This window comes from Muntiacus reevesi, chromosome 16 (assembly GCF_963930625.1).
Source record: "Muntiacus reevesi chromosome 16, mMunRee1.1, whole genome shotgun sequence".
NCBI lineage: Eukaryota > Metazoa > Chordata > Mammalia > Artiodactyla > Cervidae > Muntiacus > Muntiacus reevesi.
Window position 1 is genome coordinate 3,136,669 of NC_089264.1, and position 72,089 is coordinate 3,208,757.

The following is a 72,089-nucleotide window of genomic DNA, read 5'->3' on the forward strand; positions in this document are numbered from 1 at the left end:
TACACACCACACACATCCCAGTGTTGGATATGCATGTCACTGTCTCCCTCACCACACATAGCAATTCCCTTACCCTTAACCTGGCTGTCACAGGGCAACTATACCTCCCCTTCCCAACAGAAAGCTACACAACTCACTGGGCCAGTCTCTGACCATGTCCTACTCTCAGACTCTTCAAACCTAACCTGTATTAACTACTCTAGTCCCAACTACACTAGTCTTACAAACTTCACTCTCTCCTTCTGTTCCACTTGGGTTCTCTGGAACAGCACAAATAATTGCACCAATCCAGGAATCTTCATTCTCTGTGGGACCTATGCATATTCATGCCTCCCCTTAGACCCCCCTGGACCCTGCATCTTAGTCTTCCTGACCCCAGGCCTAACATCCTCAAAGAGGAAGAGACAGAACAAATAGTTTACCCCAAGGGGAATTTTCCCACAGAAAAAGACGAGTTGTCATAGCCCCCTCCTGATTGGGACTGGCATAGCAGCAGCCCTAGGCACCGGGATTGGAGGCATCTCGACCTCTGCCCATTTCTACTACAAGCTGTCCCAAGAACTTGACATGGAGAGGTAGTAGAGTCCTTTGTTTCAATCCAAAAACAAATTAACTCATTAGCTTCTGTGGCTCTAAAAAATAGGCGAGCCCTGGACCTTCTCACCGCAGAAAAGGGAGGGACCTGACTTTTCCTAGGAGAAGACTGCTGCTATTTTGTTAATGAAATGGGCATAGTCCAGGACCGAGTCAAAGAACTTAGAGACAGAATTGAATGCCGCAGGAAAGAGTTACAAAGCCTTTACACTCCCCAAAACCTGTTTCAACAGATACTCCCTTGGTTGCTCCCTTTCCTGGGACCATTGGTACTTATTCTATTCCTCTTATTTGGACCCTGTCTCTTTAATCTCTTTCAAAGGTTTCTCCAAGAACAGAATCGGGCCATCTCTCGAGATCAGGTCAAGACCATTCTTCTTCTCAAGAGCCTCACCTCAAGCTCAGAAAAAAGAGACCGTGAGCCCTAGGACGATCCTCCATTCCAGACTCAAAACCATCGCCCCTATCCAGCAGGAAGTAGCCAGAGAGATACTGCGCCCTTTTTCCCATTTTTTTTTAATGATTTCAGGGTCTGGAATGAAGGAGTCTTTTGGGCCTAGAAAACAGAACAACAGTCTCAAAGGCCCCTTGCTGAATCATCTAACTGCGGAGAAAACAAAGCATAACTTTAGTTCCATCCTGATGCCCTGGGCCAGTTACATCTATCTGGGACTTATCACCCCCTGTCCGGAAACCTACCACCCCCTACACCTGCCCAGAAGACTTATCACCCCCTGCTCAACTACAAGAGTCATCTCAACAAAAGAATACTCAAAATATCCCGCCTGATTGACGTTTCCCTTATTGCGTCCACAAACCTCCCTATAAGTATGAAGCCTCCCTGATCTCTTTCAGCGCTCAGCCTGGTCATTAGGCCGACTGTCGCCCCTCCTTGCCCGAATAAAGGTAACCTACTTCTGTTGAGGTCGTCTTTCCTTTTCTGCCTTGCCCGAACTATACCTTACAGTCATTGTGTTTGTTGCCTATCCACGGCTGTAACTCCATTTAACTTTAATAAAGTTTCCTGTAAGTGTTGGTTCAAGGCTTCATGACTCAAGTTTCCAGTGTGCAGGGCCTCGCCCCATCAGGCGTCTCCCAGTTCTGCCATATCTCCTTCCCATCTCAGCCTCCGTGTAACTGCCCCAGACCTAGCAGCAGGAAAGTCTGTCCATCAGGCCTCTCACAGTGAGCGGCGTTTCCCAGGACGCAGGGAAACCAGCGGCTTTAGAACCGCGCGGTTCCGCGTGCAAAGGCCTTCGGACCGCCCCGCTTCCAGGGATCGCCGGTGCGTCCCGTTACGTCACACGCTGCCCGGAAGTGCCGCTGCGTCTGCTGCGGGGGCGCGTCTCTGGACGACTCCGCGCGTGGTTACCCGAGCAGCGTGTGAAGCGGGCCTGTTTCCGGAGCCGCTGTCAGCCAGGTGGTGCGTCTCCCGCCGCGAGCGTCCTAAGTTTGTGCCATGGAGGTGGTGGAGGCCGCCGCCGCTCAGCTGCAGACACTGAAATTCGGTGGCGCCGGCGTCGGAATTGGCCAAGATCTGGCCGCGCCAGCTCCGGACCCCGCGCCGGCTCCGGACCCCGCTCCGGTCGCAGCGCCGCAGGCGGGCGAGGGGGCCCCGGAGTCTGCGGGCGAACCGTCGCCTCAGCTCCTGCCGCTGTCGCTCCCGGGGCCGCTTCCGGAAGGGAACGGCCTGGAGACGTCTGACTCGGACTCCGACTCAGATTCGGACTCGGACAGGTCGTGCCCCAGGCGGCCGGGCGCGCGGGGTGGCTCTGGTAGCGGGAGGCCTGGGCCGAGGAGGCAGGAGGGCACGGGAGCCGGGGCCCGTCACTCGCTGCTCCTGCAGTGCCCCCGGGAGGGAGCGTGGCCGTCGGGGCCCCTCCTCTGAGGCTGGGGGTCAGAGAGTCCTCTGTGAACAGTTTGTCGTTTTCAGTTAGAATGTAGAAAACCTGAGACTGGGGGCTTATTCCCGTGACCACTCGACGTGGTGTGTCCTTGGGGTTATAATTTAAAGTTTGTGGCAAATCTTTTTCTCAAGTTTAGTGTGTACTCTTGCTGGTTGAACCAGATAAATGGAGCATCAGATGAAGGATTTTCTCTCCTTTCAGATTGACTCCTGACAGTTTCGTTAGTTTGTAGAATTTCTCTGGTGATGAATTTTTCATGAAATTAGGGGAAAGTGATTCAACTATTACTACCTGCTTTGCGTAGCTTTTTTGAGGCTTTTCCCGCCCTACCTCCTGTCTTTTATATAGGAAAGTTCTGTGGTGGGAGGCGAGTTCACTGAACCAGGCTGAACCTTGTCTACAAGTGTTTGAGTGTATTTCATGCCATGCTGTGTCGGTGAACAATATAGACACGATCCTTGCCTTACATTCTGGTGAGAGGGATGAAAAATGAAGTTAAAAAAAAAAAAAAAGTGAGTTGAAAATTACAAGGAAGGAACAAGCGAAGCACTTGTAGTAGGAGAACCCAAGCAGGTAGGACCCTCTGGCCATGTTAGTTTTAATTCTAACTGCTAGAGAAATTTGAAGAATTTTAAGCAGATTATTTACATGCTCAAGTTAGCATTTTAATGTTTTACTCTGTGGAGACGGAGCTGAACTGTGTTCAAGAGTGAAAGCGGAGTGGTTGGCTTGGTGTGAAAGCAATGGGAAAGATGGTGTGTTAGTCCACCGTGTGACGGTGTTTGGATTGAATATTTTGAAACTTCCCGGATTTGGATCGCTAATAGATGTGGTAGTGGCCTACGAAGAGGGGCATCAACTGGGTGGATGGCGGTGCTGTTTACTGAGATGGGGAGAAACCTTTCTGGGATAGGGGCTGTAAACCAATAGGAATGTTAAATTTAGAGAGTTAATTTGTGATTTCACTGTCAACAAATTGGAGATGTCAGGGAAGCAGTAGGAGGACAGTTCTGGTGTGGAAATGTAAATTTGAACATCAGATTACAGGTAAAACTTACTTTAACCTTTTTGTTTTTAATTGTATTTTTAAATTTGTTTACTTTTAATCGAAGGACAATTGCTTTACAATGTTGTGTTGGCTAGTTTCTGCTGTGCATTGACATGAATCAGTCCTAGGTATACATTTGTCCCCTCCTTCTTGAACCTCCCTCCCACCTCCCACCCTATCCCACCCTCTGTACATCAAACTTTTTATTGTGGACATTTTCAAACTCAGTAATATAATGAATGTACACATAGCCATCACCAAGTTTCACAGTTTCCATTATTTCCTAGCTTTATTTCGTTATTTTTGGCTGTTGTGGAGGCATGGCTTTCCTCTAGTTAGGCGAGGTTGGGGGGCGCTGCTCTTGATTGTGGTAGGTGGGCTTCTCATTGTGGTGGCCTCCTGTGGAGTGCGGACTGTAGGTGTGCAAGCTAAGCAGTGGTGGTTCACTGGGCTTACTTGCTCCACAGCATGTGGAATCCTCCTGGGCAGGGGACTGAACTCATGTCCCTTCATTGGCAGGTGGATTCCCAATCACCGGGGCACCAGGGAAGTCCCCTTAACTTTGTTTTACCTGACATTTCTAACTTTTTGTTTTAACTTGACAGTTTTAAAACAAGTCTCAGACAGCATGCCACCTTCCTTGTAAATTCTTTACTGTGCATTTCTGGTAAAATACTTTTTACATAATAACCATGCTGTAGTAGAGTGAACCCTAATCCCTTAATGTCAACTAATAGCTCTCTGAATTTAGATTTTTCTAGTGGAATAGGAGTCATATTTACCAGTTTCATCACTGACTGAGCATGCAATACTTTGATACAGTTCCAAGGTTTCTACCTCTAGTGAGGATTCAGGACTAAACAATTAAATGCAATAGAAACTGAAAGAGAGAAACAGAATTAGTAGGGAGAATGCACTGTTTTTAACTTGTGAGTGTGTAGGTCATTAATTCGGCAGTTGTTATTAAGAGTTTAGGGGTGGAGCTTAGGGATATCGAGACTGAAGATTTAGCAGTTATCTGCACATTGGCAATGATTGAACTCATTGGAGGTCATACTTGAAAAGAGTAAAGGAGAGAAGAGAACATGAGTGTGGAACTTGTAGAAACAGCACATAACAAGAGCTGAAGAGGGTACCAGCAAATAATCCAAGCTAAGGGATAGTTTTTTGCTCTGAGAATTGTTGTGGAAATCAAGGGGTTTTCAGAGAGTGGAGTGTTTAGCATGGATGGTAACTTGGGAAAGTTTCCAAATTGAAGACTGAGAAGAAAGTCTGTTTGCTTTTATCTGATCCTTGGTAACTAATAAGACAGGTGCCTGGCCCAGGATTCTTTTCTGTCAGTGATTTGTCACATGCCTCAGACTGATGCATGACATAAGAGCAGTTGTAAAAAGAGAGTTTGGGTTAGAGCAGGGGTTTTGTGATCAGTGGATTAGAGTGCTTTCCAAACACCATAGTCAATTTCAAAATGCTAGCTTTTGAATTATACCAGCAACCATAAACATCTAGTGAAGCAGATATTTTTTAGTTGAATAATCATGTTTTAATACCATTATAATAATGCTTTTGTATTGTTTTCAACTTTTTCTTCTCTATAGTGAAACAGATACCGATAGTTCAAGCTCCTCCTCTTCCTCATCATCGTCCTCGTCGTCTTCCTCTCATATGTCCCTTCCTCCAGTTCTGTCAGATGGAGAAGATGACTTACTAGTTGAGAAGGAAAATAAGAATTTTCCTCTTAAAACAAAAGATGAGTTACTTCTTAATGTAAGTACTTAGATTTGTTACTAAACTTAATTTGTATGTTCTAACGTATTTTATGATACTGATATGATCTCATTTGGCCTATATCTGCTCCATGAATTTGAAGACCACTCTCAACTTTTACTGGTCTTACTTTTGCCATGCCTTTCTTAAGTGAAAGAATTGATTGTGAATAATTTCTCAGATTACTTCTAATGCTAACATTTGATAATGTGCTAGACATCTAGTTTAACTTGATGCCTTTCGTTCTGACCTTCCCTAATGATTGTAAAGATTCCTTTTTTGGGAAGGGGTCCAAAACTCAGAGAAACTTTAGTTCAGTAGCAGTTGAAACTATTTTTTTAATTGATTGCATTTGGAGAAATAGAAAATAAAATTAGGTCAGTTGCACTTTTGAGGATTTCTGTTTACTGGAAGATTTTGGAGTGTTTTTATTATTACAGTTGGAGAAAACTTGTTTATTGTGGATTATTATTTATTGGCATTTGAATGCATGGTTATTTCCTCTTAGACTGTATGCTGTTCCTAGGAGGTTAATGATAGTCTGGTTGAAGCCTTATGGTATAAGAGGAAAGTCTTCTCAGAATTTCACAGTATGGGCTGTATTGCCATATGTTTAATCTTTCCACTCCCACGTGTAATTTTAGTTATTATTAATGTTATAAGAAATTTAATGGTCCCTAATTATAGTTATAAAACACTTAAACCAGTGAAGTAGTAAAGCAAGATTTGAGAGAAATTTTTAAAGCCTAGGAGACATTTAGGAAGCTTTTCATGACCATACTGCATTGATACTATTTCCTTTTTCTTTACTCGTAATAAGAAATTTTCTATCTCAATATGCCTATGTATTGAGAACCCTGGAATTTGTGTGCGAATTCATCAGTGGTTTATGTTTTCATACTGCAGACCTTAATCCCAGTGGTTTTTTTACACAGAGGCTCTCTCAACTTGTGATTATTTTCTGAAGTTATTGGCAGATTTGTTTGGTCTTATTCCTGTATCTTAATCACTTTTCTACTTAAATCTCTCTTAGAATATAAGAATCAACAAATAAAGGATCATAGTATTTTGGTGTGTACGTTTGTTTTGTTTTCTTATTTATCCTACTAGATCTGAAATTCTTCCTTGGGAATTCATTGAAATTTAATGCAAAATCTTAGTCAATTTATTTAGGTATTTTTGTGGATAGAGTGCCCATATTTTCATCAGAAAGTCAAAAAGAGTCTGTGTCCACATTTTTGAGGACTGGTTGATAGCTGATCTTTGTGGCTCATGTAGTGCCCAGCAGAGTGCTTTTCAGATACCAAGCTGTTAGTCAAGAGTAATATGTGACTTGTGGAATGGTGAGTTGAGTGGGCATCTGACATTCACTCACGTTTAAACTATTACAACGCACCTGCCATGTGCCAGGTGCTGGAAGCAAGACCCCTCTGGTTTCTACTCTAAATACACCTACTGGAGAGGCAGACAGTAAATGACGGAGAGAAGTGCTGGAAGTGCTGTTGAATTGTGTGAATGTATGCTTAGCTCATATCAAAAGTCCTCTTTTGCTGGGAAAATATGTTTTTAAAACTTGAAATAGTGAGAGGGTCTCTTCCTTTTTGTGCTAGTTCTGAAGGATCTTTGGGAAGGCTGGAAGGGGCAATTGTAGTCTTTTTTTTTTTTTTTTTTTAAATTTTGGATTCTTAACTAGCTCCTCACATTATTTTATATTCTTATGATTAGAAAGCAAATGTACTAGAAGTTCCTACTCCTACATATGGTACTGGAGATATGTAGAGTTCCCTGGTCTGCCGTAAATCTTTAGGGCTTTAGAAGTGTGTTTGAGGACTCCTTCGGGACTTGTGCTCTCAAGTTCAAGGGAAGAGAATGACTTGGCTCTGAATCTCAAGAATGGTGTGGCTACAAGTTCTCATTGTCTTTAGGATCTGCTGTGCTGTTCAGGAGATGTTTCTTCAGTTGGCTGGTGGCTTGGCCTCTAATACTCCTGAATGAATGTCGTGGACAGAACTTGGGTTGGTTTACTGGGGGCCTGGTTCATGGGTCTGAACAAATAATTGAAGCTAGTGAGATGGGTATTCTGATTGCCTGGATATGAGTTGCACGGTCACTCCGATGCTCTCGAGTGGAAAGTGTGTAGGAAAGAGCGCTTGAGAGAAAGCGTATGGGCGAGTGTGAGGGTGGGAGTGTGTGAGATAAGTGACAGAAAGAGAGTGTGAAAGTGTGTGAATTTTGAAGAGTATAGGTAGTATCAACCCCATACAAACCACAAGGGATGAGTTCTCTATCACGGGAAGGGGGGAGGCTTAGATCATGGCAGCTGTTGTTCAGTAAGTAATAGTATTTATCTTCTGTAGAGGGAAAGAGGGAAATACGTGGAAGCAGTGAATCACATATGACATAGATTGGACTCTTGGAGCTGCAACAGAGACCAGATTATATCAGGAAAAGGGATTTGCTGTAAACTTACTTGGCTGGGAAAGCCATTGGGAACCAAGGTAGCTATTGAAGATGGCTGTGCTGTTTCTTTTATGTGCTGCTTGGCATTCTCATAGCTCTGTCATTTTATTTTCTGACTCACTTCTGTTTGCCTGTAGATTCAATCATTTTACCTCTGGCTTACACCTGTATTTCTTGTTCCTGGCTTTGTAGAGCATTTGATATGTTCTACTTTCATCTTCTCCATGAACTGGCTATTCATGCCATATTCTTTTCTAGGACGTTTGAGACAGTCCTATTACTTAGCTTTGAATTTGTCTTCTTTCAGATGACAGTTCTTGCTTCCCGGGAAGTGCCCCCTCCTTTGTTACATAAAGTAGTTCTAGCTGGTATTGAGTGTGCCTTTGTTCAAGTCTGCTGGTGTGTATCTTCTCAGGCAGCAGGGCTGTGCAGTGGAAGTGTTTGCTGCATGTAGTCTACTAATTTCGTAATGAAATTCTGAGGAAGACCAGTGAAATATTCTGTGTTGTCTTTGCAAAAAAATGTACATAAATTCAAATGGGTCAAACATTTAGTACCAGTTTCAGAGTTTGTGATGCCTCTATGAGATCTTTAGAACAAAGACCAGTTTTACTGGTTTTATGGCTTAACTCTTCATAAAGTTTCTCATATTCTGGACTGTTTTCTATTGTTGAGGCATTTGTTGTTCAAATGCCAAGTCACATCCCACACTTTGTGACCCCATGGACTGTAGCATGCTAGCAGTCCTTGTCCTTCTCTATCTCCCAAAGTTCGCTCAAATTCATGTTTGTTGAGTTGGTGATGCTATCTAACCATCTTATCCTCTTTTGCCCGCTTCTCCTCCTGCCTTCAGTCTTTCCCAGCATCAGGGTCTTTTCCAGTGAGTCAGCTCTTTGCATCAGGTGGCCAAAGTATTCGAGCTTCAGCTTCAGCATCAGTCTTTCCAATGAATATTCAGGGTTGATTTTCTTTAGGATTCACTGGTTTCATCTCCTTGGAATCTTAAGAGACTTTGAAGTGTCTTCTCCAGCACCACAGTTCGAAAGCATCAAATAATTCTTCGCCACTCAGCTTCCTTATGGTCCAACTCTCACATCCATACATGACTACTGGAAAAACCATAGCTTTAACTATATGGACCTTTGTCAGTGAAGTGATGTCTCTACTTTTGAATATGCTGTGGAGGTTCCTCATAGCTTTTCTTCCAAGGAACAAGTGTCTTTTAATTTCATGACTGCACTCACCATTTGCAGTGATTTTGGAGCCCCCTAAAATAAAAGTTGTCATTGTTTCCAGTTTTTCCCTTTTTATTTGCCATGAAGTGCCATGATCTTTGTGTTTTGAATACTGAGATTTAAACCAGCTTTTTCACTCTCCTTTTTCATTCTTCAAGAGGCTCTTTAGCTCCTCTTTGCTTTCTGCTGTTAAAGTGGTATCATCTGCATATCTGAGGTTGTTGATATTTCTCCAGACAGTCTTGATTCCAGTTTGTGATTCATCCAGTCCAATATTTCACATCATGTACTCTGCATATAATTTAAATAAGTAGGGTGACAGCATACAGCCTTGACATACTGCCTTCCCAATTTTGAACCAGTCTGTTGTTCCATGTTTGGTTCTAACTATTGCTTCTTGATCTGCATACAGGTTTCTCAGGAGACAAGTATGGTGCTCTGGTATTCCTATCTCTTTTAAGAATTTTCCAGTTTGTTGTGACCCACACAGTCCAAGGCTTTAGCATAGTCAGTGAAGCAGAAATAGATGTTTTTCTGATACTCCCTTGCTTTTTCCATGATCCAAGGAATGTTGGCAATCTGGTCTTTGATTCCTCTGCCTTTTCTAAATCCAAGTTGTACACCTGAAAGTTCTCAAGTACTGTTGAAGCCTAGCTTGAAGGATTTTGAGCATTAGCTTGCTGGCATGTGACATGAGCACTATTGTATGGTACTTTGAATGTTCTTTGGCATTGACTTTCTTTGAAACTGGAATGGAAACTGACCATTTCCAGTCCTGGGGTCACTGCTAAGTTTTCCAAATTTGCTGACATACTGAGTGCAGCACTTTAATGGCATCATCTTTTAGGATTTTAAATAGCTCAGTTGGGATTCCATAACCTCCACTAGCTTTGTAGTAATGCTTCCTCAGGCCTACTTGACTTTACATTCCAAATGTCTGGCTCTAGGTGATTGACCACACCATTGTGGTTTTCCAGATCATTAAGACCTTTTTGTATAGTTCTTCTATGTATTCTTGCCACCTCTTCTTAATATCTTCTGGTCCGTACTGTTTCTGTCCTTTATTGTGCCCATGTTTGCATGAAATGTTCTCTTGGTATCTCCAAATTTCTTGAAGAGATCGATAGTCTTTCCCATTCTGTTGTTTTCCTCTGTCTTTTCATTGTTCATACTGGCTTATCTCTCCTTACTATGCTCTGGAACTCTGCATTCAGTGGGGTATATTTTTTCTCATCTCACATCTCTTCTTTTCTAAGCTGTTTGTAAGTCCTCCTCAGACAACCATTTTGCCTTTTTGCATTTCTTTTATCTTGAGGATGATCTTGGTCACCACCTCCTGTACAATATTATGAACCTGGTATGTCCATAATTCTCCAGGCACTCTGTCTACCAGATCTGATCCCTTCAATCTGTTTGTCCCCTGCACGGTATAATGATAAGGGATTTGATGATTTAGATCATACCTGAATGGTCTAGTGGTTTTTCCTACTTTCTTCAATTTAAGCCTGAATTTTGTGATAAAGAGGTCACGATTTGAGCCTCACTGAGCCCCAGGTCTTGTTTTGCTGACTGTACAGAGCTTATCCATCTTCAGCTGTGAAGAGTGTAATCAGTCTCATTTCAGTATTGACCATGTAATGATGTCCATGTGTAGAGATGTCTTTTGTGTTGTTGGAAGCGAGTATTTGCTATGACCAGTGTGTTCTCTTGGCAAAACTCTGTTAGCTTTCGTTTAGGTGTGCTGAGCTTAATTTTTACCTCTTTAGTCTGTCTGTCAAGCCAGAATGTTGCCTTCCCGGATCTAGCTTTTTAAATTTTTTCCATTGTTGGACAGTTAGATCCTGATGATCTACCTACTAACTATTGTAGATTTATATTTGTAAGCATGTAGGAACTAAAGTGAAGTGACCTCAAGATTGTCCTTTTAGAGTTAAATAGAGTTGCAATGGTCTTTTGGGATGACAAGATGTTGTTATAACCTGATTTTATATAAGTTGAGAGAAAGAGGAGAAAAGAGGGACTGGTCAGCCATAGACACATTAGAAAGGAGGGTAGTTATAATTCTCTCTTTTCTTAGTGTAGGAATGCAGTATAGGACTTGAAGTTAACCAAGGGGAATCATTCTCTTAAAACAAACACTTCAAAGCAGAGAAGGTTTATATATAATCTATACAAAAATGTAAAGCAGCACACATATTACAGTTTTAGATCTACATTTAAACCACATAGAGTTTATGAAGTGTTCAGTGAATTGGAAAATTAGATTCTTTTTGAAGAATTTTCTCTCAGTTCTCTGTTGAGAATGCCAATCTGGGGAGAACTTTAAAAACTGAGGAAAGTGGTACAAAGCTATCCAACCACTTTCTTTCAAATAAATTAGATGTCATTAAGGTTTAGAATCATAAGAACATTTATAGGATTGTGACATTTCTAAGTCTTAATCAGAAGTTAATTGTATAAATTAGTGCCTGTTGTTTTCTATTCTGAAAACCTGAAGTTACATAATATTTAAAAATTATGATTGCAGTGTTTATGGGGATAAAACATGAATAATAACTGCAGTAGAGATAATGTGTATTTATGTGTGTAATATAGCATGAACAAGAAAAACATTAAGTACTTGTAGGTAACTCTTGGTAAATTTACTTTCATAATTTAGAGACTGCCTATATTATACATATACAGAGTATACAGTAAGCAATATAATTATGCAGTATAATTAGGTTGGCACTTTGTGTAGTCGTAGTTAGGGTGAGTACAGTTTTTCTGATTGTGACAGTGAAGATCCATATCATGAAACTTCCTAATGTGAGGATCTGGAAATACCTAGGCCACCTGAAGTGATCAGAAGTTGCAGTGGTTTATTTCAGTTTTTTTTTCTTTTTTTTTACTTCTCACAATCTTGAAGTTGTATTGCACCTTGTTCTGCTCTTAATATCGCTGATTGACTGTGGTGTTTTCAGGGCCTAACTTGATTGATAAGTATTGTCTTAAATGTATAGATCTTATTTAGCTTCAGCTTTTGTTAAGTCTAGTATATGTGGAATTATCATATCATACCTTAGACTATTGATGACACTTATTAATATTATTCTCAAAATGCCTGATATTTAAATGGCTTATATACTTGAAAGGAGGTAGATTTTCAGTAATATTTTGGTGATTTTTAAAGGCAGTGCTCACATTTTTTAAAAATTAAAATTTCATACTTCATTGCACAGTTATTTCAGTAAGCTTCTATGAAGCACAGATGATCCTGGATAAATACTGATTTATTTAGTAGAATATCCATATATGTCTTGTGTATATACATGTATATGATCATTATTACAGAAAAACATTCTATTAGGTTCCCTGACCCCTGTAGATTTAATGAGTGAGTTGTGGCTGTTTTTAGAGGATAAAGACCAATGTCTGTAAAGAAGACTCCAGCTGGAGAGTGAGTGTACACGATTAGCTGAAAGCAGAATAACACCAGAGAGCTGACCGCTGAGTGACTTGTAAATGGTTCAGATACTGGAAGCTGAAGGATGGAGGGAAAGGGGAGTTAACTTGCGTTGTAGTGGTCGGGAAGGCATCGTGGCTTGACCTGAGATTGAAAGGTGGGTAGGATCTCCATGGGAAGGGACAGGTGAACAGAACAGGAACTTTGCCAGGGAGGACCAAGTCTGCTGCCGGAGTTCCGTTTCCAGTGCCAGTTACGTTTAGGGGCTCAGGGCATGTTTCTTTTTCATTTATCTTCCCTGCAGTTAAAATGTCAGTTCTGAAGTGGACACTTTTTAACCCTTGACCACTTCTGAAAAGTTGGTACTAATCATTGTTGTCAGTGATTAGCTTTGCAGTTACTTGGTACTGCTTTTTATCTTGGTGGTACATGAAGTCAATGTCTTAGATTCTGTGAGGTATGGATTCCTCAGTGACATAAAAGATATGTTTAGGGCTATGTTCGTCATTGAAAGTTTTTTCTTATGGATATGGATTATGGTTTTATTTTATATTCATGTCCACTTTTGAAGGTATTCTTTTGAACTTTGTTTTTTGTGATAGTAATTTTACAGAAAAATGGGATGAGAACATTGTATTTTATTAAAAAAGAAAAATAGGAAAACACTTCAAAGAAATGGTACTTTCATTTATTAGGTGAAAATATTCGATGAGCTAGTATGAATCTTAGTGTCATATATGATAGAATTGATGAGGACAAATTAATGACTGTTGGTGATAGTTTAAAAAATAGCTGAACTCTATGGAATGTTGTAAAAATAATTTCCCTGCAGAAGTTGGTGAATTCGACTAAATATTTTATGTAGTCATAGTTGACACACAGTGTACAGACCTAATCCATTCTTTTTTCCAACGTGTTTTACCAACTATAGGGAAAAAAAAGTTTCCAATCATGTCTCTCAGTACTCTAGGGATTGGATCCTGCTTTCCAACCATATTTGAAAAGTGAAGGCTCCCCTGATAGTATCAGGTGATTGGCTGCCACATGCATGTCCTCTATTCTTGGGTAACATGCGAAAGTGGTTGGATGCTTTGTTCCACTTTCCTCAGTTTTTAAAGTTCTCCCCAGACTGGCATCAAATGGGGTAGTTGCCAAACTACATTTGGAATGTTTGACTTCTTTCTCACTATTTGCTGCCCTTTTTCTGTGTTTGTGAATGAAAACCCAAATCACGGTTCTTTAGGTCATTTTACCTGAAAAGATCATGAATTACTGATTGTTTTTTTTTTCCCCCTTCCCCAGTGATAAGGCTCCCTAGAGCTAGGGAAGTCAGGGCCACTGTAAGATATTGTTTTTTTTCAGAGGGCCATTTCTGACCAATTAGCTCCTTCTGTTTTTGTGATGGAAATCTTAGACACCATTTTTTGACTGGCATGTCTACAGTTTAATTTTTAATAGGATGAATTTTTAATTTAAATGCTACACATTTGAATATTTTGTTTAACTGAGCAACCGTGTAGGCCATACAGATTTCCAAGAATCAGAATATAATCATATTCTCATGACAGACAATTGTTGATCTTTCACGGTTACTTGAGATATGGTTAGGACCTTGCATTTCTTTAATGCCATAGCTGAAGATCATAGCATCTGTTCTTCAAAATCAGAGTAACTTTATTCAAGTCTGTTATGTAATTTCTATATTAATGTTCTGTCTTTTTGATTGCATGCTGTTAAATATTTTTCAAAATCGTACTATTAATCACATGTATGAGTTGTTGAGAACTTTTTTTTTTGCTTAGTTTCTCACTACTTATAGATAAGAAAACTGACCCCAAAAATGACTTTCCTGATGTAATGAGTGAGGAAAAGCAGATTCAGAACTGGCATCAGATGAAGTCTAGTCAGCTCTGTTTTTCAGTTCCTGCGGAGGCCTTTTTCACAGCACTGGAATTTGATCATCTGAACTTCCCAATTATTTGGTTTTTGAATAATGAGCATAATTTATAATGATGAAAGATGATTCTGTCATCTAATTTAAGCTTTCCTACATTATTGTAAGAAACCCTCTGTTGCCCTTTAATAAAGCCTTTGACTTGGATATGTAGATGTGCCAGAAGTAGAGGATTGGATTTCATTAGTATGTCGACTTTCAGCATTTTGCTGAATGCTATGACTTTTTTTGGTGACTCAGTGGTAGAGAATCTGCCTGCCAATGCAGGAGATGTGGATTCAGTCCCTGGGTCAGAAAAATCCCCCGGAGTGGAAAATGGCAACCCATTCCAGCATTCTTGCCTGGGAAATCCATGGACAGTGGAATCTGGTGGATTAGAGTCTATGGGGTCACAAAAAGTCGGACACAATGTAGCAACTAAGCACACATGAAAGCATAAATATTTATATTTGGCCGCAGATAGTATATATCCAAAATAAGTTGTTAGTTTCTTTTTAATTTTGGAAAATAACAAATAATAGTAATGACAAAGATTTATCACACATCTTCATTTCCCAGGTATTCAGGTTAGCATGAAGACCTAATATGATGCATACTGTTACAATGTGGTCTTAAAATTATACTTGTATTAATGGCTAAAAATAGATTGGTCCTCTTATACTTGGGTATATATTTAGTAATGGAGGGCTCTTTGGATGTATGAGAGTGTAAAGCAGTGCTGTCCAGCCAGTCGTCTTGCAGTGATGGACATGTCCTATTATATTAACCCTGTCTTCATACCACAGCAACAGAGCACTTGAATGTGACTAATGCTGCTGAAGACTGCATTGTAAATTTTATTTAATTAATTAAATTTAAATAATCAAATTAATTAATGTCTTGTATTAGATGAGCAGAGTAGGAGTCTTTCCTACTCACTCATTAATCTTTCTATGAGAGTCATAGGTAAACCAGGCTCATGCTTTAATCTTCCTAACTAGCTGTAAAGAGCCTTCTTGCCTTTTGTTTTCATGACACTTGGTTTTGTTTATATGATGAAGGGCCCAGATTTCCCTCATCATCTCTACCTTCAGTTTTTTAGTTTATTGTTGCTATATGTCTTATTTCTGATTCTTTTTATACTCTGTGCACTGTCAAGGCACTAGTGTCGTTTACTGTGTGTTTTGGTCCCTTTCTTTTGTTTTTTGTCACTGGAGTGTGTTTCTGCTCGTCTCTATCACACGTACACATCCTTTCTCCACTTGTGGAAAACAAAGGTATTGGTTTTTGTTTGAAGGAGGTTATGAGACTGAGCAGATGTATTCATTATCTTACCAGGGCAACTGCTATGTTACTAGGGGGCCAGGTGTTACTCTCCTGGCTACAGTAATACTTGCTGCTGCGAACCTGAGGTACCTGTGTGTCAGTTCTGTGCAGTGAGGCTTAATTGGAAGCCACCGTGTTTTACTTTCTTTTTGAGAAGGCTGGGTTGAGATCCTTTTCATTCCTTAAGGATTCTGTTTTGAATTTTAAGAATTGTAGTTTCATTATCTGATTTCTGCTTTGACTGAAAAACTCCAATTTAAAATTTTTGTTTGTTTGTTTTTAGCTTGGATTGATGAGCTAAATTCATTTATTTGTCTATTTTTAATTAATTTATTTATTTTACTCTACAACATTGTATTGATTTTGCCATACACTGACTTGAATCTGCCATGGGTGTACGTAAATATATACTAAACACCTACTTTGTGATAGTCATTGTTCCTACCGTAGCAAGAAGCAAGGCAGACCTGGTCCTAGTTTTTTTGGATTTGTTGTCTAGTTTGGGACATAGACTTTAAGCCGGTGAAAGAATAGTATGTTAGACAGTAATATATTCACAAGAAAGTAAAACCACAGGATAATTTGATAGAGAGTGACTAAGCTTGGTGGTGGTGCAGTTCTCTAGTGGTTAGGGAAGTTAAGATAACTTAAGACATCTACATATCGAGACAGGATCTTATACTGATACTCTGACATTGCAGTCCAAGAAACTTTCCCTTTGAACTTTCTAAAATTATGCCTTCAGTCTTCATGGAAAATCTTCATGGAAAGCACATCCCTTGGATGAATTATTGAGGGAGTTGGGGAGATTTTTGCCTCCTTTATCCTTTATCCCTTGTTTCCTAGCATGCTTGTTTAAAGAGGACAAATATCTCTTTTCTCTCTTGATTCAGTTTCCAGAATGTCTGCCATTTCCAAAGCAAATATACTGGTTGGCTTAATTAGACTTTCAAAATCAAATTCCAAAACAGGCTGTTAACCTGGAACTGTAATAGGCAGATTTCATTTATCTCTTAAGTTATATGTACTATACATACCTTTTGTGTTTTGCAGAGGGTCTTTTACCATCAAGAAACAATTGAGTGCCTTCATTGGCCTTCTGTAGGAATCACAGAAAACTCTATAATCCCCACATTTTAGAGTACTGGGGTCAGTGAGCTGGAATTAGAAGTATGATGTCTGAATTCTAAGTTTGGTTCTATATGAGATCAGAAATCCTCCCCATTAGTAGGCTTTATTAACACATAGGTTGGAAATGGGGTAGTAACAGGAGTTCAGGGAGCCTGCCAGCCTGTATTTTGACCACAGGTGCGAGTCCCCACCTCACTGCAAACAGTCTGGCTTTTTTTTTTTTTTTTAACCTTCCCTTGTCTCTCATACTGGCTGTCTCAGACATCCTTGGAGCAGGATGTCAGGACTCCATCAGACCCTGTATAGTTTGACATGCTCAACTTAGAGTGATTTATGTGATAATAATCTCAAAAGATGATGAAAAGACATTTGGTAAAGTTTAACAGTCATCATTTCTTACTTAAAAAAAAGACAGAAACAGGAATATATGGATACTTTTCTTAACCTTATTAAAAAAAATCCCAATCAAAATGCATTCTTATGCTTGCCATTTGAAACATTCCTGATAGAGATATAAGCCCACGATCATGACACTTCCTTGACATTTGTATTGTAGTCATACCAACCACGGTTATTTGAACAGTGCAAAATACAATGTGCTAATATTGAAAAGTAGGAGAACTTATTTTTTTGAAAATGTGGTAATAGAGTGACTACACAAGAAAAGCACTAGACATGAATTTCAGCATGATACTGCGTTCATGTAGTTTTATTTTATTTTTTGATAAGAATTCTTTTATGATTAATTTTTTAATTGAAGGATAATTCCTTTATAGAATTTTGTTGTTTTCTGTCAAGCATCAGCATGAATCACCCATAGTTATACGTATGTCCCCTCCCTTTTGAACTTCCCTCCTGTCTCCCTCCCCATCCCACCCCTCTAGGTTGAAAAGAGCCCCTACTTGACTTCCCTGAGACAGAATGCAAAGTCCCATTGGCTGTTTTACATATGGAAATGTGTTTCCAAAGTGAAACTAAAGTAAGGAAAGGAACAATTTTTCAAAACTGATCTTGTTATAGAGGTCTTTATAAATGTGATACAAGGTTAAAATCCAAAAAAGAAAAAGATATATTTGGGAGATAAAGGAGTAGATATTTGCTGTATAGTTGATAATGGGCAAATGTTCTTAAAAACCCCAAATTTTCTTACAAACTGATCAAAAGATAAACCTTTCAGAAGAACTATATGTAAAGTATACAAACAATTCATAAATACATTCAGATAGCCAGGAAGCATGTTGTCCTGGTTAATAAAGAAATTTAGATTTAAGGCAGGATACTATTTTGGACCTATTGGATGGACAAAAGTTTGCTTCTGAGTGATGGCATTGATAATAGGAAAATACCTTCATATATCATTCATGGAAATGTGCATTGATACAGCCTTTTTGAAAGGAGATTTAGCAGTATTTGTCAAATTAAAGATGTTTATACCTTTGGATCTAGCAGTTCCACTTAGAATTTATCATGAGAATTACACAAAAGTCTGTATTAAAGAATGTTCATTGTATCATTTTGTGTAATAATAAAAATTAAAGCTGTGCAGATTATTATTATATAGGATGATTGGTATACTAAGTTATATATAGCCCATCTATATAGTCTAACACCATAAGAATTTAAATAAAATAGATACTTATTTTTTGTAGAAAGATGTGCAAGATATAACTTGAAAAGGATAGCTTATATTACAATATGGATATTTTATTTGAATGAGACATATTAAAGTTAAATGTAAAGTTTGTGTCTGCCTAGGAAACATATTTGAAAGACTGTTAACAGCTATCTATGGAGAGGAATTGGAAGAAGGTTGAAAGGAATAGGGTAGGGGAGATTTTTGCTTTTTTTTTTAATTTGCTTTTTATTTTTTAAATGTATTTGCTGTTCATGTTTTAAATATTTTTGTATTCTTCTGTACTACTGAAGTTTTTATTAAAAAAAAAAAACAGGAACATGTGTAGCTTTTATATAAAGTTTTTATATTTAAAGTTAAAAACGATCAGAATAGTACCAGAGTTTCGGTTTGGATCAAAACATAATTATGTTGCACCAGCCTTTATTCCTTCTTATAGAAAATAAAAAATAAGGAGCCTTCCATTTTGTAGTCAAAAATAGCATTTATTTATTGAGAATAGCATTGATTTGTGTCCTAAGTGTTACTGGCATGCGATCTGCCCTCCTACCTGTTTTGAATGTTCCCATAAAAGATCTAACTGCATTTCTGCTTTTCTTCATTTCCTCTACCTACAAACTCCTGGCTTTATTTAACCAGCAGGCTTTATTACATTCTAAAAGTGATGAAACATTTTGCTCTATACCTTACTGTAATTTGGTGAAACAGCTAGCAGTTTTCATCGTTGTGTGGCTTGCATTGCTGTTGTTAGGTCGCTGAATCGTATCTGACTCTTTCTGACCCCATGGACTGCTGCACGCCAGACTTCCCTGTCCTTCATCATCTCCCAGAGTTTGCTAAGACTCATGTCAGTTGAGTCAGTGATGCCATCCAACCATCTTATCCTTTGTCGTCCCCTTCTCTTGCCTTCAATCTTTCCCAGCATCAGGGTCTTTTCTAATGAGTCGGCTCTTCCAATCAGGTGACCAGAGTATTGGATCTTGAGCATCAGACCTTCCAATGAATATTCAGGATTGACTTCCATTAGGATCGACTGGTTTGATCTCTTTGCAGTCCAAGAGACTCCCAAGAGTCTTCTTCAACACAATTCTAAAGCATCAGTTCTTCAGTGCTCAGCCTTCTTCATGGTCCAACTCTGACATCCATACATGAGTACTGGAAAAACCATAGCTTTGACTAGACGGACTTTTGTTGGCAGAGTAGTGTCTCTGCTTTTTAATATGCTGTCTAGGTTTGTGATAGTTTTTCTCCCAAGGAGCAAGTGTCTTTTAATTTCATGGCAGCAGTCACCATCTGCAGGGATTTGGGAGCCCAAGAAAATAAAGTCTCTTACTGTTTCCATTGTTGCCCCATCTATTTGCCATGAAGTGATGGGACCAGATGCCATGATCTTCGTTTTTTGAATGTTGAGTTTTAAGCCAACTTTTTCACTCTCCTCTTTCACTTTCATCAAGAGGCTCTTTAGTTCTTACCTTTCTGCCGTCAGGGTGGTGTCATCTGCATATCTGAGGTTATTGATATTTCTTCCGTCAGTCTTGATTCCAGCTTGTGCCTCATCCAGCCTGGCATTTCGCATGATGTACTCTGCATATAAGTTAAATAAGCAGAATGACAGTATACAGCCTTGATGTACTTCTTTCCCAATTTGGAATCAATCTGTTGTTCCATGTTCGGTTCTAACTGTTGCTTCTTGACCTGTATACGTGTTTCTCAGGAGGCAAGTAAGGTGGTCTTGTATTCCCATCTCTTTAAGAATTTTCCACAGTTTGTGTTCCACAGAGAAAGGCTTTAGCATAGTCAGTGAAGCAGAAGTAGATGTTTTTCTGGAACCTTGCTTTTTCTGTGATTTTAGCAGTTGATCTCTGGTTCCTTTGCCTTTTCTAAAATCAGCTTGAACTGTGGAAGTTCTCAGTGCATGTACTGTTGTTGCCTAGCTTGGAGAATTTTGAGCATTACTTTGGTAGCATGTGGAGTGAGTGCAATTGTGCAGTAGCTTGAGGATTCTTTGGTATTGCCTTTGGTATTGCCAAAATAGGTATTGCCTGTTCTCTGGTAATCCCTTTCTTTGGGATTGGAATGAAAACTTACATTTTCCAGTCCTGTGACTACTGCTGAGTTTTCCAAATTTGCTGGCATAGTGAGTGCAGCACTTTTAACAGCATCATCATCTATTTGAAATAGGTCAACTGAAATTGCATCATCTCTACTGGCTTTGTTCATAGTGATGCTTCCTAAGGCCCACTTGACTTTGCACTCCAGGGTGTTTGGTTCTAGGTGAGTGATCATACCTTTGTGGTTATATGGGTCATGAAGATCTTTTTTGTAGAGCTCATCTATGTATTCTTGCCACCTCTTCTTAATATCTTCTGCTTCTGTTAGGTCCATACCATTTCTGTTCTTTATTTGCCCATCTTTGCATGAAATGTTCCTTTGGTATCTCTGATTTTCTTGAAGAGATCCCTAGTCTTTCCCATTCTGTTACTTCCTTTGTTTCTTCACATTGATCAGTTAGGAAGGCTTTCTTATCTCTGCTTGCTAGTCTTTGGAACTCTGCATTCAAGTGTATTTATCTTTCCTTTTCTCCTCTGCCTTTTGCTTGTCTTCTTTTCTCAGCTATTTGTAAGACCTCCTAAGACAACCATTTTGCCTTTTTGCATTTCTTCTTGGAGATGGTTTTGATCACCACCTCCTGTACATTGTTATGAACCTGCATCCATAGTTCATCAGGCACTCTTTCAGATCTAATCCCTTGAATCTATTTGTCACTTCCACTGTATAATTGTAAGGGATTTGATTATGTCATACCTGAATGGCTTTGTGGTTTTCCTTACATCCGTCAATTTAAGTCTGAATTTTGCAATAAGGAGTTCTTGATCTGAGCCACAGTCAGCTCCTGGTCTTTTTTTTGCTGACTGTATAGAGCTTCTCCATCTTTGGCTGCAAAGAATATAATCAATCTGATTTCGGTGTTGACCATCTGGTGCTGTCCATATGTAAAGTCGTCTCTTGTGTTGTTGGAAGAGGTTGTTTGCTAAGACCAGTGCATTCTCTTGGCAAAACGGTTAGCTTTTGTCCTGCTTCATTTTATACTCTCCAAGGTCAAACTTGCCTGCTACTCCAGGTATCTCTTGACTTCCTACTTTTGCATTCCAGTCACATATGATGAAATGGCATCTTTTTTTGGTGTTTGTTCTAGAAAGTCTTGTAGGTCATCAAAAAACTGTTCAACATCAACTTCTTTGTCATTAGTGGTTGGCACATAAGCTTGGATTACTGTGATGTTGAATGGTTTGCCTTGAGAACAAATAGAAATCATTCTGTCATTTCTGAGATTGCATCCAAATACTGCATTTTGGACTCTCTCTTTTGACTATGATGGCTACTCCATTTCTTCTAAGGGATTCTTGCCCACAGTAGTAGATAAAATGGTCGTCTGAATTAAATTTGCCCATTCCCATCCATTTTAATTCACTGATTCCTAAAATGTTGATGTTCACTTCTGCCATCTTCTGTTTGACCTCTTCCGATTTACCTTGATTCATGAAACTAACATTCCAGGTTCTCATGCATATTGTTCTTTTACACCATTTGACTTTACTTTCACCACCAAACACATCCACAACTGGGCATCGTTTCCACTTTGGTCAACCTCTCATTCCTTCTGGAGCTCTTTCTTTGCACTTCTCCAGTGGCATATTGGGCACCTACTGACCTGGGGAGTTCATCTTTCAGTGTCACATCTTTTTGCCTTTTCATACTGTTCATGGGTTTCTCAAGGCAAGAATGCTGAAGTGGTTTGCCATTGCCTTCTCCAGTGGACCACGTTTTGTCAGACCTCTCCACCATGACCCATCTGTCTGATGGCCCTCCATGGCATGGCTCATAGTTATCATTGTGTTAGACAGTGCTGTGGTCCATGTGGTCCATTTGGTTAGTTTTCTGTGATTGTGGTTTTCATTTGTCTGCTCTCTGATGGAGAAGGATTAGAGGCTTGTGGAAGCTTCCTGATGGGAGGGACTTGCTGTGTGGCAAACTGGGTCTTGCTCTGATGGGATGGGCCATGCTTCCTGAATCTTTAATTCAATTTTCTGCAAATGGTGGGGCTGAGTCCCTCCCGGTATGGTAGGGGTAATGGCTTCAAAAGGACCTCTGTCAGCATGCCTGGACTCCTAGGACTGTTGTAGTCTGTGTCCTTTACCCTGTGGCAGGCCACTTTCAAACCCATGTCTACCAGAGACTCCTGGGCACTCTCAGGCAAGTCTGGTTCTGTCTCTTTTGGGGTCGCTGTTCCTTTCTCCTGGGTCCTGGTGTGCACAAGGTTTTGTTTGAGCTTTTCAAGAATCTGTTTCCCCTGTACTGTGGTAATTCTATAACCGAATCCCACTGGCCTTCAAAGTCAAATTCTCTGTGGTTTCTCTGTCCTTTTTGCCAGATCCCCAGGTTGGATAATCTGTTGTGGGACCTAGAACTTTTTGCAACAGGGCAAGAACTCTTTGGAATAGTGTGAGAACTCCTTAGTATAATTGGTCTCTAGTTTGTGGGTCGTCTGCTCGGAGGCTCTGTGTTGGGGCTAATGGCAACCTCCTTCAGGAGGGCTTAATGCCGCACACTGGACCTCCCAGGTCTGCTGCAGCCAGAGCTGCTACATTAGAAAATGCCAATCACCACTCATAAGAGGTGCCATTCCCAGAGCCCATGTGAGACCGGTGTCAGCCCTCAGTATTATACAGTTCTCTAGTTGCATATTTAAAAGGGTGTGGGGTTTCTGCTTAGCTTGGAACTTCTTAAACAAGATTGTCCTGTCACATTTACCAATTTGTTCTAACAACTGAACTCCCTTCTCTATTCTGATACACACACCCTGTTTGAGCACTTTCATACCACGGTCTTACCTAGAAAAGGCTTCCATATTTAATATGGTAAAATGACAAGTAGTTGTCCTTTCCCTGGAAGTATTCAGAAAGATTCTGATATGTAAAATATAGTCATTTCCTTCAACACAGGCCAGAGTAACCATACAGAAGTAAGTCTTCTGCGCTGAGTTGGTTGAGATCCTCAGTGTGCTCTTCATAACTAGTCCTTGATCAGAAAGCAGCATCTGCAGAAGAAAGTTATGCTTCAGTTCCAGTTGGATAATTTTTGCTAAAAACCTCAACTGGAGATCCTGTAGAGGAAAATGAGTACCTGAGATACGCTCATCTAAAATGCTCTGTATGATTTAGGTTTTCCTGTCTTTTTAACAGTTCTCCAAAAGTCATCTTTTCTTTCCCAGACTTAACCCTAATATACCATTAATAGGATCTTTGCACTTTCCTTAAACCCTTCTTAGGGAAAAACTTTCGTGGGAGAGTCAGTTGTTATCCTTTGACAAAGGTGAACAGAAAGCTCTGTTTATTTAATTTAAAACCTAATGTCTGCTTTCTTAGATTTTTCTTCAGCATCCTCTCCACTTCAATATCTAGTTTCTGTAGCAACTGACAAACAGTTAGCACCTGGGTCAGAATGTAAAGAAATTTGGTTTTAACCTAGACAGGGAAGAAGATAATCAGGCAACAGCTTCACAGCTTCTTGAACTGAAACTTACTACATTGTTTCCAGGAATTATGTATTTTGTCTTGAAGAGACCAGAAATTCATCTTCTTTTCACACACAGCCTTAGAAAAGTTAGCTGTTCCTCTGTTAAATTGTTTAATCATAGTCAAATTAATTAGCTAATCACATTAAGACAGACCAGAGAACTCTACTGTGGAGAAATCAGAGCCAATAGAATTAATTCTCTTCAAGTGGACTGTCTCTGGGAGTTATTTTATATTATCTCTTTTAGGATGATCTCTTGTTCAAGTTGATTGGAAAAATCTAGAGTGGTATTTAGGTCTGTGTTATGTGTTAGGGTGTAGATAGATACTAGATCTCTTGAATCACTTAGGTGGGGAGATGTTGAAGGGGGGAGAAATGCTCAGACACTAGAAAGGATGACATCCAAGAGATGATAAATACTTAATGTCACATCTCAGAAATAGATGTAGCACACTACATGGAAACCGTCCTTTTCAAAAAAAAAAAGTGAAATCCTTGAAGCTGGAGGAAGATTACTGCTTTTTTATATTACAGGAACTACCTTCTGTTGAAGAACTCACTATTGTTCTGCCTGAAGACATTGAATTAAAACCTCTTGGGATGGTTTCAAGTATTATTGAACAATTAGGTATGTATATATTTTTATTAATAAAATTATAATTTATATCCAAGCATATACTAATAATCAAAGACTTATGGGTAGGGAATTTTCTCCAAAATATGTAATAATACTTCATTTTATAGCTGTTAGGTTTGAACAGATAAATTCAGCTTTTACTTACACAAGTAGTACATAAATACAGTGTCTTTTTAAAAATTTAAAGTGTGCTTTTACTGACATAAAATTTCTCTCAAATTTATTTGAATGATACATGTGTTTTCTATTGCTGTTAAAGTTACCACAGATTTAGTGGTTTAAAATGACACATTTATTACTTTACAGTACTGTGGGCCAGAAGTGTGATGGGTCTCACTGGCTAAAATCAAGGGTCCTTCAGGGGCAAGTTGCTCTCTGGAGGATCTGAAGGAGAATGCATTTCTTGACCTTTTCCAGCATCTGGAGGTCTCTCACATTCCTTTGCTCATGGCCCCCTCCCTTCATTTTCACAGTCCATAATGTAGCGTCTCGCTGACCTTCTCTATTGTCACATTTTCCTCTGATGGATCACCACAGACTGGAAAGATTCTCTGCTTCTAAGGACTTCTTAGATTGAGTCTACCCACAGTTAACCAGGGTAATTTTGCACTGCAAGGTTCTTAACCTTATTCACATCAGCAAAGTCTCTCTTTTTAATACAAAGTAGCATTTACAGGTTCAGGGATATGGGTGTGTGGATATCTTTTTTTGTGGGTAGAGAGCAGTTACTCTGCCTACTGCCTTTGATTTTATCTTACAAACAAGTAAATTAGAAAGTTCTATGGTTTTAACACCAACATTAATGTCATGAAATATGAACCCATTGGAGTATATGGGAACTAAATTTTACAGCTTTCTTTTAGCCCCAAGATATGATGTCAGTACAGGAGAGACTTTGAAATTAATGTTGTTACTATTAATTCTAGTAAGTGACACCAAAAAATAGGACTCCAAGTTGACAAAGTCATAGGATTTTTGAACTGAGAAAAGGGCCTAAATGGTCCACCAGTCCTTAGTTTATGACTTAAGGGACATATAATCATATAATCAATCAGTGAAAGAAATGAAAATTTAGCTTTTGATCTTTTTAAAAAAATTCTTTTTTTAAAATTTTTTTTAACACCAAAAGCATTTTGTACTGGGGTATAGCCAGTTAACAGTGTTCTAGTACTTCCAGGTGACCAGGGAAGGGACTCAGCCATTCATACACCTGTATGCTTTCTCCCCCAAACCCCACTCCCATCCAAGCTGCCACATCACAGTGAGCAGAGTCTTACATGCTCTACAGCAGATCTTTGTTCGTTGTCCACTTTAAATACAGCAGTTTGTACATGACCTTCCCAAAGTCCCTAACTATCCCTTCTCCCCAGGCAATCATAAGTTTGTTTTCTAAGTCTGTAAGTCTCTTTCTGTTTTATAAGTAAGTTCATTTGTATCATTTCTTTTTAAACTCCGCATATAAGGGACGTCATATTATAATTCTCCTTCTCTGACTTCACTCAGTATGACATTCTCTAGGTCCATCCAAGTTGCTGCAAATGGCATTATTTCTTTCTTTTTAATGGTTGAGTAATATTCCATTGAATATATGTACCACATCTTCTTTATCCTTTCCTCTGTGAATGAACATTTAGGTTGCTTCCATGTCTTGGCTTTTGTAAACAGCGCTGCAGTGAACATTGGGATGCATGCATCTTTTGGGGCCATGTTTTTCTCTGGATATGTGCCCAGGAGTGGAATTGCAGGGTCATTGAAACCATGATTAAAAATCTTCCAACAAACAAAAGTTCAGGACATGACAGCTTCACAGGTGAATTTTATCAAACATTGAGAGAAGAGTTAACACCTATCCTTCTCAAACTGTTCTTTTTATCTTTTTTTAAATTGTCTGTATCACTATTTTAAAAAATGATTCTTACTTGTAATTTGGCAATTTATTAATGAAAATTCCAATTAAATGAAACTTTTTTATAAAAATCATAATTACTAAAATTCTTTACATGATTCTTGAATCATTACATTTACTATCTTATGGTATTTAATAATATGCAAAAATAAATCAGAAAGGTAGTTTCTTGATTACATAGTGTGAGTCAACTGTTTATTGGACTTGATGTGTATAGAAAAAATTTAGGTCAGAATGGTTATTCTCATGGGAAAGAAAAGTAAATTATGTGATACATAGGAAATAATGCTTTTTAAAGATACTATTTTGACTAACGTGTCCTAATAGACTAACAAAATTCTCAACCTGGTGGGAATAGAGATGAATGAATCAGACAGAGCACGTGTTGCTATAGAACATGCTTGTTACACACTCTGTTTTGAAAACGTAAAACATGTAACATTATTTGGACCTTTTACAAAAAGGAAAATAACATTAAATATCAGTCAGCTAGGTTGAAGTGATAGTTCTGTGTGGGTTTGACCATACGATCATGTTAAAATCTCTTATGTACTCTTTTCTTCAGTTCACAGTCGCTCAGTCATGTTCAACTCTTTGCGACCCCATGGACTGCAGCATGCCAGGCTTCCCTGTCCATCACCAACCGCTGGAGCTTACTCAGACTCATGGCAGTTGAGTCGGTGATACCATCCTCTGTCGTCCTCTTCTCCCGCCTTCAATCTTTCCCAGCATCAGGGTCTTTTCCAGTGAGTCAGTTCTTCCCATCAGGTGGCCAAAGTATTGGAGTTTCAGCTTCAACATCAGTCCTTCCAATGAACACCCAGGACTGACCTCCTTCAGGATGGACTGGTTGGATCTCCTTGCAGTCCAAGGGACTCTCAAGAGTCTTCTCCAACACCACAGTTCAAAAGCATCAATTCTTCAGCACTCAGCTTTCTTTATAGTCCAGATCTCGAATCCATACATGACTACTGGAAAAGCCATAGCTTTGACTAGATGGACCTTTGTTGGCAAAGTAATGTCTCTGCTTTTTAATATGCTGTCTAAGTTGGTCATGACTTTTCTTCCAAGGAGTAAGTGTCTTTTAATTTCATGGCTGCAGTCACCATCTGCAGTGATTTTGAGCCCCCCAAAATAAAATCTGCCACTGTTTCCATTGTTTCCCCATTTATCTCCCATGAAGTGATGGGCCCAGATGCCATGATCTTAGTTTTCTGAATGTTGAGCTCTAAACCAACTTTTTCACTCTCCTCTTTGTCTTTCATCAAGAGGCTCTTTAGTTCTTCTTTACTTTCTGCCATAAGGGTAGTGTCATCTGCCTCTCCAAGGTTATTGATATTTCTCCCGGCAATCTTGATTCCAGCTTGTGCTTCATCCAGCCCAGTGTTTCTCATGATGTACTCTGCATGTAAGTTAAATAACCAGGGTGGCAGTATATAGCCTTGATGTATGTACTCCTTTTCTGATTTGGAACCTGTCTGTTGTTGCATGTCCAGTTCTAACTGTTGCTTCTTGACTTGCATGCAAATTTCTCAGAAGACAGGTTAGGTGGTCTGATATTCCCATCTCTTTAAGAATTTTCCACAGTTTGTTGTAATCCACATAGTCAAAGGCTTTTATGTAGTCAATAAAGCAGAAGAAGATGTTTTTCTGCAGTTCTCTTGCTTTTTCATGATCCAGTGGATGTTGCCAATTTGATCTCTGATTCCTCTGCCTTTTCTAAATCCTGCTTGAACATCTGGAATTTCACGTTTCACGTACTGTTGAAGCCTGGCTTGGGGACTTTTGAGCATTACTTTGCTAGCATGTGAGATGAGTGTGGTAGTGTGAATATTCTTTGGCATTTCCTTCCTTTTGGATTAGAATGAAAACTTACCTTTTCCAGTCCTGTGGCCAGTGCTGAGTTTTCCAAATTTGCTGGCATATTGAGTGCAGGACTTTCACAGCATCATCTTTCAGGATTTGAAATAGCTCAACTATTGAAATCACCTCCACTAGCTTTGTTCATGGTGATGCTTCCTAAGGCCCACTTGACTTCACATTCCAGGATGCCTGGCTCTAGGTGAATGTTCACACCATCATGGTTATCTGGGTCATGAAGAACTGTTTTTAGAATTCTGTGTATTCTTACCACCTCTTCTTTATATCTTCTGCTTCTGTTAGGTCCATATCATTTCTGTCCTTTATTGTGTCCCATCTTTGCATGAAATGTTCCCTTGGTATCTCCAATTTACTTCAAGAAATCTCTAGCCTTTCCCACTTTATTGTTTTCCTCTATTTCTTTGCATTGATCACTGAGAAAGGCTTTCTTATCTCTCCTTGCTATTCTTTGGAACTCTGCATTCAAATGGGTATATCTTTCCTTTTCTCCTTCACCTTTTGCATCTTTTCTTTTCTCAGCTATTTGTAAGTGCTCCTCAGACAACCATTTTGCCTTTTTGCAATTTTTTTTGGGGGGGGGGGGGGGGGCGGGGAGTTGGTCTTGATCTTTGTGTCCTGTGCAATGTCATGAACCTCCGTCCATAGTTCTTCAGGCACTCTTAGCTTTCTATCAAATGTGAGGGTTTTGAATTAGGTAGTTTTTAATTTTCCTGTAATTTGGCCCTGGGAAATTCTGTCATTATTCAGTATTATTATCAATCTTTGTCATCTTTATTTGAGAGGCATCCAATTCAAAACTTGTTGTCCATTGCTTAGTGCATGTCCCAACTTAGAAGTACTAGCTCTTGAAATTAATTGGGATAGAATTGAAAATCCTTGAATGGATTTTAATAATCAACTGATATTTCATTTCCCAAGTGGAGATGGCATTATCTGTGTAATGTGACGGAGTATTTTTGTTTGTTGCTTTAATTTTCTAAGAATCCTGTGTGTCTGTGTGAATGTATATGTGTGTTAATTTTCGTTTTGCTGGTGTAGATTGTTAGTTTGACATTTGTGGCACTTAGAAGAACAGGAGAATGTGCTAGGCTGGAGTGATAATGCTTTTTGTCTTTTTATCTATTTATTATTTTAATTGGAGACTAATTACAGTATTATAGTGGTTTTTGCCATGCATTGACATGAATCAGCCATGGGTGTACATATGTCTCCCATCCTGAACCCCCCTCCCACCTCCCTCCATCCCATCCCTCAGGGTTGTCCCAGTGCACCCAGGAGCCACATTACTGGGAGCTCTATCGTTCTTTCTTCATCTGTTCAGAGGAAAATGTTTTTGTGATGTCTTTAACTTTTTCGTATATCGGTATGTAATCAGTAATTTGCAGAAAAGGATTTCTAAGGTGAGAAAGATGACTAATTTCTTCTAAAACAGGACTTATGTGACTAAATGTGATTATTATTTTTTGGATAAAAATTGCTTGAGAAAATGTACACAGCTTGACTTTGTTGACTTTTGACTAATGGGTAATTCCAACTTTCCATGAAATTTTGTACTTTTATCTTTCTTCCCAGAATTGTATAAAAGAAAATAATGTAGAATATATTTCCTTATGCTACTTGTTCATCCAGGAGAAATAGTTACCAAGGTATATTATCCCACCTTAAATTTCATTTTAAATTATGTGGGAATTAAAGCCTAAATACTGGTTTGAATTCTGCATTATCTTCTGATTAAATCTTGAAATTATCTATTTTCTTTCATTTTCAGTAATAATTGAATCTATGACTAACGTACCTCCAGTTAATGAGGAGACTGTAATTTTTAAGACTGATCGACAGGCAGCAGGAAAGGTTTGTAAAACAAAACTCAAATTCTACTAATTACCCTGTTTCTTTGTTGATTGCATTTTCTGACTTTAGTATCTTAAGTTTATTAGTTTTAGTATGTGAGCAATCGAGAGCTCTCAAATTTTAGTACATTCCCGATTTTCTTCAGCAATTTGTGTCTGTCTGTAAATTGGTTTAATTTGTTGCTGTTGTATAGATGACATTTGTCAGATTCTTTGTCAGGCAGTGTGTCTGTGTTTTGAATAAGACACAGTTCTTCCAGATACTCAATTGGGTGCAGGAGGCTTTCCAATGCATAGTAGTTCATAAACCTTTTTGCTTTGTGTGGCCCTTTGTATAGTGACTCTTGAAACTTTTTAGACTTTGACTTCCTCACGTGGAAGCGAGAGTGGAATCTTCCAAATGGAAAAAGTTTTCGGTGATACCAGTAAAGTGTCACTATAAGCACTTTCTGGGGAATTGTGAAAATGTACTTTAGTACCATCATAAGATTAGGTCCCTTTTAACATCCTTACATGCAGGGAACAGTCCTGCATGCTGCATGTCTGCATTTTACCCAACAAATATATAATTCTGAGTGGTCATCGGAGGATAAAATCTTCCAAGATGAAGAATATATATGTCAACCACATATTCTCTTTCTGGCAGCAGGGACAGAGGGATATTCAGTGGGATATTCCACTGTGTTTAGTTAGAGTCCTTTGTAGATTATATAGGCTAAGTAAATAAGCATTGAGTTGATAACAGACAATTGAGAAACCAGATGTTGTCTCTGGAGAAAACTTTTTGGGGTTTAGTTTTCCCTAGATAAGTGACAGTTGACATTTTTATTTTAAGAAATAGAATTAATTTGTGTTTAATCAGAAAAAAATCATTTATTTTGAATTATATTATTAGAACAACTCACATAATTTTCCCTTTTTGAGCCTTTTCCTGCTGTTCCATTCTGACGCAGATTAGAAAGGGATCCAGCTTTTATGAGGGTTGTCACCCTGCACTGCCTACTTTTTAGGTTGACAGACTAAATTTACCAAAATAAATGAGTCTCTTAGAATTGCAAAGCAGTCAGTGACAGAATTAATTGGAGTCCATAGCTAATGCTTTTTGGCAATCTTTGAAAAAGTTTGTGAAGAGAAGAAAGGCTTTAATACCTGAAGGGTGGTGTTGACTTTTCTCCTTTTCAAAGACTTAGGCTTAATACTTTTTTTCAAGTATGTGTCTCAGTACTTTTTGTTCAGAGGAAGAAGTACTAAAATACAGAATAAACCCTATTTACTGCTGGTACCTTTGTAAGGGACTAGAGAGAGTCTAGGGGCTTAGCCTGGGAAACTATTGAGAGAGAGGAGTGGAGGTGAGTGGCGATGGCTGGGGAGGGAGCTCTTGAGCACAGGGATGCTGCAGTACCTCTTGGGGAGACCTGGGAGACGAGACTAGGGAGACGCACTTCCTGCTTTTCTGACTGAATTAAAACTGATTATTTCCATGATTCCTTTTATTTATGGCATCCTTCCTTTTCCCTCTCCTTTTCAGTAACAGTAATAATCAACTACAGTGTCAAGTATCCTCTGTGTCTTTTTAAATTCACTGAAACTGTAAGGAAATAGAATTACCCTCATTTATTCAGAAATCACAGTAGCTAAAAAAGAGCAAAATGCAGGTGGTCTGATTTTTTTTTTTTTTGCCCCCCTCCCATCTCCTTCTTTGCTTCCCACTGATTTAAAGGAGGGCAAGTTCAGATTTGAAATTCTGCCTTTTGCACCTTAATCCTAGAAAAGGTTAGTTCCTATTGATAATTAATGAATGAATTCCATTTTTAATGTTGAATTCTTATATTAGGGAATTTTTAAAACATTACCAACTTATGCCACCTATAAGTTGGATTTCTTGATCATTTTCTCTACATTTAATTTTGAGCATTTGTGTTGTTTTCTGTTTTACTTTTTAACAAATGAGGACTTTTCAGTCAATCAGCAACTGAGGATGTAATAAAATAGGTACTTTCAATGGAGTTGATTTAAATTGCTATTTGGAGCATTATTTAGTAATTTGCATCGAGTTTTAGTAGTAATCATACTCTTGGCTTTAATGGTTCCCTCTCTTACACACTAGTTTTCAGGAATTCTGAAGTACAGAGATTTACAGATAAAGGTGTTCATTATGGCATCATTTCTGAACAAATTGGGAGCTTGTCTCAGTATTCTACAATATAAGATATTTTAAATTCTTCTAGATCTATAAAGGAGTGTTAAATAGCCACAGAAATTATATATTATGAAAAGTATATTTAACATGAAAAAAACTAAAAGAAATTTTAGACTTTAAAAGGGAGTAATAGATCAGTGGAACAGGATAGAAAGCTGGAAAATAAGCTCATGCACTTATGGTCAATTAATTTACAATGAAAGAGGCAAGAATATGCAATGAAGAAAAGACAGTCTCTTTAGTAAGTGGGAAATCTGGACAGCTATATGTAAAGATTGAAGTTAGAACATTCCGTAACACCATGTTGCAAAAGTAAAGTCAGAATGAATTAAAGACCTAAATACAAGACGAGATATGATCAGACTTTTAAAGGAAAATATAGGCAGAACCCTCTTTGACATAAATCACAACAGTGTTTGTTTTAGCTCTGTCTCATAGAATAATGGAAGGAAAGACAAAAGTAAGCAAAAGGGACCTGATTAAACTTAAAAGCTTTTACACATTAAAGGAAATCATAGACAAAACAAAAAACCTATAGACTGGGAGAAAATACTTGCAAATTACGCTACCAATGGGATTCATTTCCAAAATACACAAATAGCTCATACAGGTCAATATCAAACAACCCAATCAAAAATGAGCAGAAGACCTAAATAGACATTTTTCTAAAGAAGACATACAGATGGCTAATAGGCACATGAAAAGATGCTCAATATCTCTAATCATTGGAGAAATTCAGGTCAACATATACACAATGGAATATTACTCAGTTATCAAAAAGAATGCATTTGAATCAGTTTTAATGAGGGATGAAACTGGAGCCTCTTATACAGAGCGAAGTAAGTCAGAAAGAAAAACACCAATACAGTATATTATAACGCATATATATGGAATTTAGAAAGATGGTAATGATGACCCTATATGCGAGACAGCAAAGAGATACAGATGTAAAAACAGACTTTGGGACTCTGGGAGAAGGCAAGAGTGGGATGATTTGAGAGAATAGCATTGAAACATGTATATTGTCATATGTGAAACAGATCGCCAGTCCAGGTTCCATGCATGAGACAGGGTGCTCAGGGCTGGTGCATTGGGATGACCCTGAGGGATGGGATGGGGAGGGAGGTGGGAGGGGGGTTCAGGATGGGGGAATACATGTACACCCATGGCTGATTCATGTGACTGTACGGCAGAAACCACCACAGTATTGTAAAGTAATTAGCCTCCAATTAAAATAAATAAATTAAAAAAAAAAATACAATGAGGTATTACCTCATACCAGTCAGAATGGTCATCACTAGAAAGTCTGTAGATAATTAAAGGTGGAGAGGATGTGGAGTAAACGGATCTCTCTTTCGCTGTTGGTGGAAATGTAAATTGGTGCAGTCACTATGGACAGTGGTATAGAGGTTCCTTAAAAATCTGTAGAGTTAGTGTATGATCCGGCAGTCTTATTCCTGAGTGTATGTCCAGAGAAAAGTACAATTTGCAAAGGTACATGTACGCCAGAGTTCATAGCAGCACTGTTTACAGTGGCCAAGACGTGGAAGCCACTTACATGTCCACTGCCAGATGACTGGAATCTGAAAAATCACACACACACAGTATTGGCTTTTGTTTTGTGTTTTGGTCAAGAGGCTTGTGGGATCTTAACTTCCCAAGCAGGAATTCAACCTGCACCCTCTGCATTGGAAGGTGAAGGCTTAACCACTGGCCTGCCAGGGAAGTCCCAATAGTACTAACTATTGAATTCCTTATTTTACTGTCAAAGGAGAACTTTGTTTCTTCTCTTTTATAGATATTTGAGATATTTGGACCTGTTGCACATCCATTTTATGTATTACGGTTTAATTCTTCAGAGCATATTGAAAATAAAGGTATTAAAATAAAAGACACTATGTATTTTGCTCCATCAATGAAAGACTTCACCCAGTATATATTCACAGAGAAGCTTGAACAGTAAGTACTTTGTTGGCATGTTACTTCTTTGCTTATCTAGTGTTCGTGTTTTAGGAGTGGTGATGTAGTTTCTTGCAGTTAAGATGGTATCCAAAGAGCTCATTTGTCTTCCTGGTAACATCTCTGAAAGCTACTTTTGTTATCAGGTTTTACAAGGTAGAGATCATTTGTATTTTTTGCCCAAAATGGCATGAGCAACTGGTAAGAGCACATTTGGGCCATATACATTTTCTGAATTTTAACTCATTATCTTTTCCATTATATACTTTCCTGCATATATGTGCTACAACTTTACCATTTTAAAGAAAGATTTCTTTGGATTGCATTCATAAGCTTCACTATTTAATGCAACTTTATAATTCTTGAAAAAAGAAAATGAATAAATTTTAGGTTGCTTATAAATTGTACATTTATAGAAGAACATATTTATGTGTTATGTATCAAGCTGCGATTAACAGAGTTGACTTAACCAGCAAACCAGTGGTCTCTATTCTATCTGTAAATGTGCTGTATGATATCCTGTGGTGTGTATCTGGTGATATTTCTTGTTTCCACTGACGAACTGTATATTTGTCAGGTATAAATTTTGCCGCCAGGTGTTAGCTGTAGAGCTATTTATATCAGACTTGTTATTATAATTACATAATTAATTTTTGCACAAACCAATGGCATATGAATTAAAGTAGAATGACTTTTTCTGTAAATGTAAACTGAATGCTTTGGAAAGATGTAATAAATATGAACCAATAAAATGTTGCCCAGTTAGGAGTGGAGGAAAATACTGCAAAGGATTGGGGAAGAGATCTTAAATCTGAAAAGATTTTGTACTCAGTTTGACACAAAAGTCCCTTTGAAATCAAGCTGTCTTTCATTTTGAAACTTGAAAAACAAGTGAAGCATTTGGAAATCGCTGAAATGAGATGAACATTTTGTTCCTGATAATTTGTTAAACTCATGTTTAAGAAAACACAGAAGTCCCTGGAGGAACTTAAGTTGTTCTTCAGGCTGTGTAAGGTTAATTTTTCTAAATAACCATTAACATGAAAGGTGAGTTAAATATAGCAAAGTTATAAAAATTTTAGTATGCTTTAAAATCATGCCTTAAATATTTAGCATTTCATTCTGTTTGAATATTAAGTTGTTGCTTTGGATATTCCATATTTTAGCTTTTAACGGGTAAAATATTTTAGCTTAAAATAGATAGGTTGAAGAGATTTTTCTGAAGATGTTTTTAGATAGATGTAGAAGCTGTCTTTGTTCTGATTTGCAAGAACAAGAATTTTTGTCTTTTTTTGCAAAGAATAAGAAACTAAAGAATCAGTAACTTGAGCCCACTCTGCAGAAGCCCCACCTGATGAAGTCCGTTCTGTTCTAGATTGCATTTTTTCTGTTGGTCAAGGGAACTCCTTTGCCTTTGAGATGGAGAAGTTGAACTTCTCTCCAGCTTACCTGCTTTTAGTTGGGTTATTTTAATCTTAGCTTCCCATGAACTTACTCTTGTTAACAGTGCTGTTGGAAATGTTGCTTGTTCTTTTGTGTAGTAGTTTTTGATTTTCTGTGGTAATGCCCCCGTTTGGGAACTTTTCCCATTTCTGTCTTTAGAAGATTTCATTCTAAGGTCAGTGTAGGCTGTTGAGATGGCATCCATGCTAAAAGGAACCCTGGAGCTATGATAAATGCATGGGTAGAAGATAATAACTAAAAATGGGAAAAGTCACTGATAATGCTTTATGTGTAATAAGAGAATTCCAAATTAAAACAGTAGAGCAAACTCAGAAAAAAAGATTTCCTGTTGTGCGAGCTCACAGACATCTGTAAATTGATTTTAATGGATTAATGGATTAATTAATTCTGGGAGTTTAGTTTATTTTTGAGATTTGGTATCAAGCAATGAGGACAACATCTACTGCTAATACTTTGTAATATTTTAATGTAATTGAATACCAAATATTGTCAAACTGTGAAATCAGGATCAAACAGATACAATTAAAAATGAGCTGTCAGAAATTATAGTCATAATAGATCTACATGCTTCTGTTGGTCATAGAGTATAAAACTTTTCAGCAAAAAGACTTAATGTCCTGTAGGATCTTCACAGCTCCTCCTCCTCAAACTCTAGATGCCTTTGTCTCACCCTCTGCTCTGACAGTCAGTCTTGGAGCAAGCCTTGCTTACTCGTGGAGGATCATTGATAATTCTCAGGTGAATCAAGGAAGAAGCATTTCATGTTGTGATCTCTGTTGTTGAACCTGTAAAGTCTTACACAAGGAAATGCCTCCTTGTGTATTCCCTTTTGTGTCCTTGGCACCTGGAACGTCTGACTGTGGTCTTGGGTAGGTATTTACTGAGGAGGTTTATGAGCTGAGCTCAGGTGTTATGACAGTATCAGTGAGAGTCAGAGCACCTGGAGCTGCTGAAGAACTGCAGAACCACTTCGCCCCCCACAGCGTGGGGTCGGCTTCTCATTCTGATCTCTACTCCTGATATATTGGTGTGCTCTTCCCACATTGTCTTAAGTAAGAACACAGAAATGCGCCTTTATTATTTTCTCTTATTGTCTTATATATTGCGAATTAAGATTGAGCTTAGGTCTTTTGCTTTTTTATTTTCCATGCTATTAGGTTATAAGCATTTAACAGAATCTTAGTAAGTACTTTGACCCTTTGAACTTTGTTTGTTCCCCTAGGGATAGGGGATCAGATGCATCATGGAAGAATGATCAAGAACCACCACTAGAGGTAAGTGTCTTTTCACAAAGTATTTGAGAAAGGAAGACAGAACTCAGTCTCATACATCCCTCATTCTTGACCTGAAGGATGTCCTCGAAACTGCTCACTAGTCACAGTGCTTGCTGCCAGCCTGCGTGCTCTCCGCTCCCTCAGATGCCTTTTATACCTCACAATTAGTTTGTGGTCATTTCAGAAAAAAATATTTTCACTCACATTTTAATTATTATCAGATTTTCATTTTTCTTATAGTGTCCTGTTTTTATCAATTTTGTTGATACCTGTTAAAGGCAAAATTACCATTTAAAATAATTTTTTTTTAGTTTAGTAACTTCACCACATGGGATGTGAAGACATTTATTGATGGTACTTTTAATAAGCTGCTTTTCTTTTGAAGGTAGAAAACAATTACAGTGTACCTACTTCTCCATTTTTTACAGTATACTGACCTTCCTAAAAAGAGTGTTCTTTTTCTTGTCAGCAATAATATTTTATATTTCAAAGTAGCTTGACATATATGGTCTTTATTAAAACATGAAAATTAGAGCAATGAGTATATACATTCTTAAAAATAGCATGAATTTATACTTTTGTATTTTTATTTTATAAAAGAAAAATACAATTATAAGAGAGTTTTTCAATGCACTCAGAAGTTCTGATGAAGTTTCTCAGTTTTGTAAATTCTTGATATTTATAGATTTAACTTTGGTCATTGTAGATGTTCTAAAGCAGTGCTAAAGGTTCATGATCTGTGTTAATTTGTGATTTTGCTGAAGCTGTGTGAGTCAAGGAATGCCCACTTAAAGGATTATTTAGTCAGAAGCAGTCCTGTTTTAGGGGTTATGCCTTCTGATTTGTGTCATGTGTACATGTATTAACTTTCAGGGTCACTTAAATAAGTGCTTTATTCTCTTTACCTCTGATAATGTACCACTGAATTGGTAAATGCATATGACATAAATCTGTCTATTTTTTTGTGTAAGGCCTTGGATTTCAGTGATGATGAAAAGGAAAAAGAAGCCAAACAGAGGAAAAAATCTCAGATTCAAGGTCGGAAAAAATTCAGATCTGAATTTAATGAAACTGGTGAGTTAAATGTAGAAAATGTGCATGCGTGTTAAGTCTCTTCTGTTGTGTCTGACTTTTGCAACCCCAGGTACTGGAACCTGTTAGGCTCCTCTGTCCATAGGATTTTCCAGGAAAGAATACTAGAGTGGGTTGCCATGCCCTCCTCAACGTTCAGTTCAGTTCAGTCACTCAGTCGTGTCTGACTCTTCGCAACTCCATGGACTGCAGCATGCCAGGCTTCCCTGTCCATCACCAACTCCCAGAGTTTACTCAAACTCTTGACAATTGAGTTGGTGATGCCATCCAACCATCTCATCCTCTTTCATCCCCTTCTCCTACCTTCAGTCTTTCTCAGCCTCAGGGTCTTTTTTCACATCAGGTGAAGAGTTAGTTTTTCACATCAGGTGGCAAAAGTATTGGAGTTTCAGCTTCAGCATCCGTCCTTCCAATGAATATTCAGGACTGATTTCCTTTAGGATGGACTGGTTGGATCTCCTTGCAGTCCAAGGGACTCTCAAGAGTCTTCTCCAACACCACAGCTCAAAAGCATCAATTCTTCAGTGCTCAGCTTTCTTTAGAGTCCAACTCTCACACAGTCTTTACATGACTACTGGAAAAACCATAGCCTTGACTCGACGGACCTTTGTTGGCAAAGGAATGTGTGTGCTTTTTAATATGCTATCTAGGTTGGTCATAGCTTCTAAGGAGCAAGTGTCTTTTAATTTCATGGCTGCAGTTACCATCTGCAGTAATTTTGGAGCCCCCAAAAATAAAGTGTCACTGTTTCCACTGTTTCCCCATCTATTTGCCGTGAAGTGATGGGACCGGATGCCATGATCTTAGTTTTCTGAATGTTGAACTTTAAGCCAACTTTTTCACTCTCCTCTTTCACTTTCATCAAGAGGCTCTTTAGTTCTTTTCTTTCTGCCATAAGGGTAGTGTCATCTGCATATTTGAATTTATTGATATTTCTCCCAGCAGTCTTGATTCCAGCTTGTGCTTCATCCAGTCCAGCATTTTTCATGATGTACTCTGCATATAAGTTAAATAAGCATGGTGACAGTATACAGTCTTGACGTACTCCTTTTCCTATTTGGAATCAGTCTGTTGTCCCATGTCCAGTTCCAACTGTTGCTTCTTGACAGGTCAGGTGGTCTGGTATTCCCATCTCTTTAAGAATATTCCACAGTTTGTTGTGATTCACACAGTCAAAGGCTTTGGCATAGTCAATAAAGCAGAAGTAGATGTTTTTCTGTAACTCTCTTGCTTTTTCCATGTTCCACTGATGTTGGCAATTTGAACTCTTGTTTCCTCTGCCTTTTCTAAATACAGCTTGAACATCTGGAAGTTCACGGTTCACATACTGTTGAAGCCTGGCTTGGAGAATTTTGAGCATTATTTTGCTGGCGGGTGAGATGAGTGCAGTTCTGTGGTAGTTTGAGCATTCTTTGACACTCCTCAGTATAGTATATAGTAGTTTTTAATCTTCATTTACATCTATATAAATTCCTCAGTAATAAAACTGAGGGAAATATCTAGGGGTTTTCTCGTACTTTCTGGCATCTGCCAGCATTGGAGGCATCACACAGTTTGGGGTGTGGTTAGGAGAGGCACAAGGGACACTCGGTGGTTTTCAAGCTTGTAGGTGTAAAAATGGCCCCTTGGGGTAAAAGGTAGAAGAATCATTTGTGCTTATCAGTCTTTTTTTTTTTTTTTCCTTCAAGAAACCTGTTTGCTTCCATTTTTAGAATTAAATGATATGGTGCTTAAGCTAAAATCAAGGTGTTTTATTAGCTATTGACACCAGTGCAGTAACAGAAGAAGGTCCTCATGTTGCCTTTTTATATCCACACCCACTTCCTTTCTTCTTCCTCTTCCTCAACTCCTGACAGCCACTCATCTGTGTGCCATTTCTGTGATACATTTTGTCCTGTCAAGAATGGTTTATATTAATTATCAGTTGGGTTTTGTTACTGAGCGTATTTTTCTGGAGATTATCTAGATTGTTGTATGTATTAAGTTTGTTTGTTTTCATTCCAGGGTGGTGGTCTGTGGCATGAATATACTGCAGGTGGTTTAACCATTCATCCATTTAAGGGCATTTGTGTTGTTTACAGTTTGGGGTATTATGAATAAAGGTGCTTTATACATTTGTGCACAGGTTTTTATGTGAACACAAATTTTCACATTTCTCTGGGATAAATGTCCAAGAGTACAGTTGGGTTATATAATATAGTTGACAAGTGAACAACTTTGGGGTTAGGGGCACTGACATCCCCCTCCCTTCCATGCAGTTTGAAAATCTGTATGACTTACAGTTGGCCCTCTGTATCCATGGCTATATATCCGTGGATTCAGCCAACCATGGATTGTATAGTATGTTTTTATTGAGAAAAATCTGCTTAAAGGTGGACCTGTGTAGTTCAAACCTGTGTTATTTAAGGGCCCACTGTAGTTACATGTTTAGTTTCTTGAGAGTCTGTCATATTGTTTGCCGTGTGACTTTACCACTTTACATTCTTGTCACTAGTGTATGAGTGGCCCAGTTTGCATTCTCACCAGCATTTGTCATTGTCATCATTTTTTATCTTAGCCATTCTAATAAGTATGTAGTGATACATAGTTTTGATTTTAACTTGCATTTTTCTAATGGCTATTGATATTGACCATCTTTCCATGTGTTCATTTGCTATCTATATCCCTTCAATGCTTTTTTGTTCATACTGTGCCCATTTTCTAATTGTATTTCTGCTTTACTCTTGAGTTATGAGAGTTTGTATTTAATTGCTAGTATTTCTTTAGCTTGAGATTTCATCCTTATAAAAGAGCTTTGCTGAATGAGATTTTTTGTTTTGATGAAGCCCAATTTATCTGCTTTTCTTTGATGGAGCCTGAGAATTCCTTTCCTAGACTTAGATTCCAAAGATTTTCTCTTTTTTATTTCCTAAAAGTTTTCATAATTATTTTTAGCCATTTTAATTCCTTTGCCTTTCCATATGACTTTTGAAATAAACTTCCCTATATTGACAGAAAGTCTTGCTTGGATTTTGATAGAAATTGGATTGAACCTGTGTATTGGTTTGGAGAGAATTGACATCTTAATTGGACTGAGTCTTCCATTCCACAAATGTGGTATATATCTCCATTAATTTAGATTTTTTAAAAGTTTCTTTCACCAGCATTATGTAGTTTTCAGAATGCAAGTTCTGTACATCTTTTCGTTAGATACACACCTGAGTATTTCAGTTTGGGGGAAATCATTGCAACTGATACTGCATTTTTAATTTGTGTTCATGTGTTCATTTCTAGAATACAGAAATAATTATTGTTTGTATGTTTAGCTTGTGTCTTATGACTTTGCTGAACTCACTAGTTCTAGGAGTTCTTCTCCTGAGATTTCAATATAGACAGCTATGTCAGTGGCAAATGGAAATAGTGTTTGTCTTTTCCCCCCCAGTCTGTATGCTTTTTTAGCTCTCTTTCGTATCTGCACTGGCTGTAACGTCTGGCACTATATTCAGTAAATATGTTTCATTCCTGATCATAGAAGGAAGCACTCAGTATCTTACCATGAAGTACAGTATTAGGTACAGGGTTACTGTAGGTGTTCTTCATCAAGTTGAGGAAGTTTCTGTCTAGTCTTCCTGAACATCTTTTCAAAATCATGAATGATAATTTTGACAGTTGTTTTTCTGCATTGATTGATAATATCACATGACTCCTCCATTAACTTGTTAATAAAGTAGATTACATTGGTTTTAGAATATTGAATGAGCATCACTGGAATAAACCAATTAGCCATGGTGTGTAATTCTTTGTAAATATTGCTGAATTTTGCTCATATTTTGATAAGAATTTTTATGTTTATATTCATGAGAGGTATTGGTCTAGTTTTTTTGTATACTTGAAAACATTATGTAGACTTGCTGTTAATTTTTTTATATTTGGTAAAAAGATTTCCAGTGAACCTCTTCAGACTGGAGATAGTTTTTTGGGGAGACTTAATTACAAATTCAGTTTACTTAATAGTTTACTTACTTTTTCATGTTGGATAGGTTATATATTTTTCAAGGAGTTGGTCCATTTCATCTAATTTGTCAAATTATGTATATAGAGTTGGTTTGCAAGATTGTCTTCATTTTGATGTCTTTGATATTGATCATTTGTGTCTTGTATTTTTTCAGTTTTGCTTAGAAGATTGCAAATTATATTGATCTTTCACAGAGCCAATTATTTGTTACTGATTTTTATTTATTATTTTTCTATTAGCATTTGCATTCTTTTAACTCTGTCATTAACTTTCTACTGCTTGCTTTGAGTTTATTTTGTTTTGGTTTTTATAGGTTCTTAAGGTGGGAGTTTATGTTATTAAAGACTTTACTCCTAGAATCTGTTCCACAGATACTCATATATTTTATTTATTGTGATTTAGCTTAATATTTCTTTGTTTTTATTCCTCTTGACACAGTCTCTTTGACCAATGGATTATTTAGAAGAGTACTATTTAGTACTTTCTCTATCCTTAATGATTTTCCATCTAGTTATCTTGTCAGTTTTTGAGAGAGAGCATGTGGTTGGTACATACACATTTAAGATGACTAAATCTTCTTGGTAGGTGACCCCTTTATCATAAAATGTCCCTATTCTGAAGCCTATTTTATCTGATAATATAATTAATTAGTTATGTTGCATATTGTAGCTTGTTTCATTCTCTTACATTCAACGTGACTATCATTTGAAATAAGCTTTATACAGACTATAGTTATGTTTTTTAATCCACTCTGCTAACTACTGTTTTGATTGGTATATTTAGACCATTTATATTTAATGTAATTATTGATATGTTTGGGCTTAAATCTACCCTTTTCTGTACTCTTTCTAGTTTTTATTTCTATATTGTCTTCTGCTTTCCTGAGCTTTTCCATCTTTCCAATTTGCTTCAAATGGCAAATGACCATAGAATGGTTCATATTGAGTTCTTTGGCAACTTCTTATACAGTTGTTAAGAGGATCAGCTTTGATGATCCTCGATCATTGTCAGCTTCCAGTAGCCAGCCACTGCACTCCTCATCTTCAAGGCTCCTTTGCGAAACTCCTTGAACCACCACTGCACTGTCCATTGGTAGTTGCTGGGCCAAATGCATTGCTGATGTTGCAAGTTGTCTCCACTGCTTTATGACCCATTTTGATCTCTAATAATAAAATTGCTCATATTTGCTTTTTGTCTAACATCATTTCTCCAGTCTAAAATAAATATAAAATAAACAGCAAATAATAAGTCATTAGGAAAAAAACATAAAGTGAGAAATATGCATTAAAATGAAGTATAACATAACCACATTTATTTAAGAATACATTCCAGTGTGAAATGGCAAAAGTTCAACAATGCAAAACCACAGTCACTTTTGTACCAACCTGATACATTGTTTTGTTCTTTTGGGAAAAGGAAAGAAGTTGCATTTTTACTGTTTACCTCCAGTTGAGGATAAGAGTTAAGTTTTTCTTTTTAGCTTCAGTTGATAACTGAGTCTGGGGGTGTCTGATTACTGCCGGGCACAGACAGGCTGCCTCCTGTGTCTGCTGAATGTAAGAGTGCCTCATTACTGCTCCTGACACTATTGGGGCTAGCCTTGTTATGCTGGGCAGTGATGAAAGTCCTGATTCTCCTCGGTTTTCTCTGACTCCACCCCAAGTGCAGGAAATGGAGGAAGGCTTTTAGGGGGTTATTGCCAATGGAGACAAAAGTCTATGTTCCCTATATGATCTGCATTGCAATCAGGGGACATGCTGACTGGCTCCCTGCTCAGCCTATTTGACCACCTTTGAGCGTGTGAGTGGAATGTGATGTCCAGTTTTCTTTGTCGTGTTTGGCTGAAATCAAGTGATTATTGTCTCAAAGTTTTGTCTTGATAAACTTCCCCTCTCCTGATCCTCTGATCTTTAGGATTCATTTAAAGTTGATCATTTTAAACCTTACAAAATTATAACTATGTAAGAAATACTGGAAGTTAAATAAGGCATTCTTGAAATTTTAAACACTGTTTTTTGATGTATGAAAATTAATTTTGATTTTGTCTTTATGCTCTTTCCTTCAAAGGTGAAGATTTTGCAGAAGTACATCACAATTGGAATGTTCATAGCTCTGCTTCAGAGCATTCCAAAGGATATCACAACAGAGAATTCACAAGAGGATTTTCCCAGGGTAGATATCCTCAATCTTGCCCTGGCAGGCCCCCACCTCCACAGTTTTATAATGCAGAACACATGGTCCCTCAGGACACTTCAGGATTTGCGCCACAGAGACAAGATAGCCCCATGATGCCACAGTATCCCTTCCCTCCTCCAGGGTTTGACATGCATAACTTCTCCCTCGCTCTACCCCCACCCCCGCCACCCCCACCCCCACCGCCTGCCTCCACAAACATGGGCTGGGCCACGCCTGCTGTGGCCCCTCACCCATTAATCCCCTTGCCCTACTCCCTAGCCCCACCTCCGCCCCCCCCACCCCTGCCTCTGCCCTCCTCTTCTGGAGATGGTAATTCTGCTGCTCATTTTGGACCTTACTATTAGGTGGATGTATGCATTCCTGAGAAATGTGGACTTTTAGATACACACATGCATATATATGGAAGCATTTTTTAAAAAGAGATTATGGAGCTAGATTTTTAAAGCATAGTACATTGAAAAATAGTTCCTTCAGTTTTAGGTTGATATATATTGTAACCTTTATGAAAATTTAATGTTAAACTTGTGGAGGGGAATCCAATTATGTAATATTTAATTAATGCTTTGAACCTTTCCTAATTAAATAGTATGCCTCAATCTAATAATCTGGGGCACCTTTCATAATGGATTAAGATATATTGACCATATTGATTATCTTCTTGGTATATCTGAAAATAAAATGTTAAGTCCTATTGAGAGCCTTTAAAATAAACTATTTTTATAAATATATTTTAAAAATTGATTTTGGTTGTAAATGAAGTTTACAAATAAAATGTACTTTTTTTTTTAAAGCAAGTGAAAGGTGTAGAGAAGAAAAGCGTTATGTCTTGGCAGAAGTCGTGTATAATTAAAATTAATATTTATTTATTTTGCATTGACAGTCTTTCCATTATCTGTGTAGATTTCCATTATTCAGCCATGATCCAGTAAACTTTACTGTTTAACTGCTTAAAGAGACACAGAGTGTTCACAGTAAAATGCATTATTCATTCACAGTAATGTGCATTTACCAACAGCAAGCAGACTTGTGTGTCCATATAGATTTCCCAGATTCTTGGATGTCCTGCACAGATTAAATGCTTAATAAAAAAAAATTTATTAAATGACAGACTGAATGTAGACTTTTAATTAAATAACCAGTGAATGGTATTTTACATGATTATGTACTCATGAAACATAAGTGTAAGGAAATCTTAGAATTTTAGAGATAGAAGGGGCTTTAGAAGTAGTCTGCCACTGCTGCTGCTGCTAAGTCACTTCAGTCGTTTCCGACTTTGTGCGACCCCATAGATGGCAGCCCACCAGGCTCCCCCATCCCTGGGATTCTTCAGGCAAGAACACTGGAGTGGGTTGCCATTCCCTTCTCCATTACGTGAAAGTGAAAAGTGAAAGTGAAGTCACTCAGTCGTGTCCGACTCAGCGACCCAATGGACCGCAGCCTACCAGGCTCCTCCGTCCATGGGATTTTCCAGGCAAGAGTACTGGAATGGGGTGCCATTGTCTTCTCCTAGAAGTAGCCTAGAGTAGTCCTAATTTAATAACCTTGGAGTAGCCTAAGGACTCCAAAGAAGTCACTAAGGTTGCCAGTGAGACAGCAAGAAGATAAACTGAATTCTGATCTTCAGACCTGCACTTTATATTAAATTGGTGTTTTCCAATCTTTCATTCGTTGGCAGTCTTAGAAAATAATACTTGTTTGCTGGTTGGGGTAATCTGGTAATTTATCACAAGCGTGTGGATTCTAGTTGCAGGTCCCCATTTTCTACCCCCTCCCTCTCCTTGCCCCACCACCCCCAAGGGCTGAGGAGACTCTTCAGGGTTCTTGGGTCATGAGATGAGAGGTTCTTGCTTTGGCGATAACACTGGCTTAAACGTGTTGTATTTCATGTTTTTTTTTTTTTTGAAATGTTATTGCAGCTTCTGTTCAGGAGTTGCCATCATAGATCACGGCACAGTCTTACAGCATAGTAAGACCCAGTCTTCTTTTGGTTGATGAAATATTGTAAGAGTTACGTGAGGCTATACCTAGAAGCACTAAGGAAACCCCAAATGGAAAGAGTGAGATGTTGCCATCCAGTTACAAGTTAATGAGCTGTTACAATCATCAAGGCATGTAAAAAATCTTTAGACCTCTATTCAAAAGTAGACTGTAGATATTGGCAGTATCTATTTAATAGCTGAAGAAACTTAGAACTGAGTGAACCACTTGATTTCTGCTTTCAATTAAGCTGCTGCCTTTAGCACTTAGGTCCAGCTTGCCTTCCTCCCTGCACTTACTTCAAGGCCTTTGAAACTTCAGAAATGACCCAAGCTTTGAATGACCTATTATAAGTGCACATTCTTGGGTTTTATCCCAAGATTCAAGTTCAGTAGGTCTGAGATAAGATCTAGGAAACCACTTTTAACTCCAGGTGATGAATTTCAGGATTTATTCTTAGTCTGCATGGATTTCAGCGTACATGTCTATTGCAACTTCTAGGCCCTTCCCTCTGGGACTGAAGTGAGTTCTGTTTAGGGTGGTAATGAGGCTGTGGAGGGAGTTAGGGAAGAAGAGAGAAATGAAAACTGACTGCTTGAATTGTTCCATGACATCTCACTCACTTGGTTATCAATTTTATATATATATTTAGCTGTACACATGTTTGGAGTTTAATAGGAGCAACCCAAGTTTGGAAAAAAGAAATATTACAGTTTTCATCATCTTAAGCTTAGAGTCCTGCTTTTAAAATCATATGGTCCTAGATCCTTAAATTATTTGCCAATATAAACACTTAGAATATTCTTCACACACCATTTGTCATCTGAAATAGGCTATTCTTTATATAAGCCTTTTTCTACAATGAAGTAGGTTGTCATTCACATGATTGCATACAGATAATGCTTTTGCATGTCTGTGTGTATTGGTTGCTCAGCCTTATCTCACTCTGCAACACATGGGCAGTAGCTCACCAGGCTCCTCTGTCCATGGGATTTTGCAGACAAGAATACTGGAGTGGGTTGCCATTTCCTTCTCCAGGGGATTTTCCTGGCCCAGGGATTGAACCCGGATCTCCTGCATTGCAGGCAGATTCTCTACCATCTGAGCCACCAGGGAGGCCTTTTGCATGTCTACAGTTATAAATAATGATAAAATGAAATTAAAATTGTAGCCTAAGCTGATATGTTTATTTTATTAGATGAGTAACTGTCTTTCTCCTCTTCCTTTCTTTAATGGAAAAGATAGTGAAGTCCTTGGTAATTGGGTGACTTGTCCTCATGTTAGAAATAAAGACTGAAAGAACTGAGTTGAGACTCTAGTGTAGACCTAGAATAGGAGGTGCAGTACAGAACTTTGCAAAATACATTTCTCAGAAGCCCTATGGTCAAGTCATAAAGTTAAGTTCTAAAATGTCTGCATCCCTGCTGTGTAACTGAGTGATTAGTAGGCCCTAGTTGTCATACCAGTTGGATGCCCTGGCGGAGCCTGTATACAGGGGTCTCAGCTTTGTGGACATTGACGACTGCAGGATGCTTGCTCTTCCCTCCTTCCCTTCCCCTCTTCCCACCCATTCTGACTTGTTACTCCCCACCCTCCACCCCCGCCTCGTCTCGTGCTACTTCTTCCTTGCTTAGAGTTGGTGAAACTCAAGTACATTAAAATTTCAAGACATAGGAAAAGAGTAGAGGGACTTCCCTGGAGGTGCAGTCATTAAGACTTAGCCTCCCAGTGCTGGGGGTGTGGGCTCAGTCCCTCTTCAGACTTAGCCTCCCAGTGCTGTAGGTGTGGGCTCAGCCCCTCTTCAGATTTAGCTTCCCAGTGCTGGGGGTGTGGGCTCAGTCCCTCTTCAGACTTAGCCTCCCAGTGCTGCAGGTGTGGGCCCAGTCCCTCTTCAGACTTAGCCTCCCAGTGCTGCAGGTGTGGGCCCAGCCCCTCTTCAGACTTAGCCTCCCAGTGCTGCAGGTGTGGGCTCAGCCCCTCTTCAGACTTAGCCTCCCAGTGCTGCAGGTGTGGGCTCAGCCCCTCTTCAGACTTAGCCTCCCAGTGCGGGGGGTGTGGGCTCAGTCCCTCTTCAGACTTAGCCTCCCAGTGCTGCGGGTTTGGGCTCAGTCCCTGTTCAGGGAGCCAAGACCCCACATCCCTGCAGCCAGAAAGCCAAGAACAACACAGAAGCAATGTTGTAACAAATTCAATAAAGACTTCAGTAAATAATGAGTAGAATCTTGAGTTCCAATCTATAATTTAAAACTATTTGATTAAAAAAAAGAAATGGTATTTAAAATCCCCGTATGCTAAAAATCTTAGTGTTTCTAAGAACAAGTTTTCTTAAGGATTCAGGAAGGGAGAAAATCTTGGACATAATGTATCATTTATGTATATTCTATTTTAGCAATAATTGATATTTGCTTTCAATACTATGAATTTAAATAATTTTAAGACGATATGATTAACTGGCTTAATGACCCTGTTGTTGAGATATGGTTCTTTTTCCATCTGTGCTACCAGGGAAACTGAAGGGAAAATAAGTATGTTGTTAAACACTAGGTCTTTTTAAAAAAGGAATTAAAAACTAGATGAATGTTTTGTAGAATCAGTTTGTATGTTCTTAAAATATGTGTCATAAAATCTTTCTGACATTGCCTATTTAATTCCAATGAATAAACTCCCAGGTCAATAAAAAATAGACAATAGAATGAACACAAGCTGGAAAATAAAAATGATTATGAGAAATTGTCCAGTTATGTGGCAGGTACTCTATGATTTAATACAGTCTACACTATATTTATGACAATACACTCAGGGTAAAAGCAACAGCAGTACACATTTGTGTCCTTTTCTGCAGATAAATTGCCCTTATTACAACAGCCTTACTCATCAATCTGACCCAGTCAGATCCTAAATTTATGTAGTGATCATGTTCCAGAAAACCATGGAAACAGGTACTCTACTGTTCTGAAATTAAAGTTGAAAAATACCTTCTTAATACCACCTATCAGGCCAAAGTACTTGTTTTGAGCTACTAGCAGCAATAAAATTATCTCTCATCTTTGACTCTGCACTCTAGACATGTACAATTACTTAGTGTTCTGGAAATGAGGTACACAGTTGTGTATCAGTGATAAAATTATCTCTCATCTTTGACTCTGCACTCTAGACATGTAAAAATTACTTAGTGTTCTGGAAATGAGGTACACAGTTGTGTATCAAATGATAAAATAATGAAAACAGCCAATGAAAAGTTTCTTCTGCACATTCAATAAAGAAGTATATTTAATTATATTTTATATGTGTACTTACAAATGTATACATTTGAAAGCTTGTACAAAAGCCTGATTGTTATGCATATTTTAGTTCAGTACCTTTTATTTCTACTCATAAGGTTGATGAAATGGGAATAAATGTTACATTGACTTATTTTGGAGTTAGTTGCACTATAATAACATCCCCCAGAAAGAACAAACTGATGTGATACGGTAAAAGCTTTTTATTGAAAATAGAGGGGCTAAACGTTGTTTCTAACACAAAATATGACCCAAACAGTGGGCCAGATAGAAAGGAATGAAATTTTTCAGCAGAGTATCCCTATTAAAATATGATATGGTGGTGGTGGTCTGTAACATTTAGATGGTAGAAATGAACTAGTATGTTCTCAGCATCCATAGCCACTGGCAGAACCATTGCTGCAGCTCTTGAAACCTTTCACGTGTGCTTCTGTGACACACGGGAAGGATGCTCTTCCCCATCGCACCGCTCTCCAAACGTCTGCTTGACCGTGCATCATGCAGTGCTTTGCGTCAGGACGTGGCGGTGTCATCCTCAGGTGTCCCAGCTGTCTTAGTGTCTGATTCATTCAAACTGAATGATTAATTTTCTTTAATAGCAGTTTGGTTTTTGACCAACTGTAATTCCTGGTGGTTGTTAAGTCTCTAAGTCGTGTCCAACTCTGCAGCTCCATGGACTGCAGCACACCAGGCTTCCCTGTCCATCATCTCCCAAAATTTGCTCAAACTCATGTCCATTAAGTTGGTGGTGCTGTCTAACCATCCATCCCACCCTCTGTTGACCACTTCCGCCCTCAGTCTTTCACAGCATCAGGGTCTTTTCCAATGAATTGGCTCTTAGCACCAGGTGGCAAGCACAATGGAGCATCAGTCCTTCCAATGAGTATTCAGGGTTGATTTCCTTTACGATTGACTGATTTGATCTCCTTGCTGTCTAAGGAACTCTCAAGGGTCTTCTCCAGCACCACAGTTTGAATGCAATAATTCTTTGGTTCTCAGTCTTTATGGTTTGACTCTCACATCCATACATGACTACTGCAAAAACCATAGCTTTGACTGTACAGACATTTGTCAGCAAAGTGATGTCTCTGCTTTTTAATAATTCCTGGTACTATATATTTATTGCCAGTATCATAATTTCAAAATAAATTCTGTCCAGCAAAATTTGGGGGCTAAAATACAAGGCAGAAGAAAACAATCTGTAGGCATTAACTAATGTGTTCATATGCTGTTTGAAATCTATGAAATTGCCTACAAAATTCATTTGGCTCAACCTAATATATGGACTCCAGAATGTGTTACTTCCCACATTTATTTTTCTCCAGTGAGCATCTCCCTGTCGCATATCCTACAGGACACATTTTAGAAACACAGATGTTCACTGGGGAAGCTCATGGTGGAGCACATTTCTCAAATATACCTAGTCTTGCTAAGACAGTTTATTGGAGTTACAGCTGATCCTGCAGTCTGGCAGTAATGTTAAATACTTTGTATTAGGCTAGGACATCACTATTTAATATGGACTCTTTGGTTCTTAACCTGTACTCACCCCCTGTCCCCACAGTGTACTCAGTTCAGTTCAGTTCAGTTCACTTCAGTCGCTCAGTCGTGTTTGACTCTTTGCGACCCCATGAACCGCAGCACGCCAGGCCTCCCTGTCCATCACCAACTCCTGGAGTCTACCCAAACCCATGTCCATCGAGTTGATGATGCCATCCAACCATCTCATCCTCTGTCGTCCCCTTCTCCTCCTGCCCACAATCCCTCCCAGCATCAGGGTCTTTTCCAATGAGTCAACTCTTTGCATGAGGTGGCCAAAATATTGGAGTTTCGGCTTCAGCATCAGTCCTTCCAATGAACACCCAGGACTGATCTCCTTTAGGATGGACTGGTTGGATCTCCTTGCAGTTCAAAGGACTCTCAAGAGTTTTCTCCAGCACCACAGCTCAAAAGCAGCAATTCTTCGGTGCTCAACTTTCTTTATAGTCCAACTCTCACATCCATACATGACCACTGGAAAAACCATAGCCTTGACTAGATGGACCTTTGTTGGTAAAGTAATGTCTCTGCTTTTTAATATGCTATCTAGTTTGGTTATAACTTTTCTTCCAAGGAATAAGTGTCTTTTAATTTCATTGCTACAATCAGTATCTGCAGTGATTTTGGAGCCCAGAAAAATACTAGAACCCACTAAAAGCCTGTGACATTTACATTTTTCTAGAAGAGAAACTTTCCTCTCTTTTTTAAAAATTAATTTATCTTTTTATTGAAGAATAATTGCTTTACAGAATTTTTGTTGTTTTCTGTCAAACCTCTACATGTCATCATCAGTCATAGGTATATATATCCCCTCCCTCTTGAACCTCCCTGCCACCTCCCTCCCCAGCCCACCCCACTGGATTGATACAGATACAGATTGATACAGAGACCCTGTTTGAGTTTCCTGAGCCATACAGCAAATTCCCATTGGCTATCTATTTTACATATGGTAATGTAAGTTTCCATGTTGCTTTTTTCACACATCTCACCCTCTCCTCCTCTCTCCCCATGTCGATAAGTCTAGTCTCTATGTCTGTTTCTCTATTGCTGCCCTGTAAATAAATTCTTCAGTACCATTTTTCTAGATTTAGTATATATGTGTTAGAATATGGTATTTATCATTCTCTTTCTGACTCACTTCACTCTGTATAATAGGTTCTATATTCATCCACCTCATTAGAAGTGCCTCAAAGGTGTTCCTTCTTACAGTTGAGTATTATTCCATTGTGTATTTGTACCACAAATTCTTTATCCATTCATCTGTTGATGGACATCTAGATTGCTTCCATGTTCTAGCGATTGTAAATAGTGCTGTAATGAACAATGGAATACATTTGTCTTTTTCAATTTTGGTTGCCTCAGGGTATATGCCTAGGAGTGGTATTGCTGGGTCATATGCTAATTTTATTCCTAGTTTTTTGAGGAATATCCATATCATCTTCCATAGTAGCTTTATCAATTTATATTCCCACCAGCAGTGCAAGAGCATTTTCTCTTCTCCACACCCTCTCCAGCATCTATCATTTGTAGACTTTTTGATGATGGCTATTCTGACTGGTGTGAGGTGATATCTCATTGTACTTTTGATTTGCATTGCTTTAATAATGATGAATGTTGAGCATTTTTTCATGTGTTTGTTAGCCACCTGTGTGTCTTCTTTGGAGAAATGTCTATTTAGGTCTATCCCCCCACTTTTTGATTGAGTTGTTTGTTTTTCTGGTAGATGAGCTGCTTGTATATTTTGTAAATTAATCCTTTGTCAGTTGTTTCATTTGCTATTATTTTCTCCCATTCTGAGGGTTGTCTTTTCACCTTGCCTATAGTTTCCTTTGCTGTGCAAAAGCTTTTAAACTTAATCAGATCCCACTTGTTTACTTTTGTTTTTATTTCTGTTACTCTAGGAGGTGGGTCATAGAGGATCTTGCTTTGGTTTATGTCATCGAGTGTTCTGCCTATGTTTTCCTCTAAGTGTTTTATAGTTGCTGGTCTTACATTTAGGTCTTTAATCCATTTTGAGTTTATCTTTGTGTTTGGTGTTAGGAAGTGTTCTAATTTCATTCTTTTACATGGAGCTGTCCAGTTTTCCCAGCACCATTTATTGAAGAGGCTGTCTTTGTCACATTGTATATTCTGCTTCCTTTATCAAAAACAAGGTACCCATAGGTGCATGGCCTTATTTCTGGGTTTTGTATCTTGTTCCATTGGTCTATATTTCTATTTTTGTGCCAGTACCACACTGTCCTGATGACTGTAGCTTTGAAGTATAATCTGAGATCAGGAAGGTTGATTCCTCCAGCTCCATTCTACTTTCTCAAGATTGCTTTGGCTATTCAGGATCTTTTGTGTTTCCATATGAATTGTGAAATTTTTTGTTCTAGTTCTGTGAAAAATGGCATTGTTAATTTGATAGGGATCACATTGAATCTATAGATTGCATTTGGTAGTATAGTCATTTTCACAGTATTGATTCTTCCTACCCAGGAACATGGAACATCTCTCCATCTGTTTATGTCATCTTCGATTTCTTTAATTAGTGTCTTATTTTCTGTGTACCGTTCTTTTGTTGCCTTAGGTAAGTTTATTCCTAGATATTTTGTTCTTTTTGTTGTAATAGTGAATGGAATTGATTCCTTAATTTCTCTTTCTGATTTTTCATTGTTAGTATATACAAATGCAAGTGATTTCTGTGTATTGATTTTGTATCCTGCAACTTTGTTAAATTCATTGATTAGCTCTAGTAATTTTCTGATACTATCTTTAGGGTTTTCTATGTACAGTATCATGTCATCTGTAGTGAGAGCTTTACTTCTTCTTTTCCAATCTGGATTCCTTTTATATCTTTTCCTTCTCTGATTGGTGTAGATAGGACTTCCAGAACTATGTTGAATAATAGTGGTGAAAGTGGACACCCTTGTCTTGTTTCTGATCTTAGGGGAAATGCTTTCAGTTTTTCACCATTGAGCCTAATGTTTGCTATAGGTTTATAAGATGGCCTTTACTATGTTGAGGTAGAGTCCTTCTATGCCCATTTTTTGAAACGCTTTCATCATAAACAGGTGCTGAATTTTATGAAAGGCTTTTCTGCATTTATTGAGATTATCATATGGTTTTTATCTTTCAGCTTGTTAATAAGGTGTATCACATTGATTGATTTGCATATATTGAAGAATCCTTGCATCCCTGGAATAAATCCAACTTGATCATGGTGTATGAGCTTTTTGATGTGTTGCTGAATTCTGTTAGCTAAAATTTTGTTGAGGATTTTCCCATCTGTGTTCATCAGTGATATTGGCTTGTAGTTTTCTTTTTTGCATTGTCTTTGTCTGGTTTTGGTTATCAGGGTGCTGGTGGCTTCATAGAATGAGTTTGGAAGTGTTCCTTCCTCTGCAAATTTTTGAAAGAGTTTTAGAAAGATAGGCATTAGCTCTTCTCTAGATGTTTAATAGAATTCTCCTGTGAAGCCATCTGATCCTGGACTTTTGTTTTGGGGGAGATTTTTGATCACTGCTTCAAGTTCACTGCTTATGATTGGGTTGTCCATAATTTCTATATCTTCCTGGTTCAGTCTTGAAAGATTGGACTTTTCTAAGAATCTGTCCATTTCTTCCAGGATATCCATTTTATTGCCATGAAGTTGTTCATAATATTCTCTTATAATCCTTTGTACTTCTGCATTGTCTGTTGTAACATCTCCTTTTTCATTTTTAATTTTGCTGATTTGATTCTTCTCTCTCCTTTTTCTTGATGAGTCTGGCTAAAGGTTTGTCAATTTTGTTTATCTCCTCAAAGAATCAGTTTTTAGTTTTACTAATCTTTACTATTGTTTCTTTCATTTCTTTTTCATTTATTTCTGCTCAGATCTTTATGATTTCTTTCCATCCACTAACTTTGGGTCTTTTTTTCTTCTTTTTCCAGTTGTTTTAGATATAAAGTTAGGTTGTCTGTTTGATGTTTCTCTTGTTTCTTGAGGTAGGAGTGTATTGTTATAAACTTCCTTCTTAGAACTGTTTTTGCTGCATCCCATAGATTTAGAATTGTGTATTCATTGTCACTTTTTTCTAGAAATTTTTTAATTTCCCTTTTCATTTCTTCAGTAGCCTGTTGATTATTTAGAAACGTATTGTTTAATCTCCATGTGTTTGTGTTTCTTGGCTTTTTTTTTTTTTTTTCTTGTAATTGCTATCTAGTCTCATAATGTTTTGGTTGGAGAAGATGCTTGATACAATTTCAATTTTCTTAAATCTACTGAAGTTTGATTTGTGACAAAGATGTAGTCTATCCTGGAGAAGTTCCATGTGCACTTGAGAAGGTGTGTTCTTCTGCATTTGGATGGAATGGCCTGAAGATGTCAATGAGATCCATCTCATCTAATGTATCATTTAAGACGTGTTTCCTTATTAATTTTCTGTTTTGATGATATGTCCATTGGTGTGAGTGGGGTGTTCAAATCTCCTACTATTATTGTGTTACTGTCAATTTCTCCTTTTATGTCTGTTAGTGTTTGTCTTCAGAGAAGGCAATGGCAACCCACTCCAGTACTCTCGCCTGAAAAATCCCATGGACGGAGGAGCCTGGTAGGCGGCAGTCCATGGGTCGCTAAGAGTGGGACGTGACTGAGCGTCTTCACTTTCAGTTTTCACTTTCATGCATTGGAAAAGGAAATGGCAACCCACTCCAGTGTTCTTGCCTGGAGAATCCCGGGGACGGTGGAGCCTGGTGGGCTGTCGTCTATGGGGTCGCACAGAGTCGGACACGACTGAAGTGACTTAGCAGCAGCAGCAGCAACAGCAATAGCCGTGTTTGTCTTATGTATTGAGGTGCTCCTATGTTGGGTGCATAGATATTTATAATTGTTATGTCTTCCTCTTGAATTTATCCCTTGACCATTATGTAGTGTCCTTCCTTATCTGTTGTAATATTCTTTATTTTAAGGTCTATGTTGTCTGATATGAGAATTGCTACTCCCAGCATTCTTTTGCTTCCCATTTGCATGGAATATATTTTTCCATCCTCTCACCCTCAACCTACATGTGTCCTTAGGTCTGAATTTGGTTTCTTGTAGATAGCATATATATGGGTCTTGCTTTTGTATCCATTCAGCCAGTCTGTGTCTTTTGGTTGGAGAATTTAATCTAATTATGTTTAAAGAAATTATTGATATTTATGTTCCTATTGCCATTTTCTTAATTGTTATGGGTTGATTTTGTAGATCTTTTTTCTTCTCTTGTATCTGACAATATAAGTCCCTTTAACATTTGTTGTAATGCTAGTTTGGTGGTACTGAGTTCTCTTTTGCTTGTCTGAAAAGCTTTTGATTTCTTTATCAATTTTGAATGAGATTTTTGCCAGATACAGTTATCTTGGTTTTAGATTTTTTCCCTTTCAGTACGTTAAATATAGCCTGCCCTTCCCTTCTGGCCTGCAGAGTTTCTGCTGAAAAATCAGCTGTTAAATGTATGGGGTTTCCCTTGTATGTTACTTGTTGTTTTTCCCTTGCTGCTTTTAATATTCTTTCTTTGTGTTTAGTCTTTGTTAGTTTAATTAGTATGTGTCTTGGTATGTTTCTCCTTGGGTTTATCATGTGTGGGACTCTGCACCTCTTGGACTTGATTGACTATTTCCTTTTCCATTTTGGGGATATTTTCAACAACTATAATCTCTTCAAAATTTTTCTCATACCCTTTCTTTTTCTCTTCTTCTGGGACCCCTATAATTCGAATGTTGGTGTGTTTGACATTGTCCCAGAGGTTTCTATGACTCTCCTCAGTTCTTTTCATTCTTTTTACTTTATTCTGCTCTTCAGAAGTTATTTCAACCACTTTATCTTCCAGATCACTGATTCGTTCTTCTGCTTCAGCTATTCTATTGATTCCTTCCAGAGTATTTTTTAATTCCAGTAATTGTGTTGTCTCTTTATGTTTATTCTTTAATTCTTCTAGGTCTTTGTTAATTGATTCTTGCATTTTCTCCATTTTGTTTTCAAAGTTTTTGATCATCTTTACTATCATTATTCTGAATTCTTTTTTAGGTAGTTTGTCTAGATCCTCTTCATTTTTTTTTTTTTAAATGTGTTTCTAATTTGTTCCTTCATTTGTGTAGTATTTCTCTGCCTTTTCATTATTATTATTATTTCTTAACTTACTGTGTTTTCCCAGGCTTCGAGGTTGAATTCTTTCTTCCTTTTAGTTTCTACCCTCTGAAGCTTGGTCTAGTGGTTTGTGTAAGTTTTTATAGGGTGAGATTTGTGCTGAGTTTTTTTGTTTGTTTGCTTGTTTTTCCTCTGAAGGGCCAGGCTGAGTGAGGTGCTAATCCTGTCTGCTGATGATTGGATTTGTATTTTTTTGTGTGTTTGTTGTTTAGATGAGGCTCCTGCAGAGGCTGCTACTGGTGGTTGGGTTTTGCCAGGTTTCCTTTGTGTGAGTTCTCACTATTTGATACTCCCTAGGGTTAGTTCTCTGGTAGTCTAGGGTCTTGGAGTCAGTGCTCCCACTCCAAAAGCTCGGGGCTTGATCACTGATCAGGAACGAAGATTCCACAAGTGGTTTGTTATGGCATTAGGTGAGATTAAAACAAATATCCAAAAATGAGAAACCAAAGATAAGCCCCAGACAAATGGCAGTTACAAAATCAGGCAAAGAATAATTAAAATAATGGAATATACATATACACCCATAGCAAAGTCAAAACACTCTGACAAAAATAAAGTACAATAGATTGACTCTGTAAACACAGGAAACCAAAGATTATATCTACCAGTTAAGATCAAAACTAAAGCACAAACTGCAAAACAAAACTAAAGCAAGGTGCCAATTGGGAAATAAAGCAATGAAAATAAAACTAACAAATATGTTGAGAGGAAAGGAATGGAAGAAAAGAAAGAAAAATATGCAAATTTAAATATAGGAAGATAAAGAAGATTTATATGCATTGAAGATTAACTGCAAGGGGAAAAGAACACCTGGAAAAGCAAACAAAGTAATAAATGTAGAAAAAATAACAATAGGTTTAAAAACTTTTAAAAAGAGAGAGAGAGAAAAAAAAAAAGGAAAACTCCACAGAACTGCAAAAGCCCAACGTAGAGGCAGATGTTTATAACAATAATAAAAAATGTGATTAAGAAAAAAGCTCAAAAGCTTAATAGATTTTGTAGTGCCAATAAAATCGTCAACCAAAACAGATGGGGGTAAAGGAAAGAAAAAAAATCCACAAGAATCTACAGAACTAGTCAAAGCATAAGAATAATAAGTGTTTTTCTTGAGTCACTGCTGTCAGAGTCCTTTCCCTCACTGGGAGTCACAGTCCACCTCACTCCCTAGGATGCCCTCCAGCACTGCGCTGGTCTCTGGGGGCAGCTCAAATTCTAATCTGGTCCTCCTCCTGTGTGTTCTTGCCTCCAATGTCCACAGCTGTCAGAACTAGTGTGCTTTCTCTTGTGGGATCTCTCAATGTCCTCTTATATATTCCATAGACAGAGTCTGCCTAGTTGATCATGTGGATTTAATCTGCAGCTTGTACAGCTGGTGGGAAGGTTTTGGGTCTTCTCCCTTAGCCACACTGCCCCTGGGTTTCAACTGTGGTTTTATTTCCACCTCTGCATGTGGGTCGTCCACTGGGGTTTGCTCCTGAGGCTGCCCTGGAGGGTTTGGGTTTGCCCCTGTGAGGGCCAGCAGGTGGAGGTGGGGCAACTGCTTGGGTCACAGGGGTTCTGGCAGCACCAGGTACTCAGGTGAGTTGGCGGCTAGGGCAGCAGGAAATAGAGTCTCTAGAAGGGTATGGCAGCCAGTGTTGGCCAATACACTCCAGTATTCTTAGCTGGGATACCCCTCTGACAGAGAAGCCTGGCAGGCCACAGTCTACAGAGTCACGAAAATTTGGACATGACCCAAGTGACCCTGCATGCATATACACAAGACTTTTTTCCTGTGGCAGCTCTGCCCCAGTGAGGGTTGAGCCTGAATGTGGGGCAGCTCCTTGGCTTGTGGGGAGCCTTGTGGCACCGAGTGTGCAGGGACATGGACAGCCTCCGCCGCAGGAGCTATGACCCCATCAGGGTCTTTTCTCAAGCCTCTTGTAGCTGGTGATCAGAAGGCCTCTTTGGCCAGTCTTTCTCCATAGCTCTGCCTGTTCAGGCACTTCTTTCCTTTTGTTTTTAAAGAGAGAAGGGGCTGGAGAGAGCCTCAAGTTTTTCTCCTTTTAGAGCAAGTACATATAACAAATGGTTTTCAAATTTGATAGCTCACAATTCCTTTAAAAAAAAAAATATATATATATATATATATATATATATATATATATGAATTCCCAAAGCTATACTGACAGTTTACACTGGGAGGCATTGAATTATGAAGCTAAAATCTTTTTCTACAAAAATGCTTTTGATTTCTTATAGAATTTTTATATCTGCAAAACTGTATCTGTGGATACATTCAAATTAAAGAAACTTTGGCCTGAACAGTGTTGGATTTCAAATGACTTTGTAGGCAAAACTTCCAAATAATTGTAGCCAGGAGAAGAGGAAATAATTATTGGTCTTACACATCTAGGTAATGTCTTCCCAATGTTTCTGCCCAATGGTGAATTTATAATTTAGACTGAACAGGAAGTTATTCTTAAACTAAAAGAAAGGAGAATCATCTATAGCTTAACAAATTTAATTGTCAGTCTCCATTTTATAAATCTCTCTCCAGGCATACTGTGATGAGGAGTGGTATTTAGGTATTTGCAAAATCTAAGAACATTCTACAGAGATTTAAAAAAAAAAAATGCCTGTGCACAAGAAAAACACAGCAATAGTTCATGTGGTAACTAAACAGCTGGTGTCTAGAGAAGGCAAAGTTATAATTGATCAAGTAGCTGCTGGCAGGATACATTACCATGGAGGTAAAGATTAAAGACTTTGCATTAGGCAATTATTGTAAGTTAACTGGAGGATTTGGAGGAAAAAAGAGATGAACTCAGGGCTTTAAATTCTAATCCTTCAACCTGAGTAAGGACCAAGAAAATTGTTCTTCTCCTGGTGTAAACAAAGACAAAGCCAACTCCCTTCACAAAGCTAACTCCTGATAACTGTAGCGCTGGGATTTCTGAAAACCAGAACTAGGACTGATCCTGTGGTTGCCTGAATTTAAAACTACAACACTGTGAATGAGCCTCAGGGACATACTGTAGGGACTTTCCTGATGGGCCAGTGGTTAAGACTTTGCTTCTAATGCAGGGCATGCAGATTTGATTCTTGGTCAAGGAGCTAAGCGGAGAAGGCGATGGCAACCCACTCCAGTACTCTTGCCTGGAAAATCCCATGGATGAAGGAGCCTGGTAGGCTACGGTCCATGGGGTCGTGAAGAGTCGGACACGACTGAGCGACTTCACTTTCACTTTTCTCTTTCATGCATTGGAGAAGGAAATGGCAACCCACTCCACTGTTCTTGCCTGGAGAATCCCAGGGATGGGAGAGCCTGGTGGACTGCCGTCTATGGGGTCGCACAGAGTTGGACACGACTGAATTGACTTAGCAGCAGCAGCAAGAAGCTAAGATCCTGCATGCCTTGAGGCCAAAAAACCAAAACATAAAACAGAAACAGTATTGTAACAAATTCAATAAAGACTTTAGAAAAAAATGGCCCACATCAAAAAAAATTAAAAAGAAAAACAAAAAAAAAAAATAAAGAAAGAAAGAAAGAAAGAAAAGAAAAACAAAAGCAGTAAATCAAAACTGCTATATACAAAAAGAGTAAAAGTACATTGATTCCACTTAAGAAAAGATGAGAAAGGCAAGGCAAAGTTAAAACCAGCTAATCTAATCTTTAGACTTTAGGGATACAAGCTTTGATAGCACAGCTATTAAAAATGAAAAAAAAAAAAGCAGGAAAATAATTAACTATGAATGTTAGGAAAGTAAAGGTCATTTACAGTAAGGAAGGGAATAACTATTGTGGAAGGGCAAGGGGGGGGGGGGCTTCTATGGTGCTTGCTGTGCCCTGTTTATTCCTCCGGATAGAGTTATGTGGGTGATTGCTCTGTGATAATTTATTTGGCTGTATATTTATGTTCTATGAAATTCCAGATGTGTGTATCATTCTTCAAAGTCAAAAGGATTAAACAACCCTGGATGGTTTCACATCCCATTTAGAGAAAAAAGACAAGGTCCTTAAATGACCTGTAAGTCCCTAATGATCTGTCCCCCCTCTTAACTGATTTCTCAGTTCTTCCTTTTTTCTCATTCTGTTCCTGAAGCTGCACATGAATGTGACTGGAGAAAACCACACTATCATGCTATTTGGTATCACTTGAAATTCCTCAGCACTACCCCTAAAATGCACCTGTATAGCTGCCTGGAAATGCACCATATTTCCCAAGACAATTCACCAGTCATACCTAGGTGGCAGTTTTACACTTAGTCTCCAAGCCCTCCACTTCCCTCACCCCGTATTTCACTGTCCTGGATACCGATTTTGAATTGGCTCTGTACTGAGAAAATGGAAAAAAATTCTTTGTGGTGGACATACACATATACTATCCACATCACCCCTTCCAGAAGAGTCACTGAGACTTCCCCAATGGTCCAGCAACTAAGATGCCACACTCCCAATATTGAAACCCCAGTTTTGATACTTGGTCAAGGAACTAGATCCCACGTGCTGCAACTAAGAGTTTGCAACTAAAGATCTCATATGAAGATCAAAGATCTCACGTGGCACAACTAAGACCTGACACAGCAAAGGGAGGGAGGGAGGGAAGAAAGAAAAGAAGGATTTGGAGGGACGTGGGTAGCAGCAATGTAAAGACGGCTCAGTTCAGCTCAGTCACTCAGTCTTGTCCGACTCTCTGTGACCGCATGAACTGCAGCACGCCAGGCCTCCCTATCCATCACCAACTCCCAGAGTTTAGTCAAACTCATGTCCTTTGAGTCGGTGATGCCACCCAACCATCTCATCCTCTGTCGTCCCCTTCTCCTCCCGCCTTCAATCTTTCCCAGCATCAGGGTCTTTACCAATGAGTCAGCTCTTTGTATCAGGTGGCCAAAGTATTGGAGTTTCACCTTCAACATCAGTCCTTCACCAAGGGACAAATCCAAAGTTGTCTTTGGAGTTGATAAGGTTTTGCCAGGCATGCGCTGTACTTTGAATTTTCCTGCCAGCCAATCCTGTTCCCTCTCTCTTCTCTCCATAGGTGTTGATCCCTCATAAATATTCAGCATTCCAAACTCCAACTTAATTTTCTTCCTGAGAACTGTTTGTGACAAAGAGCATCTAGACTCCCTTCAACATGTCCATCTACTGCACTGCTTCTGTTGCAAAGTCCTATGACTATCTTCTTTAAGTAGAGCTCTTATTTAAAACAATCACATCATTTGTGCTCTGTTGCTTACTCAAAGACATTACTCCACCAATTCTCTCCCCTCCCCTCTGACATCATCAATCTTTCCTTATTGAAAAAATCGCTATTTTTTGTCCCATCCTATATTAAGAAAAAATCATTCTTTTGACCCACTTCACCAGTTACTGTTCTTATTTCTCTTCTCTCTTTTGTTAAAAAAAAAAAAAAAAAAAAAAAAAGATTTTAAATATGATTTATAATCCGAGTCCCCAATTCTTCTCTCATCTCTTTAATTTATTCTAATCAGGATTTTGCTCCCACTGATACTCCAACTCTTGTTAAAGTCATTCCATGCCACCTACAATGCCAGCTACCATGGTCTGGCCTTAGCCTTCATACTTCTTTTCATGGTTGGTAATTTTCTGCTCTTTGAAATGTATTCCAGTCAGCCTCTAGGATGTCAGGCTCTCTTGTTTGCTCCACCTTACTGGCCACTGGCTTCCTCAGATGGGCCTCCCGTCCCATAGTTTACCTGGGTGAAAACACACGGTGTCCTGGAAATGTGCAGGAGGGCCTCAGCTGTCAGTCTCCTTCCCTGGTTTGCTCTTTGCTCTGAGTTTTATAGGGCAGAGTGACAGAGCTCTGTGCTTGAGGCATTTCTACTCTCCAGTTATACTCATCTCTACCCCAGACTCTCCTCCATGTTGGAATTTCACAGAGTTCCTGACATTTCCACTTGGATGACTATTCAGCATGTTAAAGTGTCCTTAATGCACCACCACTGAGTTCTCTGTTCTCACTTGCTCCACTAGAATCCTCTGCTTTCTCAGTGGTGATAACTCCATCCTTCCAATGACTCAAGCCTCAGATACCTGATTCAAAACAAGACAAAGAGAAAATCAATATGGATTGCATGTTTTGCTTTATGCTCAGAGATGGGGAGGGAATGATGGTTAAGGTAGAGAAGTAAGCTACTGTCCAATTTTCTAGGAGAAATTCTCTGGGTTTCAGTACTTCAAGTGGGTTGACAGCTTGGCAAGACCAAAGTAATTAACTCTTCTACATCCTCTTTCTACTGATAATCTTTCCTGCCTCCTTTGACTAAGATGTTACCAAACTCAGGTCTGACTGCATGCCACTTGAAAAGCGGCAAGTGAGAGAGAGAAATGTTGGTACAAAGTAAGTTGCGTTTAATCAGAATGCCGGCATCTGGGGAGATGGTGGATTCGGTGTTCCCCATAATCATCTCTGAAGATTCCACAGCCATGAAGGTTTATAAAAGGAAACAGGCAACTGATCTCAGCTAATCTTTGAGATGGACGACATAGAGTCATCACCATCCCCCACAGTGTGCAGGCTTGTCAACTCCTTGTCGTCTTTCTTCAGATATTATTTTGTTCACACAGTTTGTCCCCAAGATTACTGAAGGGGAAGCTGGAGAAGAGATTTGGTCATCTGGTAAACACTTATTCTTCAGTTCTACTTCTTTGATCTACAGAAAGAACCAACACGATAAGCAAGGTATTGTGTGCTCCAAAGATCTGAAAGGTGTGCTTGGACCAGAGATGAATAGAGCATGGGGTCGCTGGTTTAACCTTAGTGACAAACAAAAGGGCTTTTGCAGAGAGCTGCTTATAAGGATATTCATCTATTTGTTTAGCATCAAGTCAATCTTTCTGCTTTATATATAGAAGAATATCTTCTACCTCTGTCATTGAAAAATAAAGTAAATAAAGGATAAGTGTGCAACAGAGTCTCATCCAGAAATCTACCCCAAAAGGAGAGATTTTTGCAAAATCTGCTTAGATAAGGAGTTTTCTGAAGAGCCTTTAAAGATAATTCCTGGCCTTAACTAGTTATTCTAGTTATTGAAAAAAAGGGAGAAACAAACTCAGGTGGCCTTTAATCCATTTTCTAAATACAAACAGTCCCTGGGACTGCATGATCCTGGGAATACAGATATAATTACCTTGTTATAAACTGGTTAGAGCTCGTCATTGGTGGGTTCAAAATATCTACACTAGAATTTAACTTGATGGAAACAAAAAGAGAAAAATGCACATATAAGTGATATCATATGGTATTTGTCTCTCTTGTTTAATTACTTCCCTGAGTATGATAATGTTTGGAAATGAGCCTATCTATAAACCAGAAACAGACTCACAGACACAGAGAGCAGATTTGTGGTTGCCAAGGGGGGTGGGGAGGAGGGATAAGAAGGGAGGATTAGGGCTTAGCAGATGTAAATGATGACACGTAAGATGGATAAGCAGCAAGGTCCTACCATATAGCACAGGGAGCTACTATATTCCATAGTATCCTGTGATAAACCATCATGGAAAAGAATATGAAGAAAAATGTGTATAAATGTGTAACTGAATCACTTTGCTATGCCACAGAAATTAATACACTATTGTAAATAACTGTACTTCAATAAAATAAGTTTAAAAAGAAGGGAAAAAGCAAAACTAAAATTCAGCTTGAAATCTGTAGAAATGCATTGAAACAATATGCACCACTTTTGCTTTAAGTTTCCAGAGCAGGAAAAGAGAGTCAAAAACCTTTTAAGTTCCTTTTAAAGTTAAGAGCCTCCCACTCACTCTCAAAGGCTGAGACTCTCAGAACCTTTAAACAAATGTTGAGTGTGCGTGATCCCAAGTGACACCTTTCTGTGTCAATTGATGTCATGTTTCCGCTCCCCATGGAGCAGCTCTCTCCTTCCTACACTGGATCCCGTTGTTGCCACAGAAAAATCTTGTGGCAGGTTTTTCTTGGTTCTGTGAGGTCAGTCATTCTGACATTGTGCCCTCTTAGCTACACCTGTGTTCTTTCTCTGAGTCCATAAATGTTATTTCCTTTATTAGGATAGGAAAATATTTTAAATAAATATTAGGCTCACAGTGAGGATTTTTTCTTCCTGGACAAATGGAAATGCTTTAGACAGTAGAAATAAAAGAATTTTAATGAATTCAGAGTGAATATTTCCAACTTCTTTTCCTCCTTCCACCAAATAAATAAGTGTCAATTGTAGGCTAACATTTTAGGATAATCTAGTCAGGTTTATAAGCTTTTTAAGTATGAAATTATTTTAAGCACTTCATTTTTGGCGTACTTGTGATTTTTCTATTGGGGTGGAGTATATAAGGGTAAGAGGTCATGGAGGGAGAAGAATGACATGCTCTTGAACATGTACTTGAAAGAGGCTATTGCCTCTAGTCATCTTCTCTCAGCCCTTTCGAGGTCAAGTCTCTACTTGGGCAAAAAGAAGTTGGAAGAAAAGTATCAAAACCTTGTCTGGTGGAGCTATTTTAATGAAGATCTTGTTTCTGCTCCAAGCAGAAATGACTCAGAATGTGAGAGGATGGAGCTTTCTAAAGAAGTTATTGTCCACATACAGTGAAAATTTGGAGAGAAAAAGGAGGGAATGGAGACCTATGTGTCCATGAGCCTAATTTCATTAAGGAGCCGTAACCTAAGGGAAAGCCCTCTGCTTGCGAGTCTCCCTCGTGAGAAGAGAGGGGTTCGACAGATGAGCATGATGGTCACTCAGCTCCTTTAGACGCACCTGCTTCCTCCAGCACATGGTGCATACAAAGAATGTTGAATAAATGAAATAATAATTCAAAGAGTATATTTTCACCTGCTAATTTAGTTCAATGCATTTTAAGAACAATATCTCACTACACTTTAAAATTTAATATTCCTAATTGTTATAAGTGTGAATCATAATGAAGGAAAATATAAACAAAACACCGTATTTGTTGTCTTAATTGTAAACATTTGCTGATTTATCAACTAACATGACAGAAGAAAGCTTTGACTAAGTTAAAATATGTAGATTAGTGTAAAATTTTAGCAATTATTAAAGTATGATGACTTTCTCATATTGAATTCAGTGTTCAATATTTGAATATTATTTTCTTTTTAGGAAATGGTGGGGGGTTTTATAAACTAAGAAACGGGAAATGAGAGATGCTCTTTAAGCACTAACCTATTAAGTTAGAGTTTCAGAAAAGATAGGGTAAGCTGTTAGATGATGAGCTTGAGTAAATATGGAAAATAAAAAATGTGCTATTATCTAAATATCTTCATCTACTTCCTCCCCTCTTTCCATACTCTTTACCAGTCCTCCCCTTCCTGTAAGCAGTTATGCTGAAAACAGAGTAGAATGCCTCAAGATTTCCAAGGGCAAATCCAAGGACTTCAAACAATGTGTCTTTAACCTCTCAGAAAGCCCAGAGAGTTTGTTTCCCACTAACCTACCAAAGTATGCAAGTATATTGTATGCAGGAAAAAAATAATATTTTCTGTATCCTGACACTCAAGTGAGCTGTAATCTTTGAAATGTACACACTGCAACATAGACAAAGTATCTAGAAAATGGTACCTATTTCTGATATTTCAATTCTCATTTATCAGGAATTATCAAAGGGAGAAATATCACCCCCAACAGGATAAAACTTGATTCTTGGACAGTGAAAAATTCTTACTCTTTTTATGTACTGAAAGGTTGTTGCTGAGCCATGAAAGATGCTGGGATTCTTGCCCTCTGGAGAAGAGGAGATGTAATCTGGGGCCAGTGATGAGGCTTGATCCCCCTGACCTTTTGTGTAATAAAGTTTTATTAAAGTATAGAAGAGATAGAGAAAGCTTCTGACAGACATCAGAAGGGGACAGAAAGAGTACCTCCCTGCTAGCCCTTAGCAGTATGCTATATACCTATTAGCAAGCTGTTTGTTAGAGAAAGGAAATGTCTCAAAACTCAGAGTGGCACCAGGCGCCTAGCCCACAACTTGCATCTTGAGTTAACATTGGCACAAGGTGAGTCATCCCTGGCCGTAACACAATTGACACGAATCTTGAAGAAAGGCAGGTTTCCAAGAAAATATATGGTTTTATTAACATAGATTAGGAGACCAATGTATGAGTAAAACATACTGGTTTGTTGAGCCCTTATCAGTTCTGAGTCTTAAGCAGAACTGACTTGAAGAAAGAACGAGTCTAGGCAGAAGGCAATGGCAACCCACTCCGGTACTCTTGCCTGGAAAATCCCATGGACGGAGGAGCCTTGTGGGTTGCAGTCCATGTGGTCGCTAAGAGTCAGACACGACTGAGAGACTTCACTTTCATTTTAGCTTTCATGCATTAGAGAAGAAAATGGTAACCCACTCCAGTAGTCTTGCCTGGAGAATCCCAGGGACAGGGGAGCCTGGGGGGCTGCCGTCTATGGGGTCGCACAGAGTTGGACGCGACTGAAGTGACTTAGCAGCAGCAGCAGCACGGTAAATACGTAGTTCAATAACTTAGCTTAAGACAAACATTTCCGTAACAAAAATGCATTGGTTAGCTCAAGGTTTGAGAAAACTAAAGTTCCAGTGGAACCAGGTGTTGTCATGGCAACAAATAATTTTTAGAGAAGCCTACTTTTAATTTTGTATAGAGAAAGGAAAAAATCTGGCACTTGTAGTGTGGTTCCTCCTGCCACTTAAGAGAGAGATAAAAAAAGTCTGACACTTGCAACCTATTTTCTCCCATTGGAGACCCCTAGCCTTCCTGCCTGTTACACTCTCGGTACAAAGCAGATATACTTAGAGTAATTATGTATTCAGTTAAGTTCAGTTGCTCATTTGTGTCCAACTGTTTGCCACCCTTATGAACCACAGCACGTCAGGCCTCCCTGTCCATCACCAACTCCTGGAGTTTACCCAAACTCATGTCCAGTGAGTCAGTGATTCCATCTAATGATCTCATCTTCTATCGTCCCCTTCTCCTCCTGCCCCCAATCCCACCCAGTCTTTTCAAATGAGTCAGCTCTTTGAATGAGGTGGCCAAAATATTGGAGCTTCAGCTTCAACATCAGTCCTTCCAATGAAAACCTAGGACTGATTTCCTTTAGGATAGACTGGTTTTAACTCCTTGCAGTCCAACGGACTCTCAAGAGTCTTCTCCAACACCACAGTTCAAAAGCATCAATTCTTTGGCACTCAGCTTTCTTTGTAGTGCAACTCTCATATCCATACATGACTAATGGAAAAACCACAGCCTTCACTAGATGGACCTTTATTAGCAAAGTAATGTCTCTGCTTTTTAATATGCTATCTAGTTTTGTCATAAATTTTCTTCCAAGGAGTAATCATCTTTTAATTTCATGGCTGTAATCACCATCTGCAGTGATTTGGGAGCCCCAAAAATAAAGTCAGCCACTGTTTCCCCATCTATTTCCCATGAAGTAATGGGGCCAGATGTCATGATCTCAGTTTTCTGAATGTTGAGCTTTAAGTCAACTTTTTCACTCTCCTCTTTCACTTTCATCAAGAGGCTCTTTAGTTCTCCTTTACTTTCTGCCATAAGGGTGGTGTCATCTGCATATCTGAGGTTATTGATATTTCTCCTGGCAATTTTGATTCCAGCTTGTGCTTCATCTAGCCCAGCGTTTCTTATGATGTACTCTGCATATAAGTTAAATAAGCAAGGTGACAATATACAGCCTTGAGTACCCTTTTCCTATTTGGAACCAGTCTGTTGTTCCATGTCCAGTTCTAACTGTTACTTCCTGACCTGCATACAGGTTTCTCAAGAGGCAGGTCAGGTGGTCTGGTATTCCCATCTCTTTCAGAATTTTCCACAGTTTATTGTGGTCCACATAGTCAAAGGGCTTGGCATAGTCAATAAAGCAGAAATAGATGTTTTTCTGGAACTCTCTTGCTTTTTTGATGATCCAGCAAATGTTGGCAATTTGATCTCTTGTTCCTCTGCCTTTTCTAAAACCAGCTTGAACATCTGGAAGTTCATGGTTCATGTGTTGCTGAAGACTGGTTTGGAGAATTTTGAGCATTAGTTTACTAGCATGTGAGATGAGTGCAATTGTGTGGCAGTTCAAGCACTCTTTGGCATTGCTTTTCCTTGGGATTGGAATGAAAACTGACCTTTTCCATTCCTGTGGTCACTGGTGAGTTTTCCAAATTTGTTGGCATATTGAGTGCAGCACTTTGACAGCATCATCTTTCAGGATTTGAAATAGCTCAACTGGAATTCCATCACATCCACTAGCTTTGTTTGTAGTGATTCTTCCTAAGGCCCACTTAACTTCACATTCCAGGATGTCTGGCTTTAGTTGAGTGATCACATCATCATGATTATCTGGGTCATGATCTTTTTTGTATAGTTCCTCTGTGTATTCTTGCCACCTCTTCTTAATATCTTCTGCTTCTGTTAGGTCCATACCATTTCTGTCCTTTATTGAGCCCATCTTTGCATGAAATATTCCCTTGGTATCTCTAATTTTCTTGAAGGGATCTCTAGTCTTTCCTGTTCCATTGTTTTCTTCTATTTCTTTGCATTGATCACTGAGGAAGGCTTATCTCTCCTTGCTTTTCTTTGGAACTGTGCATTCATATGGGTATATCTTTCCTTTTCTCCTTTGCTTTTAGCTTCCCTTCTTTTACAGCTAGTTGTAAGGCCTCCTCAGGCAGCCATTTTGCTTTTATACACAATGTTTTAAATATATATAATTATGTATTAAATATGTATAATTATAATTAGATACACAGTATATCTGAGGTATTAAAATTTCATGCAGGAAAGATTAGTTAAAAATGTCTAAAAAGCAGGAATTCCCTGGCAGTCCAGCAGTCGGGACTCACGCTTTCACTGCTATGGCCCTAGTCAGGGAAGTAAGATCCAACAGCGTTCTCAGTGAATTGAAAAAAAAAACAAAAATGAAAAAGGCTCCCTCTAGGGGAACTGTTTTAAAAAATCAAAAAAAGACCCCCACTAGGGGAACTATGTGAAAGTCACTCAGTCATGTCCGACTGACTCTTTGTGACCCCATGAACTACACAGTCCATGGAATTCTCCAGACCAGAATACTGGAGTGGGTAGACTTTCCCTTCTCCAGGGAATCTACCCAACCCAAGGATGGAACCCAGGTCACCCACACTGCAGGCAGATTCTTTACCAACTGAACTATGAGGGAAGCCCTCATGAAATGGGGATTGGGGTGGGGGAGTGAAGAAACACTGTCATTCATCATGCATTTTGTTAATTAAAGGTTGTTATCCTCTCCCCAGTTAGCTAATGGAGCAAATTCTAGAGAAGGATTGAAACCAGTTTTTTAAATAGTTGATCCAGTGCAGGGCTTTCAGGTAAAAGCTTATTTGTAAGATATGCCTGGGTCTGAGACTGGTGTGAGGTTGCTCTTATCTGAATTGGAGTCAGTTTATTCCTGCAAGATGGCCTAAACTTGAAAGAGAAAGAGACCTGGAGGGAAGATGCCCTGGGGAGAACACAACCCATCCTACCTTGTTTTACAGTAATGGAGCAGCAGGGAGACTCCTACCCCAACACTGCTGCTCAGAGCACACAGAAGCAGAGGGCTTTGCTGCAGGGGCCAGTCGTCCCCACTAACAGCAAGGTGGCCCAGAGAGCACCAGGCCTGGTCATTTCTCTCAAGAGAGTCTGGAGAAATAATTCTGAAGTGTAATATTCTTCACAATAATTGGGAAAGGATGGAGCATTTTCTCTAACATGAAGAACTAAAAATCAAAGTGAGTTTTGCCTAATTCACCAAGGATGAATTAACAGATTTTTATTTTGAAATTGCTTGTTAACTAGATAATCACCTAACATACATTGATTAAAATATCCATTTTTCTAATACACATAAGACAGGAACAATAATAGGAACACTGGAAACTAGTGATTATGAAGGAAGGGGATAATGATGTCTTGGTGGAACACTTTAAGTCTGACCTGGGATAACATCAGGAAGAAAGATTTGTAGTAAGCCTAATAATCATAATTTTAAGTGTTGGCTTTCTTTTCTATGTTTTTTAACTTAAAATGTCCTAATGCATGAAAAGACAGTGAACAAATTGTCGAGTTGTGGCTATAGTTAAGTTGGGTTTATGTTAATGCCAAACAGTAGCTTGTCTAGTCGTTTATAGTAAATCACTGAGAATTTCACAAGACTTCACTACTAAGGTTGGAAAGGCATTCCACCAGCATTCTCTGGGAACCACTGCCCTGCTTTCTTTCAGAAAGTGAAGCTTATCATTTTCAGCATTGTAAGTTGATTCTTAGTGATCATTTATTATGACTCTGGTTAATAAGTTAATGACCTTAGAGACTGGGATGGCTGTGTCTCCATAAATATAAATGCCCTTCCTTGTTACTTTAATATAGATGAGTAATTTCAGACATCTTTGTATGTCCATGTTTTGTTATCAGTAAAACTAGAAACAAAATAAATCACATGTATGAAATATAACAGAAACAGTCTAAAATTAACTATAATTTTATGGACACCTCTATAATAGCATCTTTTTTGTTTGTTTGGTTGGTTTTTTCACTAAGTAGGTATACATCACTGACTCAATGGACATGAGTTTGAGCAAGCTCTGGGAGATGGTGAAGGACAGGGAAGCCTGGCATGCTGCGGTCCACAGGGTCGCAGAGTTGGACATGAC

General features: G+C 38.6%; 1 protein-coding gene across 1 annotated transcript; it reads left to right on the top strand.

The window, feature by feature from the left end:
- The first annotated feature begins 1,931 nt into the window (after positions 1-1,931).
- Positions 1,932-45,610, top strand: NAF1 (nuclear assembly factor 1 ribonucleoprotein). Its single transcript, XM_065907485.1, has 8 exons — positions 1,932-2,331; positions 5,148-5,316; positions 24,591-24,684; positions 30,249-30,331; positions 34,329-34,489; positions 37,176-37,227; positions 38,199-38,301; positions 44,381-45,610. The coding sequence occupies exons 1-8, from the start codon at positions 2,054-2,056 to the stop codon at positions 44,851-44,853; spliced, it is 1,413 nt and encodes a 470-aa protein (XP_065763557.1). The 5' UTR covers positions 1,932-2,053; the 3' UTR covers positions 44,854-45,610.
- The last annotated feature ends 26,479 nt before the right edge of the window (positions 45,611-72,089 follow it).

Excerpts from the sequence above, each read along its gene's own strand:
- NAF1 (XM_065907485.1), top strand. The coding sequence starts at position 2,054 with ATGGAGGTGGTGGAGGCCGCCGCCGCTCAGCTGCAGACACTGAAATTC. Across the intron at positions 24,685-30,248 it reads AAGTATTATTGAACAATTAG|TAATAATTGAATCTATGACT; the intron begins GTATGTATATAT and ends TTTCATTTTCAG. Across the intron at positions 34,490-37,175 it reads TTCACAGAGAAGCTTGAACA|GGATAGGGGATCAGATGCAT; the intron begins GTAAGTACTTTG and ends TTGTTCCCCTAG.